This window comes from Crocuta crocuta, unplaced genomic scaffold (genome assembly GCF_008692635.1).
Source record: "Crocuta crocuta isolate KB4526 unplaced genomic scaffold, BGI_CrCroc_1.0 scaffold99, whole genome shotgun sequence".
Classification (NCBI taxonomy): Eukaryota; Metazoa; Chordata; class Mammalia; order Carnivora; family Hyaenidae; genus Crocuta; species Crocuta crocuta.
In genome coordinates, this window is record NW_027551560.1 from 4,625,363 (window position 1) to 4,697,451 (window position 72,089).

The window sequence follows — 72,089 nt, forward strand, 5'->3', positions numbered from 1 at the left end:
TTTCAGAAAGGGAAATTCTCAGTGGGCTTGAAGGGAAAAGTGGCTCCATCTCTGTGCATCTTACCTCCGGTAGCTTCCTTCAGATTCTGAATCTGCAACCTTTCCTTGTCTTGTTTACTCTCTCATGACTTCAAGTGGAATATATATACATTTTTTTCCCCCTGAATCCAACTTTTCTAGTTGCTCTTAGAGGAAGGGCTGGCCCAAAAGAAACTATTTAGGCATTACTAGAAGTTAAACCCTCAAAACACTTTTTTAATTTTAAAATTTGTGGTAAAATATACATGCCATAATATTTGTCATCTTAACCATGTTTAAGGGTGCAGTTCAGTGGCATGAAGAGCATTCACACTTTGTGCAGCTATCACACCGGTCATCCACAGAACTCTTTTTACCTTGCAAATCTGAAACTCTGTACCCATGAACCAACCTCATTCTCCTCATCCTCCAGCTCCTAGCCACCACTGTTTTACTCTCTGTCTTTATGAAAAGTATTACTCTAGGTGCCTCAAATGACTGAAATCCTACAGTATTTGTCTTTCATGACTGACTTATTTCGTTTAGCATAATGTCCTCAAGTTACATCCATGTTGTCAGAATTTGCTTCCTTTTCAAAGCTGAATTATATTCTATTGTATGTATACATCCCATTCTGTTTATCTATTTGTCTGTTGATGGCCACTTGAGCTGCTTCTATATTTTGGCTCTGTTTACAAATGTGAGTGTATCATTATCTGCTTTCAATTCTTTTGCGTACATACACAGAACTGGAATTGCTACATCAGGTGGTAATTCTCTGTTTACTTTTTTGAGGAACCACTATAATTACCATACTGTTTTTCATAAAGTCTGCACTATTTTACGTTCCCACCAACAGTGCACAAATGTTCCAATGTCTCTACATCTTCTCCGACACTTGTTGTTTCCTTTTTTCTTTCTTTTTTATATTAGCCATCCTAATGGATGTGAGATGGTATCTCATTGTGGTTTTTTTTTTTTAACATTTTATTTATTTCTGAGAGAGAGAGAGACAGCATGAGAAGGGGAGTGTCAGAGAGAGAGACACAGAACCCAAAACAGGCTCCAGGCTCTGAGGTGTCAGCACAGAGCCCAACGCGGGGCTCAAACCCACGAACCATGAGATCATGACCTGAGCCGAAGTTGGCCATCCAACCAACTGAGCCACCCAGGCACCCCTCTCATTGTGGTTTTTATCAGTGCTCTTTTGACGTTTATTTCCTAATTTTGCATTTTGTACTTTATTTTGTATCTGTAGATTATCCTTAGAAGGAACCTATATGTCTCCATAAGTAGTGTGTAGCAAGGACTCAGCTTGAGCCAAGTTGAGAATGTTACTTGTCAGGCCTTCCAGGTGAACTGATGCTATAAGCCTTTTGGAAGTCTGTCTTGATGATGGCGAGGCCTCAGGTAAAGCTAAGGGTTATTCTGGTCTAATGCTCTGTCCACATTATTTCTGCCCCAGGCCTGTCCCTTGGACTCCTCTGTCCCTTGGGTCCTAAGAAAAAGCTCATATTAGTACAACCTAAAAAAGTGAGTTTTATTAAACTCTGTTTATGGCATTGCTTTGTGTCTCCCTAAGGAGTAGACCCACATACTCAGCGAGAAAAGAAGTCATCTGGCTCTGAGTACTTCTTCCAGAGTGGGAGCTGTCTGGGTTGTGAGACCCAGAGAAGGTGGTCAGAGGCAGAGTGGGGTCTGTCTGCATGCTTGATCTCCTCATGAGGAAGTGGACTGCATCCTGAGAAGTGGTGGATTTGGCAGGAATCATGCTTTGTGTTGCAAGTGACAGCAGGGAGACGTCAGGATACATCTGACCAGACTTGTTAGTAAGCTCATACGAACCATCCTGGATTATGTCAGAAATATTTGGGGGAACTTTTTATGGAGAATAAATTTAGAATGAGAAGCAGAGGTCTGGTTGGGTGAAATATAGACTATTTGTATTAAGGTGACTACATTTGTACCCAGAGCTGGTGAAATAGTAGGAAACTTAAAATGCAAGCAGGTAGAAGGTCTTGGGATCTAGTTGCTAAATGGAGGCTAGCTGGAGCCTGCTGGGTTTAGCAGCAATTTGACGAAATCTATCCCCCTAAGTTCTTCACACACATTCCTGAGATAGAAATCAACCACATTTCTGGAGGCCATTCCTTCCACAGCATTTCTCACTTTGTTGTACTAAAAAAACAACAACAAAAAAATCCTCATGTTCATATATTTTCAGGAAGTGATATCATATGTACATAATGGTAGAATTAGCCCCAGGATTTTGCGCTATTGAAACACAACAAAAGAAAGCTTTGTCACTAATTACTTACAAACTTATTATTGGTGTCATGTAACTGTGTAGGTAGTGATTTCAACAGAAAAACAAGAATTGTAGGCAACTATGCCTAAGTCCCAGCACAACCCACATATTATCTGTAATAATGGTAATCAAACTAGCTGACTATTAGGCCCTTAAAAGGTCTTGGTTTAGTTGTAATACTTATGTTCACTGTCTAAATACAATTTGAAATAGGCCTACTTTTAATGCCAGTGTGAATAGAGAGGAAAGGAATGTGTTGTGTGTGTGTGTGTGTGTGCGCGCGCGCATACGTACGTGCGCGTGTGTGTCCAAGCTCCAAAAAATGCCCTTTCTATATGGGTGAAAACATGTGAACACATACTTACATACAAACATTTTTAATGTTTATTTATTTATTTTGAGAAAGAGAGAGAGAGAGAGAGAGAGCACTCACATGAGAGCAGGGAAGGGACAGAGAGAGAGGGAGAGAGAGAATCCCCAGCAGGCTCAGCCCTGTCAGTACAGAGCCTGACACAGGGCTTGATCCCATGAACCACAAGATCATGACCCAAGCCAAGAGCCAGACACTTAACTGACTGAGCCACCCAGGTGCCCCAGCATAAAAACATCTTTAGTAAGAACTTAGAATATAGATGTATAAGACACAGTTTTTGCCCTCAAGAAACATGGAATCTAATTAGATATATATATACAGTGTTTAGTAGACCTGGGAGAACAGAACTTCCTAGGAATGGGATAAAGTTTGGTTTATAATTTGAAGTACCAAATGAACTAGGGCTCAGATTTGATCAGGCCTGAAGGGTTAGCAAGAATCCCACCACCAAAGGTTAAAGCAACAAGGTGGAAAAACAAAAGCTGATTAGGCTGAGATATCTTCAGAAAGCTTGAGGGAGAATCTATGACAGAAAGCTCCAGTTGCCTTGGCAAAGAAAATGGCCAGAATATTTCTCAGACCAAAGGAGAAAGCTGACCTCTAAAAGTAGGGCAACTGGGCTAAAATATGCATTCAGTCTCCTGTGTGCAAAAAAACCTATAACTTTGTTTTGTATTATTGAATTCATTTTTCTCTGGAGTCTTCCAGCTAATGTCAACTTGCCAAGTTGAAGGTAACTCAATCTTTTCTGGTTTAAATTCAAGTTCAATTCAAGGTTAAAGTCTCTATCAGGATGGCTCCTCTATTTTCCCTCCTCTCTCTGACCTCCCAAACTGGAGGCTCTGTGTGTGGGGTGGAGGGGAGTGCTCCTACTACCTCCTGGCAATAAGAGCTGGAAGGACCCAAGTCTGAACACTGCTTGGTCTTCACAGGTTTCTAATACCCTAGGACCAGATAATAAGGAAGTTGTGCCATCTGGTTCCATTAGGCACTGGCACTGGTAGCTGAAGCATTCATGGGTAGGATAAGTTATAGTCTCTTCTCTCCTCACGGATAAGGTATTGTGTTGATTGTTCTTAGGAACTTGTCCATTTCCCCAAATTGGGCCTTTCTTTCTTTCTTTCTTATTCTGTAGATTTGCAAGATCTTGCCAAGACTACCACGTAGTCCTAAGAGTGGGCACACTTAGCTTTCTTCGTCCCCATTGTGGTAGTTCTCCCTGACAAGCTAGCTAGCCTTTCCCTTCAGCTACCTTTTGTGCACAAGGTACAGTGCTTGTAGAAACTTCTGGAGCTCATATGCAGTGCATGGAGACTAGGGAATGTCATTTTAGTCTCATCTGTTTAGAAATCTCATAGTGTGCTTGTTCTTCTACATGCTTGTGCCATATTGGTTTCCATTAGAAAGTGGAAAGCCAGTCTGGATGTTCTCAGATTCCCCTTCATCTATTCAAGATTTCCATCAGAGTTTCTGTTTACTCAGAAACCTTTTGGCTGAAGCCTAGAACTGTCTGGGATTCTGGCTGACTTCTCAGTTGAGTCTTATGCTTCCCATCTCTCTATCTCCTCCACCCTTTCCTGTCCCTCTTCTCTAGTGAAGGGGCCCTTTCTTTTCTATTGGTTTGTAGCTTCCTTTCTTATCCTCTTTTTCAACCCTATGTCCACATAAAAACTCTGTTTTCTGAGTAGACCAGGACTGGTATATAATTGGGATATTTATTAAAGGAGAAACATAAACATATATAAGAAGGGACTTGGAGGAAAAAATATTCTCAAAAGCCTGGTTTTTAACAATACTATCTTTCTATGAATCCAGAATAATCAACTTTTGAATTGAAGTGGTATAATCATCTCTTTATTGAAGGTGTATCTACCCCTCCTTCCCTGGGATAATGGTCTCATCAATTATCCTCAACGTTAGATATTCACAAGACATTTTATTTACTGGAGGATGAAAAGTATATTGCGGCTATTTTCAATGTACCTACAGTCCCAGCTACTGAATAGATAGGCTTTTAAAGTTCCCTTATGCCCCTCTTTTCAACCATGTTTTTCTTCAGTGTGTCCACTTCGAGTTGGACAACAAAACAAAGCACCTAATCCTACTTCAAAAACTATGAACAGGCATGCCTAATAAGTAATCGCTTGGAGTGATGTGGGTGCATAAATACTGACAGGTTGTCTGTACACTCTACTTCATGTTATAACTTTGATATCAAATGGTACATGCCATTAGGTTACTTTTTCAAAGCACCCTTGATGTTCAACTTTTATTTTCTTCTTCCAGCAATGATATAAATGAGATAAAACATTAACTCATTAAGGAGAGGCTCTGTTTCCCAACGGTTCTTTTCACATAATTTTTTTTTATCTGAAAAAGAATTTAAATAATATAAATTCTCCCTAGACATGAATAGCTTCAGTTTTATAGGTGAAGTTTTTTTTAACTTCATAATACTTTTGCTTGAAATTCTTCCTACACACTGAGTTAGATTTTTCCTTTTAAGTACAAGCCAACCAGAAGACAACTGGAATTCCTGAAATCTGCCTATAAATAACACTAGTCCTCTGGAGTTTATGTTCCAATCCTGTATATTTCCATACTGTCTATCATCACAGGCTTAAGAAAATAAAATTTTATGGAGGCAAAATATAAAAATTAATTGGGAATTGATGTGTCTTGTGTTAATTTAATTAAAGTATGTTTGATAAACATTATTATGGGCTGGATGGAGATGCAAAAATCAGTTCATAATATTTTTAAATGATTAAAACCATGACTTACTAACACATAAATACCTGGACCTATGTTAGTTCAGTTTATTACAAAATAAAATATATTTATTCAGTAACCATTGATAAGATCTGGCTTCCTCGCCAAGAAATGAGCCCTTAGGGACAAAAGTAAGATGTTATTATTCTATTCATAATTGTATTACTAATCGCACCATTTTTATCCCTCCCCATAAGGGTAGGCTGCAAGTCTTTAAAAAATACTAGATTTACAACTACCTCAACAAAAGTCAAGAATGAATTACCTGAATTTGCCAGGTAGTGTTTAGTGAGAAAGTCTTTATTTGAAGTGGTGGTTCTTTGAAGATATTCTTATTGCTACTTGTTTCAGAAGACAACTAATAGTATTTTTAGGATCATGTTAATTTAATTTAAGTGTATTTGATAAGGACTTATTATGCGCCAGGCACTGGGCTGGGAGATGCCATTTCCCTTCTGCTTGAAAACATTTCTTGTAAGTTTTATTTTTTATATAGGACAATAGGAACAAGAAGACAAAAACTATTCTGCTCTTGGTGAGGAATGAGACTGACAGCATAAATTCATAAAAATAACCATACACACTTATATACAGCTTTCTATTTCATAAGGTCCATCTGCATGTGTTATTTATCTCATAATAAGAACTCTGGTGATATAAAAGATTTTAAAATAGGAAATGGACCACTGGCTTGGAGCCATCAAAGTCATAGATCCAGGGTAAGAAATAGATTTCCTTTTGGTCTAAGGAATAAAGTCTCTTTGACTTTTTTTTCCCATGCCATGCTGGTCTTTTGAGTGTACGCGCCTTGTTCTTATTTAGGTCATTGGAATATGTACTCTTTGAACCCATCCAAAAGGGCAGTGAAGATAAAGGGGATTCAATCCAATACATCAAATCTGCAAAGCTCCAAGCCAGAGAAAATTTGCTTCCCATGGACTAGAAGAATGCATTTTATTATTTCTCCATCTGTAAGATGTTTCCTCTAATTCATAGAAGGCCCTAATCTACTACATGGCCACACTAGCTCTTTACACTGTAACACTAGGTGATGGATGGACTTGGAAGACTATAGACAGCAGAGGAAGGAAATAGGGAAAGGGAAGAATGAACAGAAGCAGAAAGCCAAAAACTACTTTAAAGAAAGGGAAAGAAACAAATCAAGTGTGAGAGTAAGGAGGGACCAGGGCAAGGGTAGATGTCCAAAGACACTCAACTTGATTAGAAAGGAACTATTTCTTTAAAGGAAAATTTTGAAACCATATAGCTTGTACAATCTTTAAAATAATATATCTAACAGAAGAAAAATAACACCAGCCATGCTAAACATTAATAGTGATTAGCTCCGGGTTGCAATATGAGTGATTATTATTTTTGTCATTTGCTTTTTCGCATTTTTCAGACCCCACCAAACCAGACCAAGTCAAAATCAGATCAAATGAAGCCTTTCTGGCTTTATTATTGACAGCTGGCAACATCATCCCCTCTCCAGAGAAAGTGTTCTATTTAATGCCCAACTGCAATCACTCACAGCCATCACCATACCATAAATCAGAAAAGTTTGTTGAACATATACTATGTGCAACTTGTGTTGAATTAAAAGCACTTTATAAAATGAGTTCAAATTTATAATTCCTAAAATAAAGCTATTTTTTTTCTTTTGCCAGCAAGTGCTCCTATGCCTTTGGTTCATTTCTGGTCTTTGGAAAGTAGAACATAGTATTAGTAATTGTAGGAAAACACATTTATGCACCCTGGAAAGTTAGTGTTGATGCTGGTCATTTTCCAAATAAACAACTGAACTGTACTTTATTGAGATGAAAGAGTTATTGCAGTTAGCTCCCAGAATTACTTGGTTCTGTCTGGATTCTTGTTTTAATTGATTTAAATACTGCATGCTATCAAATTCCTGTTTCCCGAGTTCAAAGAGAAGTAGATGATCCAGAGAGATGAATGTTAATGATAAGAAAAGGACAAATTCAATACTCCCAGACTATCCAAATAAAAACACAATATATTTTGATCCTTGGCCTACTAGTGAAGAATTTAGTCTTTAGTAACATAAAGCTTTGGCTCAAGGTTTCTAGACCACTGACAAAAGAAGATGATTGTGAATGATTTATACTTGCAAAAATAATTTGTAACTCATTATTTACTCTTAAATAATGAACTCATATTTGTTTAAGTCCCGGTCACATGGATGATAATGCCACAAGATTTACTCACTTATTTAAATGAACTTGAAACCTTTCGTTTTTGGCCTTTTTATGCATTTTTCAAGCTGGGAGAACCAGTTTCTTTTAGTTTGGTATGAGCATCAAAGAATACACCCCAGAGCCTTTGGTCTTTATTATGTATTTTTATAGGAGAGAAGATTGTTTTTAACTTTTTAAGAAATCAGTTGGTGCAGTTTATTCCGTTGCTCATTGACTATCAATACAATATGGGTATGGCCCCAACACAACCCAGACTGTTAACAAGTGAGGGTTTTGGAGTTAGTCTCATCTATTTGGGCAAATCTCTTTCCTCTCTGAGCCTCATTTTATCCAACGGTAAAATGGGGACTAACGTGTCTACTTCATGAGGTTATTACATGACCTAAAGGAGATGTAGTGAAAGCATTAAGACATGTTTCATAATATGCATTTAATTTTCAAGGGGCTTACTGCTGTTTCATTGTTAACAAAAGGAGCTTATTCAAGACCTAACAATCCCCCACTGTCCTTGTTGAAAACTTACCTAAAGCCATCTCTGAACTGCTGCTCTGTCTCCAACCCCTCATGTCTCTTTCATCTGCTCATTCAAATCTCTTAGTCTGGATGTCATTTCCCACATAATTCCTTTCTTGAATCTCTTGCAGATCTTTCTTCCCTTTTAAACAGGCTTTTTCATGCATCAACATGGATAGACCTAGAGGGTGTTATGCTAAGTGGAGTAAGTCAGACAGAGAAAAAAAAATACCATATGATCTCACTTACATGTGGAATTTAAAAAACAAAACAAATGAACCAACAAACAAAACAAACAAGCAAGCAAACAAACAAAAAGCAGAAATAGACCCATAAATACAGAGAACAAACAGCATCACGTACTTTTGATAAGATATGTTGAAAAGGATAAAGAATCAATTCTGTGCAGAAAGAAAGGAGAAAGAAAGAAAGAAAGAAAGAAAGAAAGAAAGAAAGAAAGAAAGAAAGAAAGAAAGAAAGAAAGAAAAAAGAAAAAAGAAAAGAAAAGAAAACAAAACAAAAGCAATGTATAACCTGATCCTAATCATGAAGAAACAAATTCAAATTGCTTGACCTTTTCAAAAATATCAAGGTCACCGGGGAGAAATGAAGACTGAGAAATCTCAGATTAAGACATGAGGCATGTCAAGTAAACGTTGCATGTGATTCTGGATTGGACCCTGGGTGAGCTCTCTCTCTCTTTCTTTCTTTCTTTCTTTCTTTCTTTCTTTCTTTCTTTCTTTCTTTCTTTCTTTCTTTCTTTCATTCTCAAAATGACATTATTAGAATAGTTGGTGATATTTGGATAAAGCTTGTAGATTTGATAATAGTGTTCCCTCAGCATTAAGCTCCTGGGTTTGATCATTGCACTGTGATTTTGTAAAACAATGTCCCAGTTTATGGGGGAGCATGTACTGAAATACTTAGATGTAAGAAGCACTATATCTGCAACTGGGTTGGATAGTTCATAAGAAAAATAATAAATATACATATTTACAGATATTGATAAAGCAAACATGTAAAATGATTACAGTTGGGAAATCTATGTGAAGCATATCTGAGAGTTCTCTGTACTCTTCTCACAGCTGTTTCACAATAAAAAGTTTTAAAAAATGGACTTTTTCTATGATGGCAATCGTAATTAGTAATTTCCCTATTGGGGGGGAACTGTAATCTGCTCCTATTAGGAAAAGTGACATTTTAAACCATGAGTGGTTTAAAAAATGTTTTTAAAATAGAAACTGCTGCAGAAAGAACATTTTGAAAACGAATGTTTGAAAATATTTCTTGTTTTCATGGATTTTAAAAAGCTTTATGAGTATACCCATACAAAATTGTTATGTCTCACACTTGAATGAAAACATGAAAATAAAATTATCTAACCCATTGAAAAGATTTCCAAATGGGCGTTTCAGTAAAATTCTGTTCTACTGTTTGTTATGCAGATAATATGCACTACAAACCACTCCAGAAATAGGTGGCTTAAAATAATGTAATACTGTCTCTTACAGTTTTGGGTATAGGCAGGCTCAACTGGATGGTTCTCACTTGGGGATCTCTCACACAGCTGCAGTCACAAGGTGAGTGGGGCTCAAATCACCTGAAGATTCTCTCATTCATGTGTCTGGTATCTGGGCAAGGGTAGCTGGAAGTGTTGGGAGCTGGCCAAGCATCTCTTTCCATCCCTGCCCACGTGAATGGCCTGGGCTTCCTCACAACCTGGCAATCTCCAGGTACTTCATCTTAGGCAGTGGCTGGCATTTCCCCCAAAAGTCCAAAGTCTTCAATATGACCAAGTCTCAGAAGTCAGGCAACTTTTGAGGCATTGGTTAAGTGTCTGGCTTTGACTCAAGTCATGATTTTGCAGTCCAGTGTGTGAGTTCATGCTGACAGTTCAGAGCCTGGAGCCTGCTTCAGATTTTGTGTCTCCCTCTCTCTCTGCCCCTCCCCTGCTCAGGGTCTCTCTCTCAAAAACTAAACATTAAAAAAATAAAAATATAAAGAATTCAGACAGCTTCATTTTAACAATGCCTCATTGACTAAAGCAGTCACACATTAGCCAAGATTCAAGAGAATGGGAGAACAGACTCCACCTGTCAGAAAGGAAACAACTTGGATTTTGTAGGAGGGGAGTTGATGGCGGCCGTACTGGAGACAAGCTACCAACATACACACAAACGTGAAACATTCTGATTACTTCCTAAGGAGAACAGAGAAAATGGACATTTACCAGTCACAGTTTAGGGAAAGACTATGATAATTGGTGGATGAGATTTAAAAATTCATATCATCATTTAGTCAGTATAGTCAAGCATGTACTTCTTCCCTCTGAGTCTCTCTTTGTGGGATAACATTTTCAGCTGTGACAGTCAATAAACTGAACCTAAGTTTTGAATGACTGTATCATAAACTATAGAGTCAAATATTTTTAGAAAGGGAGCATATTCCCTCACTTATTCTCATAAAAATATTACTATTAAGAATAGTTTTATTAAAAGAAAATATTTTGACTGTTAATAAATATTATAAAATAAATATTATAAAATAGTTAGCTTATATCATTTCTTTTAACTTCTATTTTTGTATATAGTTTAGTAGATAATATGTCCATACAGTTGCACATTTGAGAGAGACAGCCTACTGTTGTGCTAAGAACATAGATTCTGGATCGAGTGCCCAGATATGAATCCTGGTTCCACTGTGTGACCTTGGACAAGTTACTCGACCTCTCTGTACCTCAGTTTTCTCAACTCTAAGTAGAAGCAGTGATAGTACCCATGTCCTAGGTATGAGGACTGAGTTAATATAGATCCAAGCATGTAATATTTAGCTATCACTATTACTACTTAGCAGTATCTTTTAAAATAAAAACATCCAGTCCATTTGACCAAATGATTCTAAATCTTGGTATAGCTATGGAGAAATACTCATGTGCACAAAGAACAGCTTTTACAGGGATATCCATAGAAGCATCATTTGTAGTGGGGAAAAACGGAAACTGTATAAATGCATATGTGAAGAGTTAACAGAAGGTGGAATATAGACACAATGGAATACTTCACAGTGGTTCCAAAGAGAGAAGGCTAATTTACATGTATTGACATGGAAACATCAATGTTTAACACCAAGACATGAAGTTAAAAATCAAGTTATGGAATAGTTGGGTATGATATAATTCCATACATGGAAAAGACAAACTATAAAATTAAAACATATGCCTCTATATCTAAAGCTTTATATAGTGTAAATATTTGTATTTATAAATATTTGTATGTTTATGCATGGACATAAAAAAGGTCTAGAAGGATCTATGCTACACTGAGCTTACAAAAGTGTGGGTGGAAGAGGACTATGGGTTGTTCCCCATTTTAGAAATGTCTCATAAGAATGCATCAGTATAATGATTGCATAACTTAAGATACATTGCATAAAAGAGTGTGAGACAGGCTCCTGGGTGGCTCAGTCAGTTGGGCCATGTCAATTGTGATTTTGAGCTCCACGTCAGTCTCTGTGCTGACAGCTCAGAGCCTGGATCCTGCTTTGGATTCTGTCTCCCTTTCTCTCTGGCCCTTCCCCACTCACATTCTATCTCTGTCTCTTCTCAAAAATAAACATTAAAAAATTTTTAATAAAAAGAGTCTCAGAGACACCTATCTAGATTGTGGCACAAAGTGCATTGAACTTGATAATTAGTTACATAATTGTGGTCAGAATGGGGAAAACAAGCAGATGGGTTTTAGGTGTTATTTATTCTTAGAGAGTACGTTTCACCCATTAACTTCAATATAGTAAAAAAATTTTTCCTTCATTTATAAAGTTAACAAGTGATGGAGAAAGATTTTTTGAAAACATTTATGTAGTTAGCATCACAAGCAGAATATCCAAGAATTCATGCATTTTGTTCCTTTCAAAACTCATCATGGATGATAGTTTATGAAGTAAAAAAAAAAAGCATTATTGATTATCACACCCATGGCGAGAGGTTGCATTTGCTACTCTAAGTATTCCACTCACTTCCTTGAGGAAAGAAAGCAGTATGGTAGATTATTAAATTTATATCATATTATTCCTAAATGCGAATCACTTTTCAAAAGTCCTGAGTGTAATCTTGTCTTGATATATAACTTTACTACATGCCTTGAAGCCATTGGCAGGTCTCCAAAGAGACCAAACAGAACTTCAAATGTTATTTCAGATCACTGAGGGAACAGGGGAAATGAGATTGATCTTGCTTTAAATGACTGGAGCCGGGCTCCGCATGGGCTAGTCTTTTCTGCCTTATTTTGGGGGCTGTGCTTTGCTGATGAAGCGGTGTCACCCAGATTCAAAAGCTGAGCTAAGCCAAGAGCTCAATGGAACAAAGAGGGAAAAGGGGTGCCCTCCAACAGCTGTCTGCTTGTGTCAGCCCAGTTACAGCCGGGAACAGCTGTGCCCAGGCCCACATGTGTCCCCGTGGGAAAACCAGCTCAGAACTAACAGGAAGAAAAGTAACTCCTCTGATTTCAGAAAAGCAACTCGATCCCCTTATGGAAAGTGATGGCCTTTGCAGTTTTGCTAAGGGTTAGAGAGAGTCTAAGGCGAGACCCCATCCTCAGACTCTGCCCTTTAGGGGGCAGAGCGGCCCTGATGAAAAACAAAACAAAACTCCTAAGCCAGGGAAGGAGGTCCCTCCACGTGGCAGGTGCCCAAGGGCTGACTGTGGTAAGGTTTTGCTTGGGTGCTTGGAAAATGGGAAGGAAGAGAACTTTCTCGCTTTGCCTGAGTTCCACGTGAAACCATAAACACGGACCTGGAGAGCTGGGAGCTGGGTGAATGGTCCTCACCAGCTTATGGTATTTTCAAAAGGAAATCTTTTCAAAACCAACAGGGAAACACCGTGTGACGAACAGAAAGCAGTGAGGGGCTTGGAGTGAAGAGGCAATTTTTGAGGCCCCAGTGACCCAGGCCATAGAGAAAAAGGTTTGTAAGCAAAATACTTTCACCCTCCCCAGTGCCTGTGGTGATCCAGGGGCTCTGCTTCCCCATAGGGATGATGGGAGGCATGTGACTAACACAGCCTGAGATGGAACAGTATCCCTGCTAATATTTAAGCCACCTTAATGGAAAAGCTGAGTAGGTTTACTGGGTCCAGACATAAAGGGACCTCTATGATACAGCCCTGAAATTGGACATTAGGACTATTTCTGGGTTGGTGTATGTGTGTGTTTAATTGTTTTTAGTTTAGTTTATTTTTTTTTCAAACAGGCAATGCATTCACATGGTTCAATAACCAGAACATATTAGTAGGTATCTAGTAAGACTGTCTTCCATTTTCCCGGCCCCTGCTTTTCCCCATGCACAGCCACTTCCTGTTCAGTATCCTTTCAGATTCTTTTATGCAAACACATACACATGAATATGGATTATTGCTTTCCTTTTGTTCACTTAATGGTAGTAAGTTATAGAGAGTTCTCATTCTTGCCCTCCCTGCCCCCCACTTTTTCTTTTTACAGTTTTATAACCTCCCATTGTATGGACCTGTAAGGGTTAATTAAACTAGTAGCCTGTGGATGGACCTTAAATTATTTCTAGTCTTCAGTGATTATACAGTATAACAAAGAATAACATTGTCATTTAATCCATATACAAGTTTTTTGTATAATAGATTTCCACAAGTAGAATTACAGGGCCAAATGGCATGTGGATTTTAGAGATGTGGCCAATATTCTAGATGCCCTTAACCCATCTACAATAATTTCCCACATTTTCACCAATAAAGTATATTCACACTTGGGAGTTTTGCCACCTTGACAGATGAAAACTAGTATCTCACTATAGTTTTATTTTTTATTTTTCTTATTGTGAGTGAGGTTGAATGTCTCACTCATTTGTATTGTATTTCCTTTTCTGTAAACTGTTGTATGCATAAAATCCTGTCCATATCTTTTGCTTATATTTGTGTTGGGTTGTTGGTCTTTTCTCATGAATTTCTGCTATTGAGTCTATCCATTGATTTTTTTTAAGCTTTTCATTTTCATTCCAGTATAGTTAACATGCAATGTTACATTAGTTTTGGGGCACACTATAGTGATTCAACACTTCCATATATTATCCGGTGTTCATCACAAGTGCACTCTTTAATCCCTATCACCTATTTTCCCCTCCCTGAAGCCCACCTCCCATCTGGTAACCATCAGTTTGTTCTCTATACTTAAGAGTTTGCTTTTTGGTTTCTCTGTCTCTCTTTTTCCTTTGTTCATTTGTTTTATTGCTTAAATTCTACATATGAGTGAAATCATATGGTATTTTTCTTTCTTTGACTTATTTTGCTTAGCATTGTACTCTCTAGCTCCATCCATGTTGTTGTAAATTTATCCAGTGATTTGTTTTTTACATTTGGTAACTACATTTTTCATTTTTAGAACTTTTCAGTGTTTCTTCATTACATTTTCTACTTATTTGCTGTGACTTTCTATCTTTTCATTTGTTTCAAGCATTCATAATTACTTTATAATTAAAACATTTGTATGATAACTGCTTTAGAATTCTCATCAGAGGGGCACCTGGGTGGCTTAGTCGGTTAAGCGTCCAACTTTCGCTTAGGTCCTGATCTCGCGGTTCGTGGGTTCGAGCCCTGCGTCGGGCTCTGTGCTGACTGCCAGCTCAGAGCCTGGAGCCTGTTTCAGTCTGTGACTCCCTGTCTCTCTGACCCTCCCCTGCTCACGCTGTCTCTCTCTCTCTCTCTCCTAGAAATAAATAAAACATTAAAAAAAAAAGAATTCTCATCAGAGAGTACAATATCTGTGTCATCTCAATGTTGATGTCTGTCAATTACATTTTTTAAATTGAGGTTTTTATGGTTCTCAGTGTCATGAGATTTTGGATTGTGTTCTAGACATTAGGAGGAGTATGTGACTCTGATTCTTACTTAAATATTTTATTTTAGCAGTCAATCTGTTTAAGTTGAGAATGCATATCTTGGTCCTCTTTGTGGGCTGTGGTTCAAATGTCAATGTCAAAGCTTTGGCAGTATTGTTATGGCATGCCCCACTGTGCATTAAATCCAGAGGCTACCTGGAAGGCAGGTGATGTTTCAGATCAGTATTCAGTTTTGCTGTACTTTTAAACCATCACTGTGTATTTCTTGTCTGTTTTATGTACAGGTCACTGAGAGCTCCACACAGGATTTCATAATCAGTTTTAGAAGCTCACTCCCTTTACTTCTCTCCTCCACATAATCCACTTCATTGTACTCTAGTTAGGAAAGGAGGTATATCTCTTTGTTGCAGGAGGAGGGATGGCTACTTGGGTTCTACCCACTGCTCCTACCTGTAGCACCTGGTAAGGAGCGAAGAGACAAGACTTTTTACTTTTTTTCTTTACTTTGATTTTTTTTTATTTTGGGGGGGCCATTTGACTACAGAAGGGAAATATGCAGACATGTTTAATATTTTTTGCCCTGAAAAACACAGATACTTTGTATTTTGATCCTTTGGCTACAGAAAGAAGACTTTTCCCGGGCTTTTAAAAATCTACAGATTTTCAAAATGATGTTTCTGGGTGGTCTTCTCCAGAGCTCAAGCTGCCACATACAGGAAGTGAAAAATTTAACAAAATAAAACAAACAGACAAGCAAACAAAACCCAGGGACTCACTACTGGATGGGTCCTTAAGCCTGAAGGACCCTGGCCAATCTATCTTCTTTCCTGTAACTTCTGAGTCTTCTTTCAGTTGCTTTATGAATTTTGTCCTGGCTATTTTGATGTCACCATTGGGAAGGATAGGGTGGAATGTCCTATTCTAACTAGTCTGGGGCCTAACCTAGAACCTCATTCTATCTGGTTGTGGAGATCTACTCACCTTTGAAGAAACAATAGCCCAGAATCTATTCTTTACCTTCCCTACCTCACTGGTCCCTGAAAACCCCTGCAGGTCATTTCCCTGAATCTGAGTCATTCAGTTTGGATTGTAGTCACAGACACTTTCTGATCCCATCTCTCTGTCGGCAAGGACTGTGGGGTCTCCTAACTCCAGTTCCACATGTCTTCCACCCAGGTGAGTTGAAGGCTTTCAAGCCTGTGTAAACTAAGGTACCCCCATAAACCATGGCTATTTAGGTAGTAACTCTTGGATCAGTACCATGTTTATCTACTGAGGGTAAATATCAATGTTCAGAGCCAATCGGTTAAGTCCATAAGGAGGAAATACTTGCATAGCCACCTCATAATATGCAAAGTCCTCTCCCACTAAGTCTTCAAATTTCACATTATTCCACCTCTTCTAAAATCCTGCTCTGAAATTATGCTCCCACATGCTTCCAGTCAAGGAAAGGGACCCATCCCTCAGCCAGCTGAGCCTCACTTTTTTCCTGCCAGTGCTCTAGGTCACACCCTACAGGACTTAATTATGTTCTCAGTAAAGAGTCATAGCTTGAAGTCCTTTCTGTTTTTCCCTAGATTCTTTTCCCTTTTACTCACATCTCTTCCTTTTTAACAAACAAATAAGCAAACAAAACCAGCATGTAAACAATGATAGCAACAGGAACAGCAATCAAGCAAAACCTTTTTTCACACTACTATTCCTCTCAGGCTACCCCCACTTCTCTTTTTCTTTTCAGCCAAGTTTCTTTCTTTTTAAAAAGTAATTTATTCCTGGAGATCCGACAAGATGGCAGAGAAATAGGGAGCTCAGTGCATTTTGCTTGCACCCATCTCTCAAACAGAGAAGGCCTGAAGTCATAGGACACTGAGCCACAGGAGTTTGGAAAGAGAAAGAGACAGAGTACACTGGGAAGGAAAACTCAAACGTGCGTGAGTACGAACATGGGAAGATAAAAGTGGTATGGGACCCAGAGATGTGGAGGGAGGGGAGGGAATGCGGCTTGCATGCAGCTGTGGTGAGTGATAAACCTGTGAGCAGTGGTAAGCTGCCGTGAGTCCAGGAGAAAGGAAAGAGAAGCTGAGATTGCTCATAGAACCATCCCTGGAGAAGAGAAAAACCTCGGCTTGGAAAGAGAGTGTTTTTTAGTTCTGGTTGGGGTGCTGACTTTGAACTAGGTGCCCCCGGTCTCAGAAGGCACCAGGAAAAACTGCCCTGCAGTGTTCCTGGCACCATCCCTTGCAACACCTCGGCTTGGAAAGAGAGTGTTTTTTAGTTCTGGCTGGGGTGCTGACTTTGAACTAGGTGCCCTGGTCCCAAAAGTCACCAAAAAACCCTGCACTGCAGCGCTCCCGGCACCATCCCTGGCAGCGGTGGCCCAGTGATGCGCTGGCGGCACCTGCAGCGCATGGTGGTGGTGCACGGACTCTGCGGGCCTGAAGTTGCTGGGTTCCTGAATGCACTCGGGTTGTATCGCTGCTTGTCCCCGGCGGGTCTGAGGCTGCGACACTTCCCCCACCCTCCACTCAACCACCGGCAGCAGGGAAGCAGCGACCTGTGGGAGTGTTTAGGGCAGTATAAACAAAGCCTTCAGACTGGGACCTGGAAACAAGGTGGGGTGCAGGGCATAGAACTCAATTCACCTTGGCTACATCCTCAGCACAGGGAGATCAGACCCAAAGAAGTGATTTGCAACGCTTGGTTGAGAAGGGACTGGGGCGATGCCATTCTTCTCCCCACAACGACCAAGGTGGGGCCTCAGAGATGGCCAGCAGACACAGTGGAGGCGAGACCTGCCTACGCCAAACCACTCCTATCCCCTCCAGAGTGCTGTTTTGTTGTTGTTTTTGTTGTTATTTTTACCTGAGCTTGGGTTTGCAGGCTTATTGGTTTTGTCTGTGCGTTTGTGTACCTTTGTTCCCTCTGTGGTTGTCTGTTTTCTTTTCCCAGGGCTGCCTCAAGAAACAAGCCAAACTACACCTGGTGGAGAGTCCCATATACCGCTACTAGTAGGGAAACAAAATAACCAAACGCTCAACAGGAGAAACCAAGAGACACCATTCAAAGAACACTTCCTGAACAGACAGTCCCTGAACAGTCAAAGAGCCCTCTTTAACACAGCAGAACTCGCAACGGCAGAGTGTACAACAAGCTTTGAAAATTAACAAGAGACAGAAAGCTAACCAAAATGATGAAACAGAAGAACTCTTCTCCAAAGAAATTTGGAAGAAATGACAGCTAAAGAACTGCTCAAAACAGATATAAGCAACATAACTGAACATGAATTTAGAACAATAATCATAAAATTAATCACTGGGCTTGAAAAAAGCATGGAAGACATCAGAGAAACTATGGCTACAAACACTATGGAGCTTAAAAATAGTTATGATGAATTTAAAAATGAGATAAATGAGATACATAATAAACTGGAGGCGTCCAATGCACAGATAGAAGAGGCAGAAAGGAGAATATGTGATTTAGAAGATACAATTACAAAAAAAGAAGAAACTGAGAAAAAGAGAGATAACCTGATCAAGGAACATGAAAGAAGAGTTTGAGGGCTCAGCAATACAATCAAAAGAACAATATCCATATCATAGGAATCCCAGAAAAGGAAGAGAGATGGAAAGGTGCTGAAGTAGTCCTGGAACAAATTATAGTAGAGAACTTCCCCAACCTGGGGAGGGAAGTAGATGTTGAAATTCAAGAGGCACAGAGAACTCCCCTCAGATGTAACTTGAATCGATCTTCTGCATGACATATCATAGTGAAACTGGCAAAATATAAGGACAAAGAGAGAATTCTGAAAGCAGCTAGGGAGAAAAGGGCCCTAACATACAAAGGGAACCTATCAGAGTGGTGACAGACCTATCTACTGAACTTAGCAGGCCAGAAAGGAATGACAGATCTTCAATGTGATGAACAGAAAAATTATGCATCCAAGAATCCTCTATCCAGCAAGCCTGTCATTCAGAATAGGAGGAGAGATAAAAGTCTTTCCAAATAAACAAAAATTGAAACAATATGTCACCACTAAACCAGCCCTACAAGAAATCCTGAGGGGGACTCTTGAGGGAAATGTTGCAAGGAACACAAGATACCAGAGACACCACCACAAGCATGAATCCCACAAAGGACACAATGACTCTAAAACCATATATTTTAATAATAACCCTGAATGTAAATGGTCTGAATGTTACAATTAAAGACATAGGGTAGCAGAATGGATAAAAATCCAAAATCCATCGATTTGCTGTCTACAAGAAACTCATTTTAGACTGGAAGACACCTTCAGGTTAAAAGTAAGGGGATGGAGATCTTGGGGGCAAGATGGCGGAGAAGTAAGGAGCTAAGTACTTGCACTCGTGCCCATACCTCACACGGATAAGATCTGAAGTCATTGGAAACCTTACGAAACCTGAGAGATTGGGAGAAAAAGGACGCAGAATCCACTGAGAAAGCCTTCTAACGTGAGTGTGAACTGGGGAAGACAAAATCGGACCTGGATCGGAGACTCCAGGGTCGGAGGCGATCCCCCTCTGTAGGGAGTGAGAGGGGAAAAAGAGAGTCCGAAACAGAAAAACTTCCGCTCGGGGAAAAACCTCTGCTCGGGGCATAGAAAGACCATGCACGCCAAAAACCTGCACGCCAGGTCCCCTCGCGCCAACTGGTCCCGGAGGGGCTGAGCTCACAGACTGCTTCTTTGTGCTTGCTCCTGGCTGGCTGGACTTCTAGAGTAGCGGCGTGCCTGTGGCCATTGTCCTCCCGGCGGGCTTGGGCCCCTGGAAGAGCTGCGCTTGGACACCAGGCGTCCATGCTCTTGGCTGGCTGGAACTCTAGAGGGAAGGCAAAGAGTTAAAAAATGGGAGATTTGCCCACGAGTTCGTGTTTCGGGTGACGAGACATAGAGGGACCTATTTTCCTCACCCCAGCGGGCTCCGCGCACCCGGCAGGCAAGCCCCTGGCCATGATCGCCAGCCCAACCCAGAGAAGGAAGCAGCAATTCTCACTCCACCCCCAGAGCTAGGGAGGAGGCCTGGAATTGACCTGAGGGGATTGCCTGGGAAGTTGTGTCTAAGGCAATTTCAGAGGGGCGCGGACTGGGATTTGGAGACTGGGACTGGCCTGAGTTGAAAAGTAAGGGGATGGAGAAATAAATATCATGCTACTGGAAGTCAAAAGAAAGCTGGAGTAACTGTACTTATATCAGACAAACTGTACTTTAAAGTAAAGACAGTAACGGGACGCCTGGGTGGCTTAGTCGGTTAAGCATCCGACTTTCACTTAGGTCATGATTTCGCGGGTCGTGGGTTCGAGCCCCGCGTCGGGCTCTGTGCTGACTGCCAGCTCAGAGCCTGGAGCCTATGTCAGAGTCTGTATCTCCCTCTCTCTCTGACCCTCCCCTGCTCACGCTGTCTCTCTCTCTCCTAGAAATAAATAAAAATATTTAAAAAAAAAAAGTAAAGACAGTAACAAGGGATGAAGAAGGGCATTATATAATAATTACAGGGTCTATCCGTCAGGAAGAACTAACAATTATAACCGTCTATGCACCGAATATGCGAGTATCTAAATATTTAAAACAATTCATCACAAACAGAAACAAGCTTATAGATAAGAATGTGCTAATAGCAGGGGGCTTTAATACTCCACTTAGAGCAATGGATAGATCAACCAGACAGAAAATCACCAAAGAAACAATAGACTTGAATGACACATTGGACCAGATGGATCTGGCAGATATATTTAGAACTCTACATCCTGAGGCTATGGAATTCACTTTCTTCTCAAGTGTGCATGGCACATTCACCAAGATAGATCACATAGTGGGACATAAAGCAACCCTCAATAAATATAAAAGAATTGAGATCATACCATGCATACTTTCAGATCACAATGCTATGAAACTTGAAATCAATCACAGGAAGAAGTCTGGAAAACATCCAAAAACATGGAGGTTAAAGAACACCCTACTAAAGAACGAATGGACCAATCAGGCATATGAGAAGAAATTTAAAAAATATATGGAAAAAAAATGAAAATGAAAATACAACAATCCAAACTCTATGGGATGAGGCAAAGGCCGTCCTAAGAGGAAAGTACATTGCACTCCAGGCCTATTTCAAGAAATTAGAGAAAGTGCAAGTGCAAAATCTAACAGCTCACTTAAAGGAACTAGAAGGAGAGCAACAAGAGCACCCCAAACCCAGTAGTAGAAGACAAATAATAAAAATCAGAGCAGAAATAAACAATATAGAAACCAAAGAAATAGTTGAACAGGTCATTGAACCAAGAGTTGGTTTTTTGAAAAAATTAACAAAATTGACAAACCTCTAGCCAGACTTCTCAAAGAGAAAAGAAAGAGCACTCAAATAGACAAAATCATGAATGAAAATGGACTGATTACAACCAACCCCTCAGAAATACAAGCAATTATCAGGGAATACTTTGAAAAATTATATGCCAACAAATTGGACAATTTAGAAGAAATGGACAAATTCCTAAACACACACTACCAAAATTCACACGGGAAGAGATAGAATAGACCCATAACTAGTGAAGAAATCGAATCAGCTATCACAAATCTCCCAACAAATAAGGTCCCTGGACCAGATGGCTTCCCTGGGGAATTCTACCAGACATTTAAAACAGATTTAATACCCAGTCTTCTCACGCTATTCCAAAAATACAAATCAAAGGAAAACTTCCAGACTCATTTTATGAAGCCAGCATCACTCTGATTCCCAAGCCAGACAGAGATCCAGCAAAAAAAAGAGAACCACAGGCCAATATCCTTGATGAATACAGATGTAAAAATCCTCAACAAGATCCTTGCAAATCTAATCCAACAGCACTTAAAAAGAATTATCCACCAAGATCAAGTGGGATTCATTCCTGGGCTACAGGGCTGGTTCAATATTCGCAAATCAATTAATGTGATACATCGCATCAACAAAGAAAAGATAAAAACCATCTGATCCTGTCGATAGATGCAGAAAAGGCGTTTGACAAAATACAGCATCACTTCTTAATAAAGACCCTCGAGAAAGTCGGGATAGAAGGAACTTACTTAAACATCATAAAAGTCATCTATGAGAAGCCCTCAGCTAACATCATCCTCAACAGGGAAAAACTGAGACCTTTCCCCCTGAGATCAGGAGCACAAGTATGTCCACTCTCACCACTGTTGTTTAACATAGTGCTGGAAGTCCTAGCATCAACAATCAGACACAAAACGAAATTAAAGGCATCAGAATTGGCAAAGAACAAGTCAAACTCTCACTTTTCGCAGAGGACATGATACTCTACGTAGAAAACCTGAGAGACTCCACCAGAAGCCTACTAGAGCTGATCAATGAATTCAGCAAAGTTACAGGACACAAAATAAACATACAGAAATCGGTTGCATTTTTATACACCAACAATGAAGCAACAGAAAGAGAAATCAAGAAACTGATCCCATTCACAATTGCACAAAAAAACATAAAATACCTAAGAATAAACCTAACCAAAGATATAAGAGATCTATATGATGAAAACTATAGAAAACTTATGAAGGAAATTGAAGAAGACAAAAAGAAACGGGAAAACATTCCATGCTCATGGATCAGAAGAGTAAATATAGTTGAAATGGCATTACTACCCAAAGCACTCTACGCATTCAATGTAATCCCAATCAAAATTGCACCAGCATACTTCTCAAAACTAGAACAAACTACCCTAAAATTTGTATGGAACCACAAAAGACCCCGAATAGCCAAAGTAATATTGAAGAAGAAAACCAAAACGGGAGGCATCCAGACTTTAGCTTCTACTACGAAGCTGTCATTATCAAGACAGTACGGTATTGGCACAAAAACAGACACATAGACCAATGGAATAGAATTGAGAACTCAGAATTGGACCCACAAATGTACAGCCAACTAATCTTTGACGAAGCAGGAAAGAGTATCCAATGGAAAAAAAGACAGCCTCTTTAACAGATGGTGCTGGGAGAACTGGATAGCAACATGCAGAAGAATGAAACTAGATCATTTTCTCACACCATACACAAAAGTAACTCAAAATGGATAAAGGACTTGAATGTGAGACAGGAAACCATCAAAACCCTAGAGAAGAAAGCCAGAAACAACCCTCTTTCTCAACCCCAGCAATCTCTTACTTGACACATTCCCAAAGGCAAGGGAATTAAGAACAAAAATGGACTATTGGGACCTCATCAAGATCAGAAGCTTCTGCACGGCAAAGGGAACAATCCATAAAAGAGACAACCGACTGAATGGGAAAAGATAGTTGCAAATGACATATCAGAAAAAGGGCTAGTATCCAAATCTATAAGGAACTCACCAAACTCCACACCCAAAAAATAAACAATTCAGTGAAGAAATGGGCAGAAGACATGAACAGACACTTCTCCAAAGAGGACATCCAGATGGCCAACAGACACATGCTGTGATACTCAGCATCCCTCCTCATCAGGGAAATACAAATCAAAACCACACTGAGATACCACCTCACTCCAGTCAGAGTGGCTAAAATGAGCAAATCAGAGGACTCTAGATGCTGGTGAAGAAATGGAGAAATGGGCACCCTCCTACACTGTTGGTGGGAATGTAAACTGGAGCAGCCCCTCTGCAAAACAGTATTGAGATTCCTCAAAAAATTAACCATAGAACTTCCCTATGACCCAACAATAGCACTGCTAGGAATTTACCCAAGGGATACAGGAGTGTTGATGCATAGGGGCACATGAACCCCGATGTTCATAGCAGCACTCTCAACAATAGCCAAAACATGGAAAAAGCCTAAGTGTCCATCAATGGACGAATGGATCAATAATTGTGGTTTATCTATACAATGGAATACTACATGACAATGAGAAAGAATGAAATTTGTCCATGTGTAGCAACATGGATGGAACTTGAGGGTGTTATGCTGAGCGAAATAAGTCAGGCAGAGAAGGACAGCGACCATATGTTTGCACATATAGGAGGAGTAGGAGGAACTTAATGGAGGACCATGGGGGAGGAGAAGGGGAAGAATAGTTGGGGAGAAGGAGAGTGGGGAACCATGAGAGACTCTTGAATGCTGAGAACAAACTGAGGGCAGATGGGGGTGGTGGGAGGGGAAGGGCGGTGAAGGGAATGGAGGAGGGCACTTGTGGGGATGAGCACTGAGTGTTATATGGAAACCAACTTGACAATAAACTATTTTAAAAAAAAAGAAATGTTAAATCCCATGACTGCTTTCTAAAAATGTAGATTGTTTAAGCATGTTTGGATTTGCTATAAAAATCCTAAACTGAAAAATAAATTTGAGCAATCCACCGGAAAAAAAAAAAGTAATTTATTCCTTAAAAAAATACTTTTATTTATTTCTCAGTTTTATTAAGTTATTATTGTCTTACATCACTGCATATGTTTTTTATTTTTAGTTTATTTATTATTATTATTGCATATGTTTAAGATACATAGCATAACTGTTTGACATACATGTTGTGAAATGGTCACTGCTATAAGCTTAGTTGACATCCATCATTTCATATAGATACAATAAAAAAAGAAAGCAAAAAAAGGAAACAAAAATATTTTTTCTTGTAATGAGAACTATTAGGATTTACTCCCTTAACAACTTCCCTGCATATCATACAATGTTGTTAATTACAGTCATCATACTGCGCATTTATATCCCTAGTACTTATTTGTTTTGTAACTGGAAATTTGTGCCTTGTGACTATCTTCCTCCAGTTACCCCCTCCCTATTTCTGCCTCTGGTAGCCATAAATCAGATCCCGTTTTCTATGAGCTTATTTTTCTGTTTGTTTGTTTGTTTTGTTTTAGATTCCACACATAAGTGAAATCATACAGTATTTGTCTTTCTCTGACTTATTTAACTTAGCATAATGCTCTCAAGGTCCACCCATGTTGTTGCGAATGGCAGAATTTCTTTATTTCTTTATATCTTGCTGAGTTTCTTAAAAGAACAATCTGTGAGTTTTCCTATCCCACTTCCCAGCTTTTCTAAACACCTACCACACCATTAAAAATTCCCCCATCAAGGTCCTCAGAAACCTGAATATTGCCAATTCCAGTGAGAACATCCACCCTCACCCCCCACCCGTCTTTCTCAAAACTCTCAATTTTTGAGCTTCTGTGACCCTCCTGTCTTCTTCTCAACTCTCTCACAGTTCTTGGTCTCCTTACTGGATATCTCAGCAGCCCAACCCTTCAACACGAATTATGATAATGATTATATCAATAGCAACCATCTGCCATTTTTAGTGAGCTCTTATAACAAGTTCTAGGCCAGGTACTTGGAATGCCTTATTATGTTAAATATCATATATTAAAAACTCACATCAAAATCCATTGTGGAAATGTGGACACTGAGAAATTTCAGGTATTTGCCCAAGTTCATGCAAGTTATTCAATGACAAAGAATGTAGGTGTAAGTTTTCTCAAGCTGTGCATCCTTGGCCAATTTCTCAGTTCACTTCATATTCTCTCCTTGAATTATTTACTTCACACTAATGGTCTTTAATGAGTGACATCTATGAAGAGTTTTTTTCACTGGGTTTCCAACTCCCAGCCAACCTCCCTTCTGAACTTGTCATTCTGGATGACACTAGAAACCTTTAATTCACCCTGTGTCTATCCTTTCTCATCATATTCCTTTCTCCACCACACATGATTGTCCTTCAGTATTCTAGGTCTTTGGAATCAGGAGAGCCAGCCTCCACCCACTGCACAAGAGACACAGAGCACTTTTGACTCTTCCCCTCTTATTTACACATCATTTATTGCGAAGTCTTTTAGTTCTGCTTCCTGTTTCTAGAATATTGCTTTTCTTTCTTAGCCTTAACTGGTACCCTCAGACCCAGGGCTGTCATCTCTCCTTTTGATTATGGCAATGGATTCCTACCAGGTCTCCTTACTTCCATTTTATCTCTTTTAAGTCAATAGCTATACTCCAAAAGTTTTTCTGCTCTAAAATATAAAAATGACAATTCTGGTTATCTGTTGCTATGTAACAAACAAGAAATTTAGAAATAAAAAAATATTATCTCTCAAATTCTGTGAGTTAATGGAGGCAGTTCTCATCTGGGGTGTCTCATGAAGCTGTATTTAGATGGTAGCTGGGGTTGGAGACTAGCTAAGTCATTCATGATGGCAACCCACATGATGGTGTTTGGCTGGAAGCTCAGCTAGGGTGATTGAGTGGAGCACCTATATGTGGCATTTCACTATGGCTTAGGTTTCTGACAGCATGAGTTTGCTCCTGAAGTGTCAAGTCTCAAGAATGAATGTTCCAAGAGACTAGGCAGAAGCTGTAAGGCTTCTTGAGACTTTCCCTTGGAATGTTGCTTCTGTTACCTTCTTTTAGTCAAGCAGTTGCTTAGGCCAGCCCAAGGCGCATGGGGAGGGAATTAGACCCTGCCTTCTAATGTGATGAGCACCACACATGTACAAGGAAGGAGACCATTGAGGTGGTTATTGTGGAGATTATTTACCTCAATAATCATACCATTTTTATGTGTTTAACTCTTTCATTGCTCCTCAGTTTCTAGAAGATGAAGTGCAAGCTCCCTAGAACAGCATGTATAGACTTTCCTGGGCTTGAAACACCTACTTCTCCAACAACTTTTCCTTCCACTCCCACAATCATTGCTTGTAAATCTTTCCATCTCACCTCTGCCATAAACTTTAATGGTTATCTTCTCCTCATCCACCTTAAAATTTCTACTTATACTTCTTCACTTAAGCAACACCTACTTCACCCTGTAAGACTACTTAGATAACACATCATCTGGAAACTCGCCTGGGTAGAGTGAGCCACTGTTGTACACAGTCTTGGTGCACTCACTTATCATAATACTTGTTATAATACCTGTATTGATATTACCTGTTTTGTTTCTCTTTCCCCTTGTACTTCCAGATGATTAGCCTCTTAAAGATAGGAACCAGGTTCCATTCACTTTTGCACCTTTGGTGCACAGTACCTGTGCAAAGGAGACTCTAGGTGTCTGTTGACATGACAATGTGTTCACTATGTGGCAAAGCTGAATTTTCTCCATTGTCTGTGATTATGTCCTTCTGCATAGAACACTGAATCTCCTTTAATGCAAGAAAACAGGGAATCGGGAGTGTGTGTGTGCATGGCACCTTTGTAATGTGTCAACTTGCTTGGACTGATCTGTTTCCCAGAATTCCTTCCCCTATTTGTTTTGGGTTAATGTAGGCCACAAGAGAAGTGCTGTGGGAGATGTGGAGGGTGGAACTGAAAGAGCAGCCATGATGTAGCTCATATTTGTTGCTGTCTGCTGGCTCATCTTGTTGGTGTAGGGCAGCAGCCAGGTCTGTAGCTACTCCTCCTTCTCTTGCATTCTCCTTTAGCTTCTCTGACTGGGTCAGCTCTGTGATGAAGGGCACCAGCTTATCCTACAGGACATCAACACCAGCAAAGTCAGGCAGCAAGAATTGACATAGGTTTCTGTCTGTCCTTATGGGCTCCAGCTCATGCTTGTGCATTCCAGCTTGTCCTTGCTTTTCCACTGCCTGCCCTGAGGACAAAAGTTTTATGGAGATTAATCAACTCTCACATTTTGTAAGGCAAAAATCCTGTAACAAAATGTCTCTCTATACCCATACCGATATCTATGCACATGTATGTATGTAGGCACATACACACATGTATTGCCTCTTGATGATTATGCTTATCTGACCAAACCATGACTGATATGGGTAGAAGAGTTTATTGGGCAACAGTTGAGACACATCAGAAACAATGGCAAGCCATCTGGCTTTGCTAACAGCCACTACTAATAGCCATTGGGATAATAGTAATAATACAACCCATCAGATCTCCATGATAGTTCTTTGCTACTTCACAGGAGAGCACAGAGTGAGTCATGAGCCTATGGAGTCAGAGAAGCTGGATTTTAAGGCTGGCTCACTATTTTCTAGCTGTGTTCATTGGGCAAACTCCTAACCTCAGTTTCTCCCATGTTTAAAATGGAAGGAACAATTCTATCCACCTCACGTATTTATGGAGGATTAAGAGGTAATCCATATGAAGTTCATAAATATGTGACTAGCATCTAATTAATGTTTAAACTAAATTAGCTAATATTAATTATGAAAAATACATAACTACCTGTAATAGCACTTTTATCCTTAATTTACATTCCACTGATTTACATTTATATCCATAACTCATAAGTTACATTTATGAATGTACATGCACACTTCATAATTTGAAGTGTAAAGATATAGCACAGTGCAAAGATAACAAATACATTTTGAGACAATCCCTAGTCATTCATGGGTTAAAGAAGCTAGAATAATTTAAAAGCCAGAAATATTAATAAGATACAAAGATTAAAAGGATATAGTCTGCTTGTGCTGCTAATTTAAGCTTAGAATTATAGAACCCCTTCATTCCTTTTGCCCTTCTAAGAAATCCTCTTTTGGCCTTACAGTTTTAAATTCCTCCTGCTTTAAAAATTGAATCAATCAATGTATTTAAAACTGCTTTACAAATTATTAACCTTGCATTTGGCTCTTTTTTCCATTTTAACTTTTTAGGGAGTCATTTAAGAAGGAAGACACAAACGTGGCCTTCAGAGTCCATTTAAATATCGATCCTTCTGGAAGGCTTCCATGACCTACCAAAATGAGGAAATAAACACGACTTCCAAGCCCCACTGGCTGTCAGGGGTGAGGTTTGCAAGAATATGCAAACCAGAGAGTGAGAGAAAGTCTTGGAATGATTTGACTTTTCTATTATTCTTGCCTTTTGGGAAATTTGATTTTTCTAAGTTCTCTTTGTTTATGAATTGAAAATGCTTTTGTTTATTAAGCTAATTAAATTATTTTAAGAACATAAACAATGCAAGATAAGGGACTCAAACATTGTGAGCCTCTCTGTCTCTCTCTGTGCTAACAAACGGTCTATGTCATAATAAAACAAGTCTATTTCTAAATAAGGCAAAAACGACTGGGTCTTCTCTGGTGAAGCAAGACACCAAACACAGCATCCCACTGTGTCTGCTGCCCCTGATGCATCCTGGGAACTTCATGAAACCCAGTATTATGTAGCAGAGACCAAAGGTCACTTCCCAGACCACAAAACACAATGCTCTTGATATTTGCTTGTTGCCCCTCAGTGAATGGGGAAGGTTGTAGATTGTGAGAAGTTGAAGCAAGGTCTTCCCCATGTCTTCCTGAGACTGTGATAATCTGAATTTATTCATGTTCTTACCTCTCAAGACCATACACAACCTTAAGAGAACTACATAGTTTATATTCCCAGCTGCCATATAGGAGGCATTAAACCTTAATTTTATACTATAGAATAGAGAAACGATTTGAAATTTTAAAATTATTTATTGTTTTTGAGAGAGAGAAAGAGAGAGCAGGTGGAGGAGGGGAAGAGAGAGAAGGAGACAGAGGATCCAAAGTGGGCTTTGCCTGACAGCAGAGAGCCCTATGCAGGGCTTAAACTCGTGAACTGTGAGATCATGACCTGAGCCAAAGTCGGACACTTACCAAGCCACCCAGGTGCCCCTGCAACATTTTTTTTCAAAATGAAACTTTAGTTCAAATATAATCTTATACAAAACAGCAATCTGTGAGATAAAGCAAAGACAACCACGGCCACTCCTCTTTTTTTTCTTTTGAATGAGCTCCTTAGGAGTCCTTGGAACAGTGTCTTGAAGATAAAAGACACGATGAAAATTCTAGCATTTCCAAATCCTACTTTCTGAAAAACCCAAGGACCAAGAAGATGGGGGACTATATATATCTTAGGCAGAGACAGAAAACATACATTCTTCTTGGTGCATCTTGGAAGGCGTGCATCAGTGCTGGGCACTGCATGTAACTGACAGGTGCTGAACCTGGCTCCTTACAGATTCTGAATCCCACCTGGCTCAAGTGGCATTTCCAAAGCCACATCTTGAAAGATGCAGTTCTCCATGGGTAGGGCTCAGGGGCCTGAGATATGCACTATCCAGTCTCCTTCTTGCCTGTATCTGTTTGCTTTCCCTTTCACCAGCCTCCTTCACAGGAAGCATTTTTGTTTACCTAGAATGCAGGAGCACAATAGAAGCTGAGGAAATCAACATTTTTAGGGCTGTTAAAAAAAATAGCATTTAAGTTGCTACCTTGGGGCACATAAGAGTCTTCCATCAGAAAGAAAGCAGGTAAGGTTTAGAATATATTCTCCCTATTCAAGAAACTCCTGGTGTCATTGGAAAGACAGTATGTGTTGTCCTTTGCTGTGTATTTGTCTGGAGGGCTAGATGTGCTCTGCTTATTGCAGAGCTGTTTGGTGCAAGACGACCCCATGCCTGGAACATTGAATCATTGTGAGCACGCGGTCATGATGCCCAAGACATGGTCTAGTCTGTTCCCAAGTGTTAAAGCAAATTTCAGGAATCCAAGGACACTTCTGTTGTCATGATCTAAAAGACGAAATTCAGAGATGAAGGATCATACTTTTCTGCTGTTAAGCGCGGNGGTTACAGGAAAAAAATAGGAGGCATCCCCTTTTACAAGTCCACTTGTTGCCCTCTGGGGACACTGTTACTGTGTCAGTCAGGAGGGTGAGAGGGCATGAGCTTTACTATGTCTGATCCACCAATAAAGCCTAATTTATGGAGATGCAGCATCATTCGTGACCTCTGGCTCTCACTCCTGAGTGTCATCGGGGTTCACTGCGGGCTATTGTAAAGGAAAACCTCCACAAGTGGACACAGCCTCTGGTGAGTTCAGCTGGCGTCTAGGGACTGGCATTCGAGATGATAGCTTGGGGCCCACAGCCTCCCATTTGGGTGATACAGTTATGTAACATCCAGATTATAGCTCATGTACAGTGAGAAAGTGGACCTGTTGCATGTACAGTTGAGCACTGTGTCTATAATGACTATTGACAAAATTTCAGACCTCAGGGATACATATTATGAGGTGCTCAGTGCTTACTGCTTTGCTTCTACCTCAAAACTGGGTCTATTATGCTTTCTCAGTTCTTCATCAGGAGCCCTTGTTTGGGACACACATGACACGCTTTCCACTATTTTTTAAAAACTGTTTAGGTGGGCACTCATTTATGAAGATCCTTCAGCTAAGGAAGAGTAGAGGCCCTGGAAAGGGGTGTATGTGGACACTTTCCAGTGCTTTCCCTCACATGCCTCATAGCCAGGATGCAGAATTTTCTTTTTTCTTCTTTTTTTGATGTGGCCTGAGCAAGCCCTCCAACCTGTCTCCTGTCCCTACCCATGGGTGTGGGGGGTAGTACCCTCCCAGGAAGAGGGAAGGAGGGGAGATGGTGACCCCTGTCACTAGAACCTTTTCAGCTCTATTCACTGGCCCAATATTGGGCTTCTCAGCACCATCTTCAGCTCACCTCTACCCTCTCCTCCTCCCTCCAGCTCCAGACTCAGCTGCTAGGCTGAATGGCAAAGGATGGTTTCAGTGTGCTTCTTCTCAAAAATCCTTCTTCCCTCTTTTCCTTTTCCTTAAGAAACCCTAGAGCAGTTGGGTGGAGGGGTTACAAAGTTCCAGATTCAGGAAGAAGGAAGGGAATGCTGGCCACAGCAGGGCTGAGGCCCACAGATATAGGGGTGGAAGCCCACTCCTCATTCTCGATGCCTCTCTTGATAACAACCCTTATTTTCTAAAGAACCCAGGACAGAGATGGAGAGACAGAGGTGTGGAATGTGTAGGAGACGGTGGGCAGCTGTGGTTGGTGGTAAGCAGAGCTCCTGGGGAGGGGAGCGAAGCTGACACCTGAGGAGGAGAGATGGGTGGAGGCACCAGAAAGCATCTCCAGGGATTTCTGTCAGCAGGAAATGCTGAATCCCTAACCCCCAGCCCCTAGGAACACTTCTCCCCCAATCTGTGCTGCTCAGTGCTCCTGGTGACTTTTCTATTCCCTTCTCTGTGTCCAACCCCTGCTTTCCAGTGGTTCCCCCTCTCCTGCCTCCATCAAGACTGTCTCTCTCCAGGACACAGGACCCTTTGCTGCTCTTCATAACCTCCCTGGTCCTAAGGAGAGACAGCAGGGCATCCCGCAGAGGTAGACCCTGTTTATGGCATCAAGCAAAGGTCAGGCTGAGGGTCTGGGTTTAAAGCTGACCCCTAACCACCACATGCATCGGACTCCCCCAGTGGAGATAAAAGGGGAGACTCTTTAGACATGAGAATGCACTACTTCGATTCCACAGCTCTCCCAGGACCCTCAGGGCTGCCACCTGCTTGCGTCAGAGGCCTTGTGCTCCCCTGGGGCACACTGCTCGCACCTGCTGAGCACTAATGGAGAAATGTTGCTGCCCTGCGCACTGGGAAGAAGAGCTGGTGAAACAGACTGTAAAGCCCTGGGCCATGACTCGCTCTACTCTGACTTGGAACTTACATAGCTTTCTCCATAGCTTTTTCCAATGGTGAGGCCGGGCATCCCTCTTCAGATGGACACCCGGCCCAAACCACGCTGGGGAGGCTCTAATCCTCAGCCCCTGCATATTTCAACTGCTCCTGGACTCCCCCAGTTTATGGAGTGTAGCTGCGCTTGACACTGAGGTGGCAGGTTGGAGGCCATCCCTGTTACACATTCCAAGTGTGAAATCGCTTGAATCTGTCAGCCTGGCCCTGGGAGGCCGGGAAGCCCAGAGGTACGATGCTGGTTCCCAGACAGCGGTCCCTGGGTGTGAATCTGCTTGTCCCGTGGGCTGCCCCGCCCACCTCAGGCTTTTCTGGCTCCTGCCGGGGGATTCGCATCCCCAGCCACCCCAGGCACTGCTTGAGTTCCATGCCCCACCCCCAACTCTAGGCAGTGTGTGAGTTGCAGGACCGCACATTTCCGGCCTGCGGGAGATGGGCCCCCGGCCAGCCTGTTCCAGGCCTCCCGGCGGCTACAGTCACAGCTGTGATGACTTCAGAGGGGCCGGGAACAGGGCCGGATTGTATTCGCAGGGTGCAAGTGGCAAGGCAGACTGATGGCCCTGCCTATTCAGTTTTGAAAATCACTCCAGTCTCCAGCAACAACTCCCTGTCCCTTCCTCCAAAAGCCCTTTTAGTGGGCTAAGCATCACTGGGGCCCTCCTCAGTCGGGGTGATGTGGAGGGAATGTTCAATGCCAAACCACCTTTAGGTGGGTTTGCAGATTTTAGGGGAATTGAAGAACATTTCATTTAAATCTGCAAAAGGGGCCGAATCAACATTTGAGCTGGTTGGAGTCTAGCGGTGAGAGTTTCTCCATTAGCTTTTCTGCCTTACCCAGGGGGAGAGTCTGCTGGGAAACGTGACCTCCAGACCTCCCAGCCAAGAGCCCTTCCACACCAAGGTCCAGGTCATGTGAGAACCAAGACTTAGGCACCATGTCATTGGATTGTCAAACTTCCTGACATTTCATCGTGGACAATGTTGGTTTTGGCCTAGACTGGGTGGGAGGGACATGTGCACACAGAATGTCAGACACGATTATGTTCATCACAGCATTGTTTGCAATGGTGAAAATTGGAATAACCTAAATGTCTATCAATGGAGGAATGGGTAAATAAAATGTGGTGTATTTATATGATGAAATTGAATGCAGCAGTTAAAACAAATAACCAGCTTGGGCTAGTGCTCAAAGAAAGAAACAAATGAGCGAGTTGCAGAATGATAACTACAGGATGAAGCCATTTCTGTAAAGAGGGAGAGAGATGAAAAAAAGAAAAATCCTCACAAAACACAAGGCAATGTTATGTTCTCCGTCCTGTCCTGCATACTGGTATATATATGTTCACATATATATTTATGTTTATACATATAAATGTACTTGTGGGTATACATACATGGTCTGCAAGCCTAAACCCTAAACCCCACCCTATCTATGAGAGGGTGGGAAGGACTGAAACTGGAGAAGGTGACCAAAAGTTCGTTTTGAGTAAACATTCTAATGTTTAAGGGGAGAATGACTTCACTTATTTCTTCTGCAATTAAAAATTCATTATAAAATAGAAGAAAATGAGGTGTTAGTGGTTTACAAACTTCATCCATCCAGATTTAGCAGATGTGGAGTTTTGAGTGTTTGCCTAGTTGTGGATACTCGGTGGTTTTAGTTCTTCTTTTTTTTTTCTTTTCCTCTGCTGAGATGCAGCAAATTGACATGATGTAAAAGGTGAGAAAAGGCAGTGTGAGTGTGTGTCTGTAAATCAACAGGTGACTGTGTTAGGGAACACTCAAGAAGATCTTTTTCTAAGTACTTGGTCTGTCATACTGCAGCCTTGCTGAGCCAGAGGGCCATCATCTTGTCCCACCAAATATGGGAGTGCTACACTCATTGCTGTCATCAGGTCATCTAGAAGCATCTGGGACAGGAGAGCAGGTGTGGTCTATTGCATGTAGTCCTCACATTTCCCATTGCTTCTCACACTTGGAAAATCTTGCAAGTAGGTCTAAGTCAGCATTGCAAATACCATGTTGGAAATTTGCTTTATTTGGCAGTTCAGTGAATAATAGAGCTTAAAATTTCTTCAAGCCTCTAGGTGGTGATTATTATAGTCACAGAGATTTTCAAATGCAAAGGGGTAATTCTGTGTGTGTGTTTGTGTGTGAATTAATAATATAGAATTTTAAAGATAATGAAAGAAAAACACTTTTTTGTAGAGAACGTTGAAAATCAGAAAATATAGTTGTTTTCAAAAATAATCTTTTCCCTAATTATAATGATTGTGTTCTTATTGTAGAGAATTTAGCAATTAAGGAAAAGTACAAATAACAGAATCAAAAGCAGACAAAAATGAAGCAGGGCTAACTCTTGACGACTTGGTTATGGATGTTTTCTTCTAGAATTTACTATTATTAATATCACAGAATCACTATCCTGGTCACATTGTTTTCTAGCCCATTTTTATATAGATTTTATTAATATTTGAAAGTCTATCATCCCTCAAATTTCCCTCATACCCATTTCTAGTCAGTTTTCTACCCACCCCAGGCTTGGGTGTCCACTGACCTAATCTCTATCATTCTATTTCAGAATGTCATATAAATGAATTGTATAGTCTATGGCCTTTTGTGACTAGCTTCCTTCACTCATCATAATGCTTTGAGATTCATCTATTTTGTGGCATACATCAGAAGTGATTTATTCTTATTGCTAAATACAATTTCCTTATATGGGTATATCAAAATTTATAATCCAACGATCACCTTTGGGATTTGCTGAGGTTTTGGAATCTGTGGGCTGAGTTCTTTCATCCCATCTAGAATATTCTTAGAGATCATTTTTCCCCCCAAATATTGCTTCTGCTCCAACCTCATAGTGCAGTCCTTCTGGGACTCATAGTGCATCTTTGCCACGACACTTGATTGGGTTCTCACATCTTTTATGCCTTGCTCTGTTCTTTCCATTCTTTTTCTCTCTGCATCATTTTGGATCTTCTCTATTAATTTCAGCTACTCTGTGTTTTCAGGTTCTTGAATAATCATGATGCTATTGCCATAAGGCTTGTGCAAATAGAACCTGAAAATGTACTCCTGCCCTTCTTTTGATGACCTCTACTCATCTTCTATATCTCACTCCCTTAGGAATGCTTCATCTGATCTTCAAGACAAGGCCAGAGTCTCTGACTGCTCAAACCACCACACACCTTTCATTGTGAGTACTAGCCAAACTTGCCATTTTGTTGCCATTTTACTTCACTGCAGAATTGTTTGTCTACCTCCTGTCTAGACCATAAGCTCCATAGAGAAGAGGCTGTGCAGACAGCTCCTTTTTGTTTATTATTGTTTCCCTATCCGTAGCCTGGTGACGGAAATAGTGTAGGATCTTAATATTTTTAAAATCTATGTGGAATGAGTCCCTCTCTAGCTACTTGGGGGCCTGTCTCCTGAGAGTGTTTCGGTTGCCTTATCATAGCTCAGAGTAGGTCACCTTGCCTGCACACCAAACCATTTCCTGTGTATTGACTCAGTCGACTTTAGAGATGAAAGACCCTAACACTTACAGGAGGACAACACTGGAGAACCTTCTGCTATAGCATAGATAGAAAACCATGTGAAAGCAGAGAAAGTTTAAACATAACTATAGTAGACAGCCTTTGGACTCATGGGAAACTGCTGACTTTTTTGGTTGAACTCTTGGTTATAAACTTCTAATTTTGTGGGTTGACCTAGAAATTCTCATTTCTGGGAAACAACTGAACCAATTCTCTGATCTCCCAGTTTGCAAAAAAGCTTCCGTTGCTTTTGACAACCATGAAGTTGCCACATTGCCTTAGGAGAACACACCATTTATTTGTCCTGTCTTTCCCTCTTTCCTTTATCCTTTTCCCTCTCTTCCCATATCTTCTTTCCTGGGGAAGAAGAAAAAAATCTGTCATCCCACACAGTGAAATGAGTATTCAACCTAACGAGCTCTCCAAATGCATTCCAGAGGACATAAAGTTTCAACTGGGGGAGAAAAGTGAAGATGGATTTTCTATACAATGTATCTAATTGCACAGGAAGTAGGGAACTCCCCATGTTTCCATATACGTGTATATGATAACAGTAAGAAGAGCTAAGATTTTATTTATGACACGTATATTCTCACTTAATTCTCCCATGTATCTGCACAGGAAAGTATTGCTATTGTCCATTTATTGAGAAGGGAACAAGGTGTTCAGTGCAAAGGATATCTGTGTAAGACTGAGAGAAAAACCATGTAGAATAGGGATGGTGCTACTTTACGTTAAAGCTTCTTTTCTAAGGAAATTGCACTGTTAGCAAATTTAGCTTGCCAATGCATAGATCTGACCAAACTCCTCTACTGTTTCAAACCTCTAGTGGTCCCTTAACCAATTTTTTAACCAAAGTCAGGCAAGTTTACATGTCATGTGACTTCGCAGTTTGCTATTCTAATGCACCCTGGGAATTTCAAAAGAGGCTTGTGTCTCCAGTTTATTTGCCATGAAGCTCATTTTCTTCTGGAGCATCTTCCAGTTTTCCAGTGACCTTGGGCATGCTAGCCTATAAAATAAAATTTAAGTGAATAAGTCTTATTCCTCATACCTTAGTTTATTCCCTTCTGACTATTTTGAAGGTTTTCAGGGGCCAGACAAGCAATGTAAATGAAAGAAGCTGGAAGGAAGGAATACATGATGACTGGCCTTGCACAGTGAAGGGAGGGGTGGAACACGATCCATTAGAAGGCATACACCTTGTCCAAAGAGGAGAGCAGCCACTAGCTCTGGCTGAATGTCATCATGTGAAATGTCGCTCAGAATTACCAGGGATTTTGATATTCCAAGAGAATTTGGAAATCTGGATTTTGATTTCTACTATTCTCATTTTTAAAGGATAAAAACACACCTATAAATTGCATTTGTTTGATTCAGGGACAACCCAGTTTATGACTTCTACTCAACTAATAGGACATCTGTGTAAGACTGAGAGGAAAATCATGGAGGATATGGATGGTGCTACTTAAATTTATGTTAACCCGTCTTTTTTAGAGAAATTGCACTGTTAGCAAGTTTAGCTTGCCAATGCATGGCTCTGACCAAATTCCTCTACTGTTTCAAACTTCCAGTGGTCTCTTAACCAATTTTTTAACCAAAGCCAGACAAGTTTACAAGTCAACTTCCTTTTTCTGCTTTCTCTCTAAAATAATACAAAATTGTTGAATATAAACTTCCTATTTTAGGGAGCAGTGTGCCAATTATCTTTTATTAATTTTGCAGGATCATATACAAATAAGCATCACACCCACACATTGACATACATACATATGTGCAAATGGAAAGTGCAGTCACACCCATATTTGGCTCACACATTTTCTAGATTCATCTCATTTTGAAGTTTGCTAATTTTATGACTTTTCCACATTCTTTAGGGGGTTACATGCAGTATGCGACAGTGGTCGGTACTCTTCAATTACAAACCCCCCAAGACCAATGGGTGCTTGATTGGAACTACTCTTTTTTTAAAACGTTTATTTATTTTGAGGGGAGGGGGGCAGAAAGAGAGGGAGAGAGAGAATCCCAAGCAGGCTCTGTACTGTCAGTGCAGAGCCCAGCACAGGGCTCGATCTAATGAACTGTGAGATCATGACCTGAGCCAAAATCAAGAGTGGGGTGCCCCTGAGCCACCCAGCGCCCCCCCCAAACTACTTTTTATAAGATCTACTTGTATGTGTAAGACTGGTGGTAATTTCTGGATGTCCCTATGTTTGTAACTAAAGCCTCCTAAAGTATCTGCAGAGGAAGGTGAAATTTACAATGGAGGATGAGCTCATTTGCAGCCACACGGGTAAGAAATTGACAGAGGTGGGAAACTGGATAGAAGAACTGATAAGGAGAACTGATATTCTCCTTAAGAAGTTCCATGCTTTTTAATCTAGACAGTAAATCATTCCTCTTAATCCCATTTAAGTAGGGCTCCAGTTAAGATACTAGTGAGGCACGCATTCTGTTGATATGGAAATAGCTGTTGGCATGTCTACTGTTGGATGTAGTCACGGGCTTGTGCTGGGTATGTCTCTCCTACCTTTTTCTGCTTGTAGTCAGGCTTCACTTCTCTAACTGCCTTGTTCTCCCTACCTGTGGAGTATCACTGTAGTGTACATCTGGTGCGATGGGGCACCTTTTGAAAATGCTGCTGGAGAATAACATCACTGCTTGTCCATCCTCCCGTGGGCATGCTATTCTAAGAGTTATGATCCTTTTCCTCATGTTGCATCTAGCACCCGGGAGATATTCAACATATGGGGAATGAATGGTCATTTGAACAAACATGGAAATTTAGAAGGTATCAACTGGAATAATAACCACAGCTATCTACACATAGCCTAGGAAGCTGTGACAGCTGAGACTCCCACCACTTGGAATGTTCAGGTAGAGGCTGGATGATCCCTATAGAAAATATTTCTGCATTGAATTAGGACTGGGAGAGGCCCTTTCCCAGGTTGTTCTTAGCTGTGATGTTTAACAGGGTTTTCAGCTTGCCCAGCTCTTTTCTCCAGTGTCTGTGGTGTGGAGTTAGTGGGGTAGGTACTGTGGACATTTCCTCTATTCTACCCGACCTGCAACCCCCCACATCAGCCTTACCATTTTAACACACAGGCCTGACTTCTACCTGCAGGCACCTGCATTTCTCTGCTGGGGGCTTTGTCTGGTCTCTAGAGCCCACTCTATCTGCAGAGGCTGCAGGCCAGTGGTGTTAAAGAATTAACAGCTCCTGGACACATCCCTCAACACAAACACCCCAGCTCTCCTGTCTGTCAGGTGGAGTACTGCCACCTTGGCTCCCAGTGCCCCTAAGGGAAGTCAAGCTCCACAGCCCACAGTGGAAACCCACTTTACTGCTTGTCTTTCCTTTCCCCACTCCCCTGTAGTGATTCCTGGGGTCACCTCCAGATAATTGCCTCACTCTACTCCTTACCATGGGTTCCACTTCTGGGGGAAACTCAAAAAGAGAGCTGGAATCTTCATAGTTTCCTCCCATGGACTAACTCCGAAAAGACCCACATCTGTTCCCCAAAGTAGGATTCAGTTCAACAAATAGCAGCCCCTAGACAGAGGATCCAGGAGTCACGTGGACAGAGGCCTTGGCGAGAAATGCAGCGGCAGGAATACAGCTGCGTTGTTTCAGATGCTAATTTACAACTCCCACACCTCGGAGCTGAGGCAATGTCTAGCACTAAAAGCAAACAGTGTGATTGAAACTCTCCACAGCCTGCAGGCCCGGCCAGCATTTCAATCCTACTACGTGTGTCACCTTTGCTGGCTGCTCTCCGTAGGTGACACAGTGCGATTTAAAACACCGCTCATGGCTGAAATGATAGCAAGGTTCAGTAGTCGCCAGGGATAATTGTGTGGGAACTAGGGAAGGAGACAGGTGAGAAGTAAATTAAAATCCTCACAGATTGTCTTAAACCTGGAGCCAGTTCTTATGCTGTGGCAACTGTCGACAGAGTTTACAGTTACAAAACACCCACATAACAGCAGGAGGTGGGGGTTTTACAGGATCCCTCATAATGACCCAGCTATTAAACATCAAGCAGGAACTGGCCTTTTTTTTTTCTCCCTCTTGTCTAACTTGAGATTTCTCCAGGGAAAAAGCACAACTATAGGCAAGTGTAAGATGCCATCCTCAAAGCAAACTTAGCCCTGAGAGTGGCATGTCTCATGATTAACAGTGATGTCCCAAACCCCCAACCTTAGGATGGCCACATGAGCGGCCAAACCAGGAAACACAATAGGGGCAATGCATGATTGATGAGAAAACCCAGTCCGCTGGGAAACGCCGCTGGAGAAACAAGCCACAGTTTGACCAACGTGAGAGTTCCAGCCTGGCGTGGCTCCTACAGGCCAAATCTGGTATTGGAACTGGAAAGAATACATGAGTGGTGGGTTCAGGGTTCCTTTCATTACCCCCGGTTAAAGAGGGTCTGTTGCTCTTCTAAAAACAGAACTCTGAGAGCTTCTAATGAAGGCCACAAAGCCATAAGCTGAGCATGGGATCATTGGCACACTGCCTGCTTGAACTTGACCAGACTTTCCAAGCCAAACTGGGCTTTTATATGCATTGGAAGAGGTTTCTCTACTTCTACTCAGTTCTGGAAGTGAAGATAATGGTTGAGTAAAGAACCAGCGGGTGGGGGGTAGAGGGTGGGAGTAGTTTCAATGGCCCCATGTGTCCATGTGTCTGACTGCCACTTGGAAAAGAGTCCATTTGTTAATGGAAAAAAAAAAAAGTACAACAGACCAAAAAAAAAACCCTTGTAATTTTATTAAAAAGGCTCTAAAAAAAGACTGCTGCTGAACCAGGTCAGGATTAACTCAAAATATTTTTTTTAAATGTTTACTTTTGAAAGAGAGAGAGAGAGAGAGAGAGAGAGAATCTTAAGCAGGCTTTGCACTGTCAGCACAGAGCCCAACACGGGGCTTGAACTAACGAACCGTGAGATCATGACCTAAGTGGAAATCAGGAGTCAGACCCTTGACCAACTGAGCCACCCAGGCACCTCATCAATACTTTTAAACTCAATATTTGTATTCAGTCTTTGGTAGGTGTGTACTTACCTCATGGTATGTGAGAATCCAGATGACAGATAAGCAAACCTAATTGTTCACCATATGGTGGACTCCATGACTCCATCCCATCTGATTTGCGGGCTCTGCTGCCTCTCCCTTCTCCCAACATTCTGAGTGGCAGCTATTTGACAATTCCAAGTTAGTCTAAATAAATTCCATGTTTGGGGAATGCTTTACAGGTATTTCCACCCTTCTAGGGTCTTTAGAAGAATCTCAAACTTCTGCTCATTCTGTCTTTTGTCCCTATGGAAGGTTAGTCAGTGATTTGAGACCAATATGTTAATGTGACACCAGACACTCTTTTCTCTTCAAATACAAATCAGTTTGCCTCCCATGCAATCGTGAACTCTGAGATGAAACAGTTCAACTCAAAGCTTCAGGGCAACACAGGTAGCAGGACTCTTATGGCCAACTTTCAAAATGTAATGATTAAACTTGGACTTGGCTAACTTGCTAAGCATTGATGTGGGTTGATGTTCATAACTCTTAATTCTTTTCATCCATACGTCGTAAAGCACTTAGGACTCTGTTGTCTCAGAAAAAGAAACAACCTCAGTGAGGCCTTGGTCACTTGTCCCAGGCTCTGTCATCTGTCCCAGGAAAGATTTAGAAAGACCTAAGCTGGAAACCTGCTCTAAGCCCCTGGTTCTTTCCATTACAGATGTCTGAGCAATGATTAAATTGAAATGACAGCAGAGAGGAAAATTCTAACGTACCAATAACTTCATTTTCCTGGCTGCTCTTAAGATGCAAAAGGGTATAATTTAAACAATAAATCACACTTAACAAATATAAAAGTGTGAATTTTTTCCTTCTTGCCTATGACAGACTCCTGGTCTCTTTCACACTTAGGCTTCTCTCTTTTCTCTACTAGATTTCTTTTTTCCTAATGTGTTTAAAAGTCCCGTAGCCATGTGTGCTCCATGGAGGAAAGGGTAGGCAGGATTGTTTTTTGAATGCCCTCAGCAAACCCAGTAGGACACATTCACTGCTCACAGCACTAAAGTGGAATGACGAAGTGCAATGCAGCACCCACCAGGCATGCAGCAGACTCAAACATCTGCAAACTTCCAGATCTGAAGCATCTGAGTTTTCCTGCCTTGCACTGGGTACTTGTCCCTTTTTTGTAAGCACTGGGAAATTTCAGGTAAGGTGGCCCTAGCTGGCAGGATAAGGTATGAAGGATTATTTGGCACTGGTTTCAAGTTTGATAACACAAATGATTACATACCAAGAAAATGTGAATTATTAAAAAGTTATTATATTATCCACTTTGGGAATACAGGTGTTTCTATTTTAAATACAGTATTTTTGTTTCAGGGCTTGGAACTCAGATTCTTAATTCAACTTATGATCCCTGAAATTTCAAAGTGGAAGGCCTTCCAGCTGAGTCACATAAAATTGTTTTGTGGTGGTGTCTACCATACCAAATATGATAGTCAAATTCGGGAGCATGAAGCAAAGACACAGGGAAAGGAAATACCTTAAGAAAGAAATATTAAGAGATGTTTATCTCACCTCTTTCTCCCTTTGAGGGAGAAATTACAGAAGTAATTTTCACACAAGTTTGATTTCTTGTTCAGAATATCCCACAGACTCTCAACATTTGGCATGTGATTGATTCATTGATTTGTGCATAAAGCGATGTCACATTTGAAATCCCCAGAGAAGCACTTCTGAGGCTGCAAAATTCCAGATGCAGTAAACAAGAGCCATTTCATCACAAAGTTGGCTTGAGTTCTAAACAGGTTGACTAGACATTCTTGAGATTTAGAGTTCAGCTAAATTTCCTTATATTCTAAAGTTATTTATTATTATTATTATTAAAATGGAAGCAAGTTTGACACTAATGAATCATGTAACCAATTAAAGAAATGTCCACATAAGGGAGCTAATTGCGTCTCTAAAAACAAACACCTACCTCATTGGGATACGGAGTCCGGTGTCTGGGTTGAACCAGCATATCCTTGATCCACAGACTGTACTTGTGATATTTATGACTTCACTCTTCCTGGATTATAAAACACCTGCAAACCTTAACTATATAGATGCTTACACAAGAATAAGAGGTGTCAAATGCAAGCTTTATAAATTTAACATTTTGATGCCTGTTTCTGTTTAGGATTTTAGTTCAAATCTTACAGAATCTACCTGCAGAAGGCCTTGAAACGGCAGGAAGCTGGGGCAACTTTCTCCACTGACCCATCTGAGTTTTGTCCTGGGAAACAAATTGGCTTCCATTCAGTGTCACTTGGTTCATGGAACACTGTCTAGCCCAAATCCCAGGCTATGGCTCCTGCTATATTTCCTCCAGTTAATGCAGCTAGTAAGTGCCTGGTAGTTACAAATTTCCTATTGCCCTCACTTTTACTCTTTTTTATGTGGGCTTTTACATCCACAGACATTTCACGGAAGATAAATCACAGAGAATAGCATGGGGACACAGCTACCAGCAAAAATGCACCAGCAGACATTCTCTCTCATTCAACAGCAGACCTGGATTCTTAGGTCACTGAGCAACAGGGTAACCTGGGAACTAGACGAAGTAAAGGCTCACCTTCAAACCCAACTACAAATGTGGTTTATTTATACACAGACATTTAAAGGTCCCCAGAGCCACACACACACACACACACAAATCCACACTTCTAATTAAGGACATTTCCTTTTATGAGTTCCTGAAGGTAATGGCATCGTGAGCAGGGATTTAATAGTTTTGGGGATTTGGTTTCAGTACTGATTATTCTCCCAAACAACTGAAGCCTATTGTATGGATAAACATCTTTCATTTTCAGATATTTTTCATCCTCACTGCCCTTCTTCTAAAGGAACAGTTAAAGAAAGTTACTGATTTGAACTTAAGGATTATAGGCATTTGTCTGATAACTTCTTCAATTATTCATCATCAACATGCATTTAGTAAAAACCTAACTGTGCTGTTCAATGTGGAAACTACTAGCCATATGTGGCTATTTAAAATGAACTTAAAATTAACTAAATTAAATATTTGGTTTCTCAGTCAAACTATTCACATTTCTTTTTTTTTTTCTTTTAGCTTCCTGGTTTTTTTCTTTTTCTTTTAATTATTATCATTCCAGCATTGTTAACATACAGTGCTGTATTAGTTTCAGATGTATAATACAGTGATTCAACAGTTCCATACATTACTCAGTGCTCATCAAGATAAGTGCCCTCATTAATTTCTTCCACCAATTTCACCCACTCCCCCACCTACCTCTCCTCTGGTAATCATCTATCTGTTCTGTATAGTTAAGAGTCTGTTTTTTGATTTGTCTCTTTTTTTCCCCTTTGTTCATTAGTTTTGTTCCTTAAATTCCACATATGAGTGAAATCATATAGTATTTGTCTTTCTCTCACTGGCTTACTTCATTTAGCATTATACTCTCTAGCTCCATCCATGTCATTGCAAATGACAAGATCTCATTCTTTTTTATGGCTGAGTAATATTCCTATATATATATATACATATATATACATATATATGTATTTTAAAGGATTATTTTAAAAAAAGAAACAGAGAATATGCAATGNATATATATTATTATATATATATACCAGTAATTTTATATATATATACCAGTAATATATATATATACCGGTAATATTCCATTATATATATCTATTCTTTATCCATTCATCTGTGGATGGTCACTTCATTTGCTTCCATAGTTTGGCTATTGTAAATAATGCTGCAGTAAACATAGGGGAGCACAGATCCCTTAGAATTAGTGTTTTCATATTCTTTGGGTAAATGAATACCCAGTAGTGTGATTAGTGGATTGCAGGGTAGTTCTATTTCTCAATTTTTGAAGAACCTCCATATTGTCTTCCACAATGGGTGCACCAGTTTGCATTCCCACAAGGGTTCCTTTTTTTTTCCACATCCTCATCAACACTTGCTGTTTCTTGAGTTTTTGATTTTAGCCATTTTGACAGTTGTGAGGTGATATTTCATTGTGGTTTTGATTTGCATTTCCCTGATGATGGATGATGTTGAGTATTTTTTAAATCTGTATGTTGGATGTATGTCTTCTTTTCAAAAATGTCTCTACATGTCTTCTGTCCATTTTTAAACTGGATTATTTCTTTTTTTTTTTTGATTTGTTTTGAGTTGTATAAGTTATATTGGATACTAACCCTTTATGGGATATGTCATTTGCAAGTATCTTCTCCCATTCCAAAGGCTGCCTTTTAGTTTTGTTTATTGTTTCCTTTACTGTGAAAAGGCTTCTTATTTTGATGTAGTCCCAATAGTTTATTTTTGCTTTTGTTTTCCTGGTCTCAAGAGATATATCTAAAAGAATGTTGGGGCGCCTGGGTGGCTTAGTCGGTTAAGCGTCCGACTTTCGCTTAGGTCATGATCTCGCGGTTCGTGCGTTCGGGCCCCGCGTCGGGCTCTGTGCTGACTGCCAGCTCAGAGCCTGGAGCCTGTTTCAGAGTCTGTCACTCCCTCTCTCTCTGACCCTCCCCTGCTCACGCTCTCTCTCTCTCTCTCTCTCCTAGAAATAAATAACATTTAAAAATTTTTAAAAAATAAATAAATAAAAGAATGTTGCTATGACTAATGTCAGAGAAATTACTGCCTGTGCTCTCTTCTAGGACTTTTATGGTTTCAGGTCCCACGTGTAGATCTTTAATCCATTTTTACTTTATTTTTGTGTATGGTGTACAAAAGTGCCCTGGGTTCATTGTTTTGCATGTAGCTGTCCAGTTTTCCCAATACTATTTGTTGAAGAGACTTCTTCCCACTGCAAATTCTTGCCTCCTTTGTTGAAGATTAATTAACCATGTAATTGTGGGTTTATTTCTTGGCTTTTTCTTCTGCCCCATTGATCTATATGTCTATTTTTGTGCCAGTGCCATTTTTATTACTAGAGCTTTGTAATATAACTTGAAGTCCGGAATTGTGATACTTTCAGTTTTGTTTTTCTTTTTCAAGATTGCTTTGGCTATTCGAGGTCTTTTGTGGTTCCATACAAACTTTAGGATTGTTGAGTCTAGTTCTGTAAAAATTGTTGCTGGTATTTTGATAGGAATTACATTAAATCTGTAGATTACTTTGGCTAATATTGCCATTTTAACAATATTTGTTCTTCCAATCCATGAATATGGAATTCTGTTCATTTGTTTGTGTCATCTTCGATTTCTTTCATCAATATTTTATAGTTTTCAGAGTGTAGGTCTTTATTTCTTTGTTTAAGTTTATTCCTAGATATTTTATTATTTTTGGCGTAATTGTAAATGGGATTGTTTTCTTTTTTTTTTAAATGTTTTATTTATTTCTAGGAGAGAGAGAGAGAGAAAGAGACAGCGTGAGCAGGGGAGGGTCAGAGAGAGAGGGAGTCACAGACTGAAACAGGCTCTAGGCTCTGAGCTGGCAGTCAGCACAGAGCCCGATGCGGGGCTCGAACCCACGAACCGCGAGATCATGACCTAAGCGAAAAGTCGGACGCCTAACCGACTAAGCCACCCAGGCGCCCCAATGGGATTGTTTTCTTAATTTCTCTTTCTCCTACTTCATTATTAGTATATAGAAATGCAATAGATTTCTGTACATTGATTTCGTATCCTGTACCTTTATGGAATTCATTTAACCATTCTAGTAGTTTTTTGGTGGAATCTTTAGGGTTTTCTACATATAGTATCATGTCATTTGCAAATAGTGAAACTTTTATTTCTTCCTTACCAATTTAGATGCCTTTTATTTCTTTTTGTTGTCTGGTTGCTGAAGCTAGGACTTCTAGTACTACACTGAATAAAAGTGGTAAGAGTGAACATCCTCATTTTGTTTCTGACTTTAGGTGGGAAAGCTCTCAGTTTTTCCCTATTGAGTATGATATCAGCTGTGGGTCTTTCATGCATGGCCTTTATTACGTTAAGGTATGTTTCCTCTAAATCTATTTTGTTGAGGGTTTTTATCATGAATTGATGTTGTACTTTGTTGAGTGCTTTTTTCTGCATCTATCGAAATGATCATATGGTTTTAATTATTGATTGATTTGTAAATATTGAACCACCCTTGCATCCCAGGAATAAATTCCACTTGATCATAGTGAATAATTTTTAATATAATGTTGGATTTAGTTTGCTAATATTTTGTTGAGGATTTTTATATTTATGTTCATTGCAGATATTGCATGTAGTGTGTGTGTGTGTGTGTCTGTGTGTGTGTCTGTGTCTGTGTGTCTTTGTGTATGATGTCTTTATCTGATTTTGGCATCAGGGTACTGCTGGCCTAATAGAATGAATTTAGAAGTTTTCCTTCCTCTTCTTTTCTTTGGAAAAGTTTGAGAAGAGATATTAACTCTTCTTTAAGTGTTTGGTAGAATTTACGTGTGAAGCCATTTGGTCCTGGACTTTTGTTTGTTCAGAGTTTTTTGATTACTGATTCATTTTCATTACTGGTAATTGGCCTGTTCAAATTTTCTATTTCTTCCTGCTCCAATTTTTGGAGGTTATGTCTTCCTAGGAATTTAACTATGTTTTATAGGTTGTCCAATTTATTGGCATATAATTTTTCACAATATTCTCTTAATGTTTGTATTTCTGTGGTGTCTGTTATTATTTATCCTCTTTCATTTGTGATTTTGTTTAAGTCCTTTCTCCACACAAGTCACATTTCAATAGCCACATATTGTGAGTGGGTACCATACTGGACCTACAGATAGAACATTTCCATCATTGCAACAGTTCTGCTGGCTGGCATTGAGTCCTAAATGCATGAAGGCAGATTGGTTGCCCAGTGGGCACTCCAGAGATGTGAGAAGTGGTCAGCCCATGGAAGCTGAGCACCATTTAGTTAAAAAGATGAACAATGAAACAGATATCCTGTATGGGTACACTACCCAGGTGAAACAGGAGTAATACATTAATGCCAAAATGGAGGCATGAAGTTCAAAACTAAACAATCCCAGGAGGGATGGTAGAATCTAGACCATAGACCATGACCAAACGTGGGGATGAAGAAAGAGTGATTACAAAGTCTGTGGGGTAGGATAAAATAACAGAGCAAAAGAGAAACCATATAAGCACAATTGTGACATGGGGGTTATCTAGAATTCTCAAGGAGTGTTGTTAGTTTACTGCTGCTTTAACTAATTATCACAAACTTTCCCTCTTAAAGCAACACAAATTTGGGGCACCTGGGTAACTTAGTTGGTTAAGCTTTCAACTCTTGATTTCAGCTCAGGTTAATGATAAACTCATGGTTTGTGAGATTGAGCCCCAACTGGAGCTCTGCACTGACAGTGCAAAGCCTCCTGGGATTCTCTCTCTCTGACCTCTTCTCTCTCTCTCAAAATAAATAAGTAAACTTTTAAAAAAACAACACAAATTTATTCTTACAGTTCTGGAAGCCAGAAGTCTCACTGGGCTTAAAATAAAGGTGTTGGCAAGAGCATGTCTTCTAGAGGCTTGAGATTTCTTGTCTTTTGCAGCTTCTGGGGGCTGCTTGCATTGCTTGGATCTGTGGCCTCTCCTCCATCTTCAAAGCCAGCAATGTAGCCATCTTCCAATCTCTGAATCTCATCTCTAGTTGCATCATCATATCTCCTTCTCAGACCCCCGTCCACCTGTCTCCATCTTATTATCCCACTCAGATAATCCCCACATGTCAGGGGCCATAGTCTTAATTACATCAGCAAAGTACCTTTTGTTGTGTAAATGATATACCCACGGGTTTTGAAAATTAGGATGTGGACATCTTTAGGGGAGGCATTATTCTGTCTACCACAAGTGTGGTAACATCAAAGGGTCTGTTTGAAGGCCTGTGACCTCATGAGTATTTATGATTTAGAGATTACCAAGCTTTCAGACCATAACAAATTATTTATTAATTTCTATTCTACCTAGTTCCAGAAAGGAGTTTTTGGCTTATAACAAGCTCTATAAGGTAGAGCTTCCAATGTAAATAGGATACAAAGGGAAAGATGGCTTAGGGTAAGAATCCAATGTTGGAAAGAATGACATGAAGAAGTATGTTGTATAATGACCTCATCTTTTCTGTTGGTATATCCATGGCCATATTAAAGGCAGAATACTTTGAATTTAGAATCTAACAGCATGTTCTAAATGTTACCAGAATGATTCAGACAAGGGGTGCAACCAGGAATTTCAAATAATTACACCCTAATGGTCAAGAAAACAAAGATGGGAACTGTAAGTATAGGGCAATGTAGCAGAATATAACTGTCCCATCACTTTCCTTAAGATTTGGAAGGTACAGGGGCACCTGGGTGGCTCAGTCAGTTAAACGTCAGGTCTATTGGACTTTTAAATAAGTATTGGGCCCATATCCACCTGACATCATTCTCCCAGGCAAATGTCTGGAGTGTATTATTTTATACTACTAACAGTATAATGAGAGCCTCAGCAGGCCCAAATAGTGTAGTATCACCTCTACCCAAGAGAAAGCTAAAATAGTCTTCACTGACACAGGTTTCTTAGGGCATAACTATAAATCTCCAGGTCCTAGGAAACTATCAGACAATTGAGAACTAGGTGGAGCTAGCTGGATGGATTTTGTGCCAGGTGACATCAGACACCATTGATTGGCCACACACACCAGTGCTTCTAACACCAAACTATGTGGCCAAGGAGGTATTCATTTCTTCAGCCCAGTTTATGGCTTTCTACCTGCAGTCAGACTCCTGTCTTTATCTTTATCCCTTCAGGACTCAGAAACAGGGCAAGCATTGCACTGGACTTATAGAATGCTTCAGGATAGGGCTCTAGGACCTTTACCCATATTTGATTGTTTCTTGATTCACAGGTGAGAAAATATGATTTGTGACCTCAGAGGGACATGAAAAGAAAAAAAGTGGGAAGGGCAGTTTGTAAAGTGGGTTTGTAAAGGGTATTGAGTGGCCTTTGTATGGTTCAAGTGAGAGACAATCCCCACATTTCTGAGTGAGTACTGCAAGTCCTGCTAACAAGCTAACAAGAGACCTAAACCAACCTAACACTTCAAGGCTATTTCCAAAAAAGTTCCAGCCTTCTTCCATAGTTCATGGGGAAAGCTTTTCTCCTACTTCTCATCTCTTGAGCATTTTAAGGACAACATACTCCGATTTATAATATGAGGGTCTGGTAAAACTGTGAATACAGTATCTTGAGGGAAAGAAGATAATGTTTTTCAAGTGCTTTGACTAATATGTTCAGACTTGGTTCAGATGGGTCTGTGTAATTTGTGAGCTCCCATCATGGATTTTACAAAGCCTTCTCTGTCTTTTTAGTGCAGAGGGAAGACAGGGATACAAGGAGACCCCATCAAGAGAGCACACTATGCTGTTTCCCAGAGTCAGACTTTCAACTGAGAGAAAAGAAGCGTTGTGTTTGTGGTCCAGCCTGCTATGTGGATGGCACATACATGACCCTAAAGAGTAGAAAAATGCCTTCATTCCTTCATTCCTTCTGTGCTGATTGTTTAAGATCTAGAGAAACAGAACTATGCACCTTCCTGGGGCAGGGAGAAGCTGCTTTATTCTCATACTTCAGGTATTATCCTGAATGTCCTTTCTGAAAGATTCCTCTGAGACCTGACAGAGGTAAACTGAGGGAACTGACCCCCACATGACTTTCAGTCCCAGCATTTCCTGCAGTACAGATGAGTGGCTGTCTAGTGTCAGGTTTAGAAGCACAGATTCTGAAAGTGAAGGAAAATCTGATTTAAAATCTCAGTTCTCTCATAGTTGGGACACTTTGAGAAAGTTATTGAACTGTCTTATGCTTTAACTTTTTAATATTAGAATGAGTATGCTAATTGCTCTTACCTCATGGAGAATTCTGACAATTAAATTACTTAGTCATAAAGAGCTTAGCATCTCACATAGGGAAGTCCTATGTAAATATTCATTATTACTATGTATTTGTTTACTTGTTTATTGTTTCTGCTCCTTACAAAGCTATAAATTCACTAAGGTAGAGGTTATATAGAACACATTTTGTTTTCATATTGAATGAAGGGAAAGACAAGAGACCAATCTAAAGTATTAAATTAGAATCCCTGACTCAAACCATATATACAGATCACGGATTAAAATCTTAACAACGAAAGTATAACGTTCATTATAAAGTTTTGGAGAATTCCATTATGACCTTAGGGTTAGAGAAAGCAACAAAAAAGTGCTTATCATTAAGGAAATGGTAAATGTATTAAAATTCTCTATAGTAAAAACCATCAGAAACAAAGAGTGAAAAGTTGCAATCTTGGGAAAGATATTTGCAAGCATAAGTCTGATAGAATATTAGTAATTGACTATGTAACAGAAAACCTGAGTGGCTGACAAACACAAGAAGGTTGGCATAATTAGTTATTAAAGAAGCACAAATTAATATTCTAATAGATAATATTTCACATCTGTCAATTGGCATACCTTAAAATCTCTGACAATTCCAAATGCTGGAAGTATATGGCAAAATGGAGTTCTTATGCCTATTAATGGGAATGTAATTTATACAAGTACTTTGGAAAATAATTTGGAAACAATAAACACTGAGTGCATTGGTGTGGCTTTCTTCTGGAGAAGGGAGAGGGGATGAGACTAGGAAAAGTCATGCAAATAGATTTGAAGTGTATAGTTTTAATATTTTTAAGTAAATATGACATAATATTAAGATTTACTAAATTGAGCTATTATTGACTGGTGATTCTTGTATCATTTTCTATTTTCAATTCTATATGTGAAATGCCTTTGTAATTTAAAAAGTTAAAAGAGAGGCTCCTGGGTGAGTTGAGCATCAGACTCTCGATTTCGGCTCAGGTCATGATCCCAGGGTGGTGTAATTGAGCCCTGCATGGGGCTCCATGCTGTGTGTGAAGCCTACTTGAGATTTCTCTCTCTCTCTCTCTCTCTCCCTTTCTCTCTCTTCCTACCTCTGCCCCTATCCCCTGCTTGCACACACACTCTCTCTAAAATAAAAAATAAATATAAAATAAAAAGTTTAAAAAGTTAAATATGAAATAAAAAGAGGTTTCAGAGACCATGTGGTACAGTGATGCTCAGACTTAGTGTACATTCAGGCACCTACAGGCTGCTAAATCACAGGTTTCTGATGTGTCAGGTTTATGTGGGGCCTGAGAATCTGCATTTTCTAACAAGTTCCCAGGCTGATGCTGGTGATCCAGGGACCCCACTTTGAGAACCACTGATATAACCCAGCTTTTTTATTCTTCTCTGGGAAGGCTCTTGATGTCCTGATGTCCAATGTTACAAGTTTGTGCCTCATTTCAGGGTCTCCCACTCCTCACACCAGCCCATACTGCACATGTGGAAGACACAAATTAAGTGCAGCACAAACAAAACACAACAAGCCCTTCCCCAATCTCAATGTCACTGCATTGTTCCACTAAGGATCTAATGAAAGTAAAGTAAATAAAATCAATGTTTCTTTTTTTTAAATGCTTTTATTTATTTTTGAGAGAGAGATAGAGACAGCATGAACAGGGGAGGATCAGAGAGAGAGGGAGTTATAGAATCTGAAAACAGGCTCCAGGCTCTGAGCTAGCTGTCAGCACAGAGCCTGACACGGGGCTCGAACCCATGAACCGTGAGATCATGACCTGAGCCGAAGTCAGATGCTTAACCAACTCAGCCACCAAGAGGCCCCTAAAATCAATGTTTCAAAACAAATCTTTCCACATCTAAAACATTTTCAAGATAGTGTCAGAACAATGGTGAAAGATATTAATTTACAAATATAATTTATGGGTTTTTTTTGTGTGTAGAGTTGTTTTCTTTCCTTTGAAAGCCAATGAGACAGATTATTATTTGTAGAGAATAACAGATTTACAACCACTCAGGATCTTCTATGGACAATTAAATATCAAATATGAATTTTCTTGAAAAATTTCTATATCTCCTCTTAACTCATTTAGCCAGCATGTATGTATTAAACATTTATTTTCCTTGGCATTTGTAGCTTTCTTTAACTGAAAGATATGTGTCACACTCAGTGTTCTCCTTTTGACTAGGATATGGTTCTGGGGTATGGATATCTTAGTGTATACGCAGAAACATTTTAAAATAATGTTCAATGTTGTCTTTCATGAGGAAATTTCTCTTCCTGTTTTAATGCTTCTGGGTTTTTTGTTTGTTTGCTTGCTTGTTTTGTAGCTGGTTTTGTTGGCCCAAAGACGATGCTCAAAAAGTGCTTAATGACTAAATCAATGGTTGACTCTGGTTCAGGGGTTATGTTATTATTCAATGTTCTTATTAAAAATTAATGTATTTATTCCATATATATTTACTGGTCATCTACTATATCTCAGAGCCCTTTGGATACAGCAATGAAATGAGCAAAACCAGTGTTATTATGGAGCTTGTTTTCTAGTAGAGGTAATATAATAAACAAATAAATATATTGTGTCAGGTGGTGGTGAGTGTGAAGGGGAAATAAAGCAGGGTAAGTAGACAGAAAAAGAATGAATGGCATGGGATACTTTCAATAGAATAGAGAGGAGAGTTCTTGGATAATTTGACATTGGAGCAAAGCTCTGAAAGAAGTGAGATGGATAGACATCAGAGAGAAGCAAGTGCAAATGACCTGTGATGTGAACCCAGTAGTTGGAGGTGAGTGGATGGGGGACAGAGAGCCACAGGAGATGAGGCAGAGAAGTAGCAGTGGGGCAGATCAGGTAGAGTTGTATAAGCTATGGTGAAAAGTTTGGATTCTTTTCTGAAAGAGATAGAAGCTCTCGGTAGATTTTGGGCAACAGAACAATAGGTACAACTTAGATCTTAAAAGCACTCTGATTGTTGTGTTAAGACACACACACACACACATGCACACACATGCATACACACTGAAAAGGAAGCAAAAAGATAGAATCAGAAAGAATATTAGAAGATTTTTGCAATAGTTTTGGCAATAAATGATGGCAGAGCAGAGGCAGAACAAAGGATTTGAGAGGTGACCAGATTTTGATTCTGGATTCATTCAAAAGATAGAACCATGAGTGTTTGACAACATATTGGAAGAGGGATCTGAGAGAAAGGAGTCAAGGCATGAGCCTTGAGGCAAAATCCTCAAGGATTTTGGCTTTAACAACTGGAAAGATGGATTTGTCATTTACCTAGATGAGGCAGATGGGACAAAAAGTGAGTTTGGGTGGGTAATCAAGAGTAAGATAGATATCCAAGAAGGCAGGAAGATAAATGTCTGGAATCAGGAGAATGACCTAGACTGCAGATAGACATTTGGGAGTCAATAGAGTATAAAAGGTATTTTCCATACAGGACTATTTGGGACGGTATTTACTGGCAGAGAAGAGAGGTGATTTGAAGACTGAATTCTGGAACATGCTAACGTTTGGAAGTTGGGGGAATGAGAAGAATCCAATAAAGGATGTAAGAAAGAGGAGACAATGATGTAAAAAGAAAACTAGAAGGAAATGGGGCTCTGGAAGCCAAGTGGGGAAAATTGTCTCAAGTAGAAGAAAAAGGTCAACTGGCAGAAATTCTGCAGATAGATCAAGAAGGAAGACCAAGAAATGAATACTGGATTGGACTGACAGGAGTTAGTGGCAAAACCTGACTGCAGAGTAGTCAAAAGAGGATTGGAAGAGATATTAGAGGAACTGTAGATTTACATAATTCTTTGGAGAATTTGTACTGTGAAAGAGTGGAGAAATATAGCAAGTAGTGAAAGGGGGAAGGGCTGTCAAGGGAGCAATTACAATGTGCCTGGGTGCTCACTGCAATAACCAAATTTATAGAGACAAGAACAGACCATTTTGTGAGAGGAGGATGCAACTACAAGAGGGGAGCCCTTGACAACTCTGGATGGGATAGAATTCATTGACTGAGGGAGGAGTGGCTTCAGGTAGGTGCAGGGACAAAGGAACAAGGACAACGGTGTGGTACATGGGCCCAGATGCAGGTGGATTGATACATTTGGAGGTGGGAACTTTCAGAATATCTCTTATTACTGATTCCTTTTTCCTTGAAGTAAGTAGGTCTTTACTTGGGAGAGAGGAATGGGAAATAAATTTTAGTGGTTTAGGGATGGAAAAAGAATTATGAAATAGTATATTCAAAGATTGATAGTGTGATTTGACCAGAGAAATGTGTAGAGTTTCTGGTCAGCATTCTGGGCTCAATGAGGTGTAGTTAAGAATTTAGATCAAGATGAGACAGTAGGCACAAAGTAGCTGGATTCAGTCAGGTTGTGGCTAATGGAAGGGGTGAGGAAGGGGGTTGAAGACAGTACAAGGGACTGATTGTAGTTCTAGGGCAAGGGATCAAGGTCAGGTCTGAAATAACAGGAGAGGGGTGCTTAGAAGTCCCAGACAGCCAACAGGTTAATGGAGATTTGACACAAGTAATGATCTGAAAAAATAGATGGTGGTCATCAGGTGGGATATTTGAAATCAAGATTATGGAGGGGCACACATTGCTAATGAAAATGTCTGGAGTGGGATCATTTGAAATGGGGTGGAGGGCAAGTTCATAGGAGGAAAGGAGGGGGATGGAGAATTAAGAAACTAAATTATTGGAAAAAAATCTCTATGTAGACATTGAAATAATAGAAGTAGCAGTGGAGAAAATGACAGTAGGATAAGAGAAAGACTAGACTCTGCAAGAAATGAAGATGAGTGACTGGGGATCTGAAGATGATTGCCCCTAAGAGGACTAGTGTGTAGCACAGACTTACTGCATGGACTTCAGAGGAGTTGAGAAGGGGCATGGGGTGGGAGGAGAGTAGATGGTCCAGAGGAGGCAGCAAGGAGCAGAAAGGACACTCAATTTGTCATACTGTGGGAGACAGACATGGGTAACCTTCTGAACTCATGTGCAGAAGAAGATAAAAATACTTGACCACAGCTCTCTTTTTTTTCCTGGCCTCAGCATTTAAATCCTGATTGTATTTTTTCCTTTTTCTCTCATTTCCAGATAAAACTAATGATCTTTCAAGTCAGTGAATAAACCCTTAAATTTTGTTTGGCCAAATGAGACATGTACCGTCTGTGTGTATATGTCTGTGTGTACGAGAGTATCTACACTTACTCATTTACTATGAAGAGAAAGCCAGTTATTTTATCTTATTGTCATTTTTCTAGCTTTAAAATAAATGAGTTTATCTAGATTTCTAGAAATGAAACTGCCTAGTTGACATCTCATAGCTCTTTGGGGTCTTTTGGGACTTGAGCTTTTCAAATACCTTTTCCCTGTATGTGAAAACAGCAGGGAATAGGAGATGCAGACATTGACTTAAAGAATGAAATGCAGCTAAAAGCTACATTTGAAATGAATGTCCATCTATTTATGGAAGTCCTTTATCCTTTCCATCAGCCTTATCTGCAAAATTTCCTGTATTAAAAAGATTCAGCCTTTTCTACTTTCCTCCAACTCATTCAATATAAAAGCAAAATAAAATCTAGTTATGGCCACAGTATTCATTCAATTGTTCAACACTATTGCACAAAATTCCATACAAGTTTTTCATTCTTGAAGATCATTTTCTGTTTTCTCATCTGTAGAATCAGATGAGTTGGTGCCGGGAAAGCAACTTTAGAGCGAGAAATGATCCAGCAGTGACTTGGCAATTCTTCTTACATCCTGTTCAATGCCTAGAGAATGTGGTTACTGGGGGAGGGAATGAGTTACCCAGCTGAATATATGTCTGAAGTATGTTTTAATTAAAATGCTACAATAATGCATTTCAGATATGGGTTACATCTCCCTTTCTGGAGGAAAAATAATGTGCTGTTTTCTTCATCTATATTTGAGAATACTGTGTTAGTCAATAGAGTGATAGAGTATGTTTGGGGATACTTAGATGTGCCTCTTGTCCACGGGTCTGTCTTATCATCCTCTGAATCTGACCAGATGCCTCTTTGGCCCATTTATGAAAAATAGAAAGTTCTATCTCTCTCTCTTGATAATTCAGGATAGCCTTTACAGCAAAGTTTGATCTTTTCAATGTCTCACTTACAGAGGGAGCAGGAAGATGACTATTTCCTTCACATGGCAAATTTACAGGGAAACGAAGTCCACACCATCACCCACATGCATGAATTTGGTTTTAGCCTATAAAATGATCTATGATTTACACACAGAACTCATTCTCAATGCCTGTTTTCCATGTACTCACTCCTCAGAATAAGAAAAGAGAAGGGAAAAAAGAAAAACCAGGATCTTTTGTATCAATCTTCTGGTATCTTCATTCACCTCTACTTCATTTTGAGGCACTTTACTAATCCTCGCTCAGTATTTATTTGTTGAGCTCACTTATTTAAAATAAAAAAACCTTCACAAAAATGTTTCAGTGCCATAGAGAGTGAAAGGGACTGTGCTGATCCTGGATAGTTACAGAAAACTTTTGCTTGGAGGGCCATAAATATTCACAACCTTTCTGGGGTCCAGGGCCTGGTAAATTACTGCCCTAGTTCTGTGTAAGGAACAGCCCCATAGCAGAGATGTGCAAGCTGCTGACATTTTAAAAGCTTTTGTGGATGGAAAATGATTTGCAAGTGTTTGGCAAACAAAACCTCTGTGTAGCTCTGTGTCACTTTCAAAGTCAACTTTGACTTCTAAAACTTCCATGTTTATGAGAACAGAAAACTATTATTTAGCCTGATGCATAAGAAGAACTCCAAACTGCTCTGTGTGCAAAGGTGAAGCCTAAGGACTGAGAAGAGGGGTTTTATGTTATGTAGCCATGAACTTCAGCTGGAGCCTCAGAGAAATGGGCACAAATCCAGAGAAAGCAGAAGGAACCTCTTAAAGATGAAATTCACTTGGTCTATTTCAGTCACCTTCAGGCTAGTTTCCATGGAATTGTGCTTTTGCAGTGGGGACAGCATATGGATAGCTCAGGCATGTGCTCCCCTAGCTGTACAAAGAAGTAAAAATTGATAAGCAGAGTTCAGGAAAAGCCGGCTCTTTTAAGTAGGTTCAGGATCAAAGGAAATGTGAACGAGCAATTATTTAATGCAAGAGGATGGAAATAAATCGAGTAGAAAGATTACTCATGTCTCCATGCCCATCAGAACCATGGTTATTGTGACTATAAGTCCTTAACCAGGCACCCTTGTCTTCTTCAGGAGTCAAAGTCCTGAGTTAGAGATGAAGACTCTACTAGAAACACACCAAGAAATCAGAGGCAAGTTAGACCAACAGATTAACAAACAAACAAACAAACTTGATTTATAGACTGATAGTGTAAATAAAAGATAGTTAGAAACCAGTTCATTCATTTCCGAGGGGAAGGGACTGAGTCAATCACTTCAGTGTTCCCAGCTGTTCTGGTGAGAACTAACACTCAGGCCCCCAGAATCCAGACCGAGGGCTCTGCCCCCATCCATCGGTTGACCTAAATAACACAGAGATCTGAAAAGGTTAGGAGAATTCCTAACACCCCAAACCCAGTATCCCTAATTAAAAGAAATATACCCCTGCTCGCTCTCCCTTCACCTTGACCTTCAGGTTGCCCTCATGAATTCTTTTCCCCTTCAAATATTTCTTTAGAATTGGGAGTTTGTGGGGGTAAAAAAGAAAAGAGAGAAGAATTCAGAGCATTTTAGAGCTGGAAGGAAGCATCTAAAACATCTTGTTTCCTGGACTGCTTTAGAGATGAGCAGTAAAGAAGGAATTTCTAGAAAGAACTTTTTTTAAAAAAAATTAACGTTTTATTCTTTTTGACAGAGAAAGAGACAGAGCATGAGCAGGGAAGGGCAGAGAGAGAGAAAGGGAAACACAAAATCTGAAGGAGGCTCCAGGCTCAGAGCTGTCAGCATAGAGTCTGATGCAGGACTCAAACCCATGGACCCAGAGATCATGACCCGAGCCCAAGTCAGACACTCAACCGATTGAACCACCCAGGCTCTCCTAGAAGGAACTTTAAAATGCAGATTCTGATTCAGCGAGGTCTCGGGTGGGGCCTGAGATTCTGCCTTGCTATCAAGCTTTAGGGTGATGCAACCCCACAGACCATTCTCTTGAGTATCAGGGAATAGATTAAGTGGCTAGCTTTGGGTTATACAACTAGTTAGTGGTTACTTCAGTGACTATAATAATCATCAACTTATATCCGATGGCTTAGAGCTGTGTAACTTTAGACAAGTTTCTGAAATGCTGAGTTACAGTTTCTTTATCTATAAAAAGACTAGTTTATGGGATTTGTGGCCCCACTGGCTAGCTATTTCAGGTAGTACAGTCTTCATATAGACTTTTATTTACAAAGGAGATCAGTATAAGAAAAACATTCTGAATTGGGAGCCAAGTGCTCCTGGGTGACCCAGCTATGCGACCAGAAGAAACACTCAGTCCTCAGCTTCCTTCCCCAAAAGAAGTTGGCCTGGGTCACCTTTAATATTTAAAATCCTATATTTTAAAAACTCAAAATAGAGTTTATTATTTAGGATAAGCAGTTTTTTGGACACCTTTCTTCTGGACAGATACGAAAATACAGTAAGAGCTGACACTTGCCACGTGCCAGGCATTACTCTAAGAGCTTCCCCCATAGTAACATGCTGCATATTTACTACAACCCAACGAGGTAGACACTGCTGTCCTCACTTGACAGATGAGGTAACTGAGGTGTGAAGAGTTTCAAGGTCATGCAGGTGTAAGTGGAAAAGCCAAGCCCTAGGTAACATGGCTTCAGTCTGTGCTTTCACTGACTCAGTTAACTCTAAAGAGTATCTGGCTATAGATTGTCTCCACATGCATTGTTTGAAGCAAGTTGCCATATTGCAAGTTCTCATGTATGTAATCATCATCTCTATCTTACAGTTGAGAAAACCAAGATCCACTTAAGTGGCAAATGGAGAAGCCAGGATTTAAATGGAATCTGGTTGCATCCAAAGCTACCTCCTTTGTAGTTTTTCTGCTTCCTCAAAACTGAAGCTCTGGCTATGAACATCAAATCTATTCAGATATGGGAAAGCTTGACATCCTCAGCTGACCAGCCTGGAGGATTGGAGCCCACAATGTATTTCTAACAGTTAGTGGCAAGTTTTAAAATTCAAAAATAAGTTGACTTATCAGCCACTAAACTTGCTATATGTACTCATTAAGTGTACTAATTAAAATATAGAGACTTTTGGGTTTCCTACATAGATAATAATTCCATTTATAAATAATAAAATTTTTGTTTTTTATCCTCAAAAGAAAAGGTCTTCTAGTTCTAACAGTCTCACCACATGGAACATAATGTTCCTGGTTCAAATAAGTACAGTGATTTAGAGTTGTGGTATCTTTATTCCTGCAGCATATCAATGGTCCATTGAATGCCAAGTTCTTGAACAGTAACAGAGACCCGTAATTATGCATAATTTCTATGGGAAAATCTGTCCTTGGTCCACTTGGGGACATATTTTTTCAAGAACATAATGGATGAGGGGGATGTGATGGTGTTTGTAGGCTTATAACATACCAGTGGCTGGGAATATTCTGGAGTTATGTCTTTTTTTTCAATCTGTCACCCAAGCTAAATACCCTAATCTTTGGAAATAATCCAGGAGATAAGCACAGATATCTTAATTGCAAATTACCCCATTCCAATCTGCAGTCACTGCATACTCAGGTGGGCCACAGTTCACATACATCTTTGGCTGTCTCATGAGATAAGGAATCTCAGAATTAACTTTTTTTTTTTTTCAAAAAAGGGAGAAAAGAATTTGGGCATCTAGGACACCCACCTGTTTCATAAAGAATTATGGTAACCATCTATGGATATAGCTTTCAGGAAAATGAGACCTTCCTGATGATATTTGACACATGTCCAACAGATGCCACTTCACAAACCATATTTACCTCTGTCAATCTTGTCCTACAATCACAGGAACCAGGAGGAGCAGACACTCCCCTCCCTCCTGTAGAGGAAAAATTGAAGCTTATAGCAGCCAGGTCTTACTTGCCTCGTGGATGCATCAGGACTACAATTTGGGCGCCGGGTATTTTTGTCTAGAGTTTTCTTCCATCCACCAAGACTACAGTTCTGACATCTTACAAATGTCCTGTGAGAATCTCCATATGAAATATATGGTCTTTCCTAAGTCTGTTTACTTCTGACTCTGTGGAAAAATTTAAAAGACATTAGTAACTTCTTTTTTTTCTTTTCTCAAGTCCCTGTGAAGAAATGACTGTATCTGCAGTGCTTCTTGTCTGGGCTCTGGAAGGACTCCAAAGCTGTCATGTGTTTTCCATTTGGCACTCTTTCAAGAATCTCTTTGCTGCTTCCTATAGCCTAGAGGCTGTCCCGCAGAACTCTGTAGATTCACTCCTAGCAGGTTGGCCAAGGCAGGAACGCAGGCAACATGGAGCCTCCAACTACACAGAAAAGGTTTGTGGAATGTACAGGCACACCCCACTATGTGCAAGCTCATTCTAAGACACCAGGGGCCCCAGAAAGATTTCTTTTCAAGAGAAAACAACTACCTGGAGCTTTTAAATAGTGTCATGGAGCTTTTAAATAGTGAAGTACCTGAGTGAATTTTTCAAGTATAATTCAGTTTTTGAAAAGAAAAGTTCAACCTGATATTCCCGCGGCAGTCACAAGTCACATGTTTGAAAGGCAATACAGAAAAGAAACACTGGAACTTCCAAAAGAATATTGATGGGGCATGGGCCCCTGCATTACAAAGTCTGAGCTGTCTCACCTACCCAAGGCCCAGCTTCAGACCAATGAGATGACAAAAGTCACAGATTTGCCTAAACTTCAGAAATTCTGTACTTACAAAGACATTGGAACACCTGGGTGGTTCACTCCCTTAAGAGTCGGACTTTGGTTTAGGTCTTGATCTAGTGGTTCATGAGTTTGAATCCCACATGGCGCTCTGCTGCCATCAGAGCCCACTTTGGATCTTCTGTCCTCCTCTCTCTCTGCCCCTTCCCTGATCTCTCTCTCTCTCTCTCAAAAATAAACAAACATTTAAAGAAAAAAAAGGGTTTGCAGTAGAGACTGTTGTTCATGTTTTCTTTCTGAAATATGTCAAGGAAGTAAAACTTTGGAAGGCAATCAATGGGCGAGATCTAAATACTACATACTGAGGACTATTCAACCATTATTACCCAAATTTTGAAAAATACTTGCAGTCCTCCTTGCCCAAGTTCAGGTCAGTCAAGGTGGAAAGGAAAAAAAATGGCCTTGCCTAGATATTCATACTTGGATGAGGCAAGTGTGAATCCATTTTTGTGTATTAAGCATGTTTCTGATCATTTGAGCAGACTCTTGTTCCCTCTTTTCCTCTTCAGTTCTTCTCTTTTTCCTTGAGACCCCCGAACTTTGGAACTGGAAAGGAAGCAGCAACCATTCAATACCTTTTGCAGAAGAGGAAAACCAAGAGCCAGAACATTGGACCGAAGTGTACAATGCTTGAGGGCTGTCAGAGCCAAGTCTGCCACTGCTAAGGCTCTCGAAGCCACACTCTCTCCTGTCTTCTGCTCTGCTCTCAGGTAGAAAATGGTCTTTAGAAATCTCTGCATACAGGAATCAGTCCCCAAGGAGAGCAGCCTAGCACTTAGCCAACCTCAAATTTAGAGGGCCAGCTGACAAGAAAGTTCCCTTCTATATGTCTTTTCCATTAGGTATGACATACCTGAATGACTTTCCTGTGGCCATCATAACAAATTACCAAAAACTGGGTGGCTTGAAATAATAGACACTTATTTTCTTATTGTTTAAAAGGTCAGAGGTCCAAAATCAAGGTCTTGGCAGGGTCACACTCCCTCCAGAGACTCAGCAAGGGGATGCTTCCTTACACCTTCCAACTTTTGTTGGTTCAGGTATCCTTTGGCCTGTGGCTGCATACATGTAATGTCTGCCTCTGTGGTCACCTGGTCTTCTCCTCTGTGTCTGTGACTTCTCTTTGCTTTACAAGAATACTGTCATTAGATTTGGGCCAACCCAGCTAATGCAAGATGATTTTCTCATCTCAAGATCGTTAATTTAATTATATCTTTTCCAAATTAGATCACATCCCCAGGTTCTAAGGACTTGGAAATATCTGACTGGGATCCACCATTCAACACACTACAGCTCTCACGTGAATAAACTCTCAGAAACACTCCCAGTCCTTAGTATAAGATATGATACCGTCAAAATTTGCATTTCCCAGGGGGTGTGTCTTGTACCCAGTTTTGAGGAGCTATTTTCCAAATGAGTCCCATGGTAGAATGATTTTGGCAATTTGGTAATTTTGTATAACGAACTTGAGCAGTTAAGCAGGTTTTTAAAATTTTGTTTTGTTTCTCTATTTGCTTAGGTATAAGACTCCTCAGAACTTTTTTTAAATTTTTTAAAATGTTTTATTTATTTCTAGGAGAGAGAGAGAGAGACAGCGTGAGCAAGGGAGGGTCAGAGAGAGAGGGAGTCACAGACTGAAAGAGGCTCCAGGCTCTGAGCTGGCAGTCAGCACAGAGCCGGACACGGGGCTCGAACCCACGAAACGCGAGATCATGACCTAAGCGAAAGTCGGACGCTTAACCGACTAAGCCACCCAGGCGCCCCAAGACTCCTCAGAACTTTTAAGAAGCTGATGGGCATCATGGCTTTTCAGAAATGGGATACAGAGCATGGCAATTCCCAGGGGAAATTTTTTTTAATGATTATGGTTTATTTAGGTTTCCCAAAATGTGGTACTGAAGACAAGGTTTAATTTCCACTGAGGACTACTATCCAGGGAGTCAGAAGGAATGGCAGAGCCTGCCACAGACCAAAGAAGGGCCAGTGCCAAGTGTGTCATGCATCTGGTTGCTTCTGAGGCCATCAGCAGCCTGATCCCATTGAGCAGTTCAAAGAGCTGGATGAAATGTGTCTAGGTGCTCTCTACTAGGGGGAGAAAGAAGGCAGCAGTTATCTGCTGGGCCCATCCATAATTAGCTCACTTGCTACACCCACACAGGCTCTGTATATCTAAGCTCCCAGCAGGTCCCCACCTGCCTTTGTGTAAGCACAGCATCAGCACCTGCAGAAAGCAAGTCAGAGCCCATCCACCACAGGCACTGGATTAGGAGACACCTGAGGCCTAGTGAATCTTCAGCTGTGTTCAAGGTGTTCCTGATGTGCTCATGTGCCCATTAGTTCAGAGAACAACCCATGAAACAATTTATAAGTACTCCACAAAAGGCTATTTGAAAAAGCAACTTCATTGTTAAATCGCTATGATATGTCATTTTTTAAAAGTTTATTTGAGAGAGCCAGAGACCGTGTGAGGGAGGAGCAGAGAGAGAGAGGAAGAGAGAGAATCTCAAGCAGGCTCTGGGCTGCCAGTGCAGAGACTGATGTGGGACTCAAACCAATGAAACAGTGAGATTATGACCTGAGCCAAAACCAAGAGTTCAATGCTTAACTGACTGAGCCACTCAGGGGCCCCAGAAAGAGCATCATTTAGTCCAAAGTTTGGTACAGTTACATTAAACCAAAGAATCAGTAAATGAAAACAAATTCCTTTGTTATGACTGTAATTGGCATGTGTTGAGGCTGAGAGAACAGTAGAGATGGAGAATAAGGCAGAAGAGAACCTTAATTGTCCCTGGTGATGAAGGATATAATGGTCACATTTGCAAGAAGAGATTCAGACATAGCAGAGGATCTGGTTTTCAAGAGATCTGCTCTGCATGCTGTAGTCTGCTCTAAGGATGGTTGGTTGTCATGGAGGAGCCATGAATCACAGTGAGCCACATTCTCTCTATGGCAGGCACACAGGAAGCATATGTTCCAAACAAAGCCAGCAAAGAAAGAATTACCAGAAAACCCAGAGCTGGCAACAACAGTTCAATCTGACTTTGGTATTGCCATCAGTGAGACAAGTTAGAAGCATAGGTGTAAAGAAAAGAGAAAGCAAAGCAGCTGGTGGAGGGTAGGACAAAGGCTATTCTTTTCAAGAGTTTAGAAATGTTCTTTTGGGAGCAACATAGTGAAAGAAAAAGACTCTAGACTTTGTAGCCAGCAGACTTGAACTGAATTTCTGGATCCTTGGCTTATGAGCTAGGGGGTCTTTTAGCTCCATTGGACTCCATTGGAGTCATTTAGCTCCAATGCCCCAGTTTTCTAGTCTGTAAAATAGAGAGAATAACATTATGTCACTTAGTAGAAAAAAACAGATCACTCTACCCAAGTTAGTTTAAACAATACTGGAGCACTTCCAGGCAAGATGGCTCTTGGCACTCCTCCAAATACATAGCCCAATAATATATAAGAAGAAGACATAGTTGAGGCTCAGAGCTCATATAAATATATCTAAGGACCTCAGTGGAAAAATAATACAGTGTCCCAGGTCCTGAGGAAAGCAGGGGCAACATTAGTAAAAGGGGGGTGGGGTGAAGGAAAAGAAAGAAAAGAAAAATAAGAACTCAGGACCAGTTCACTCCTGATGCTTGTGCCTGGATTGGACTCTTGGCCACAAAAGTATAAGACAAACGAGAGAGGATAAAGGTGGAGCCTCCTGACCAGGGTCTCCATCAATTCATCCTTAATTGGTAATTAAATCCATGATATGAGATAGTGTGGAATTAGGACCTAAGGGGCTAGGGAGAGGAGATATAGAATTTGTGAAATGGTATGCAGCTAACAATGTAGCCTCAAAATACAAAAAGCAAAAACAGATATAATTATAAGGAAAGGTGGATTAATTAAAAAAAAAAACCCTGAGGTATTTTAATATATTAGAAATGATTTGTTGAACTGACCCCTAATTGTTAAGCATAAAGAAAATAGGAGGAGAAAATAAAACTTTGTTCTAAGATGTATAAAGATAATTCTACAACTCTGAAATGCAGATATATATTATTTCCAAATACACATAGGGTGCTTAAAAAATTTACTATATATAGGTCCCAAAGGATTATCTACAAATTTCAAATAACTAGTATCATATCAATAATGGTTTCCAATTAAAAGCAATTAAAGTAACAATTAACAAAAAAGGGACAAACATATACAGGAGAACTTAGAAATGTATTTCCAAATAATTCACAGTATACTATTTTCCTACAGATGCTATAATAGATTATCACACAGTTGGTAACCTGACAATATATAAATATATTTTCTAACTTTTTTTTAAATTTTGGTATTCTTTTTTATTCTTTCATAGTTTATTGTCAAGTTGATTTCCATATAACACCCAGTGCTCATCCCCACAAGTGCCCTCCTCCATACCCATCACCCCCATTCCCCTCTCCCCAGCTGCCATCAGCCATCAGTTTGTTCTCAACATTTAAGAGTCTCTCATGGTTTGCATCCCTCCCTCTCCCCAACTGTTTTTCCTTTTCTCCCCCGCCCATGATCCTCCGTTGAGTTTCTCCTAATCCACCTATGCGTGAAAACATATGGTATCTGTCTTTCTCTGCCTGACTTATTTCACTAAGCATTACACCCTCAAATTCCATCCATGTTGCTACAAATAGTCAGATTTCATTCTTTCTCATTACCATGTAATATTCCATTGTATAAATAAATCATATCTTTTTTCTTTAAGTTTTTACTGTTTTTTTAAATTTATTTCTGAGAGAGAGAGAGAGCGTGAGCAGTGGAGGGTCAGAGAGAGAGGGAGTTACAGAATCTGAAACAGACTCCAGGCTCTGAGCTAGCTGTCAGCACAGAATCTGACACAGGGATCGAACCCATGAACTGTGAGACCATGACCTGAGCCAAAGCCAGACGCTTAACCAACTGAGCCACCCAGGCACCCCAAACCACATCTTCTTGATCCATTCATCAGTTGTTGGACACTTAGGCTCTTTCCATGTTTTGGCTACTGTTGAGAGTGCTGCTATGAACATTGGGGTACATGTGCCTCTATGCATCAGCACCCCTGTATCCCTTGGGTAAATTCCTAGCAGTGCTATTGCTGGGTCATAGGGGAGTTCTATGGTTAATTTTTTGAGGAACCTCCACACTGTTTTCCAGAGGGGCTGCACCAGTTTACATTCCCGCCAATAGTGTAGGAGGGTGTCCATTTCTCCACATCCTTGCTAGGATCTATAGTCTCCTGCCTTGTTCATTTTAGCCACTCTAACCAGCATGAGGTGGTATCTCAGTGTGGTTTTGGTTTGTATTTTCCTAATGATGAGGGACACTGAGCATCGTTTCATGTGTCTGTTGGCCATCTGGATGTCCTCTTTGGAGAAGTGTCTGTTCATGTCTTCTGCCCATTTCCTCACTGGATTATTAATTTTTCGGGTGTGGAGTTTGCAGAGTTCCTTATAGATTTTAGATACTAGCCCTTTATCTGATATGTCATTTAAAATATCTTCTCCCATTTCATAGGTTGCTTATTAGTTTTATTGATTGTTTCCTTTGCCGTGGAGAAGCTTTTTATCTTGATGAGTCCCAATAGGTCATGTTTGCTCTTAATTCCCTTGTCTTTGGGGATGTGTCAAGTAAGAAATAGCTGTGGTTGAGGTCAAGGAGATTGTTTCCTGCTTTCTCCTTTAGGGTTTTGGTGGTTTCCTATCTCACATTCAGGTCCTTTACCCATTTTGAGGTGTGTTTTTTGTTGTTTTTGTCTGTATGGTGTAAGAAAGTAATCTAATTTCAATCTTTTACACATTGCTGTCCAGTTCTCCCAGCACCATATGTTAAAGAGGCTGTCTTTTTTCCATTGGATACTCTTCCCTGCTTTGTCAAAGATTAATTGGCCTTACATTTGTGGATTTCATTCTGAGTTCTTTATTCTGTTCCATTGGTCTATGTGTCTGTTTTTGTGCCAATACCATACTGTCTTGATGATGACAGCTCTGTAGTAGAGACTAAAGTCTGGGATGGTGATGCCTCCTGTTTTTGTTCTCTTCAATATTACTTTGGCTGTTCGGGGTTTTTTGTGGATCCATATGAATTTTCGGATAGTTTGTTCTAGTTTTGAGAAGTATGCTGGTGCAATTTTGATTGGAATTGCATTGAATGTGTAGAGTGCTTTGGGTAGTAATGACATTTTAACTATATTTATTCTTCCGATCCATGAGCATGAAATGTTTTTCCATTTCTTTGTGTCTTCTTCAATTTCCTTCCTAAGTTTTCTATAGTTTTCATCATAAAGATCTCTTATATCTTTGGTTAGGTTTATTCCTAGGTATTTTATGGTTTTTTGTGCAATTGTGAATGGGATCAGTTTCTTGATTTCTTTCTGTTGCTTCATTGTTGGTGTATAAAAACGCAACCAATTTCTGTATATTGATTTTGTACCCCGCGATTTTGCTGAATTTATGGATCAGTTCTAGTAGGCTTCTGGTGGAGTCTGTCAGGTTTTCTATGTAGAGTATCATGTCGTCTGTGAAAAATGAGAGTTTAACTTTTTCTTTTCCAATTCTGATGCCTTTTATTTCCTTTTGTTGTCTGATGGCTGATGCTAGCACTTCCAGCACTATGTTAAACAATAATGGTGAGAGCGGACATCCCTGTCGTCTTCCTGATCTCAAAAGGAAAGCTCTCAGTTTTTCCCCATTGAGGATAATATTAGTTGAGGGCTTCTCATAGAAGGCTTTTATGATGTTTAAGTAAGTTCGCTCTATCCCAACATTCTCAAGGGTCTTTATTAAGAAGAGATGCATCCCTTCATATTTTGTCAAATGCTTTGTCTGCATCTATCAACAGGATCATATGGTTTACATCTCTTCTTTTGTTAATATGATGTATCACATTGATTGATTTGTGAATACTGAAGCAGCCCTATAACCCAGGAATGAATCCCACTTGATCATGGTGGATAATTCTTTTTGTGTGCTGTTGGATTAGATTTGCAAGTATCTTGTTGAAGATTTTTGCATCCAAGGATGTTGGCCTGTAGTTCTCTTATTTTTTGCTGGGTCTCTGTCTGGCTTGGGAATCAAAGTGATGCTGGCTTCATAGAATGAGTCCAGAAGTTTTCCAATTTCTATTTTTTTGGAATAGATTGAGAAGAATGGGTATTAACTCTGTTTTAAATGTCTGGTAGAATTCCCCATGAAAGCCATCTGGCCCAGCGCTCTTANGGAGATTTTTGATAGTTGATTCAATTTCCTCACTAGTTATGGGTCTCTTCAGATTTTGCATCTCTTCTCGTGTGAATTTTGGTAGTGCGTCTGTGTTTAGGAATATGTCCGTTTCTTCTAGGCTGTCCAGTTGGTTGGCATATAATTTTTCATAGTATTCCCTGATGATTGCTTGTATTTCTGAGGGATTGGTTGTAATAAGCCCATTTTCATTCATGATTTTGTCTATTTGGGTCCTCTGTCTTTTCTTTTTGAGAAGCCTGGCTAGAGGTTTGTCAATTTTGTCTATTTTTTTTAAAAAACGACTCTTGGTTTCACTGATCTGTTCAACTGTTTATTTTTTTGGATTCTATATTGCTTATTTCTGCCATGATTTTTATTATTTCTCTTCTGCTGGGTTTGGGGTGCTCTTGTTGCTCTCCTTCTAGTTCCTTTAGGTGTGCTGTTAGATTTTGTATTTCTGCTTTTTCTAGTTTCTTGAAATATGCCTGGAATGCAATGTACTTTCCTCTTAAGACTGCCTTTGCCACATCCTAAAGAGTTTGGATTGTTGTATTTTCATTTTCATTTGTTTCCATATTTTTAAAAATGTGTTCTCTAATTGCCTGATTGGCCTATTCATTCTTTAGTAGGGTGTTCTTTAAACTCCATGTTTTTGGAGGTTTTCTAGACATTTTCCTGGGATTAATTTCAAGTATCATAGCATTGTGATCTGAAAATGTGCATGGGATGATCTTGATTCTTTTATATTTATTTAGCGCTTCTTTATGACCCAGTATGTGATCTATCTTGGAGAATGTGCCATGCGCACTTGTGAAGAAAGTGAATCCCATAGCCTCAGGATGTATAGTTCTAAATATATCTATCAAATCCATCTGGTCCAATGTGTCATTCAAGTACATTGTTTCTTTAGTGACTTTCTGTCTAGTTGATCTATCCATTGCTGTCAATGGAGTATTAAAATCCCTTGCTATTAGCACATTCTTATCAAAAAGATTGTTTCTGTTTGTGATGAACTGTTTTATGTATTTGGGTGCTCCCATATATGAGTGTGTAGACGTTTATAATTGTTAGCTTTTCCTGATGGATAGACCTTGTAATTATTATAGAATGCCCTTCTTCATCCCTTGTTACTTCCTTTACTTTAAAGTCCAGTTTGTCCAATATAAGTATGGCTACTCCAGCTTTCTTTTGCCTTCCTGTAGCATGATAGATATTTCTCCATACCCTTACTTTCAATCTGAAGGTGTCCTCAGTCAGGTCTAAAATGAATCTCTTGTAGACAGCAAATAGATGGATTTTGGGTTTTTTAATCCATTCTGATACCCTATGTCTTTTGATTGGAGTATTTAGTCCATTTATATTCAGTATTCTTATTGAAAAATATGGGTTTAGAGTCATTGTGTTCTCTGTAGGATTCATGCTTGTAGTGGTGTCTCTGGGACCTTGTGTTTCTTGCAACGTTTCCCCCATAGAGCCCCCCTTAGGATTTCTTGTAGGGCTGGTTTAGTGGTGATGAGTTCTTTCAATTTTTGTCCTTTTGGGAAAACCTTTATCTCTCCTTTTATTCTGAATGACAGGCTTGCTGGATATAGGATTCTTGGCTGCATATTTTTTCTGTTCATCACACTGAATATCTGCCATTCCTTTCTGGCCTGCCAAGTTTCAGTAGATAGGTCTGCAACGACTCTAATAGGTCTCCCTTTATATGTTAGGGCTCTTTTATCCCTAGTTGCTTTCAGAATTCTCTCTTTGTCCTTATATTTTGCCAGTTTTACAATGATACACCATGTAGAAGATAGATTCAAGTTACATGTGAGGACAGTTCTCTGCCTCTTGGATTTCAATATCTGTTTCCTTCCCCAGACTGGGGAAGTTCTCAGCTGTAATTTGTTCAAGTACACCTTCAGCTGCTTTTTCTCTCTCTTCTTCTTCTTGAATTCCTATGATGTGGCTATTGTTCTGTTTGACTACATCACTCAGCTCTCAATTCTCCTTTCGTGCTCCTGAATCAATTGATCTTCCTTTTTCTTGGTTTCCTATTTTTCTATCATTGTGTCTTCTAATTCACCTACTCTTCTCACTGCCTCTTCAATCTGCAGTGGCCACCTCCATTTTAATATGCACTTCATTTATAGCATTTTTAAATTCATCACAACTATTTTTCAGGTCAATAATATTTGTAGCAATAGCTTCTCTGGTGTCTCCCATGCCTTTTTCAAGCCCAGTGATTAATTTGATGACTATTGTTTCAAATTCTTGGTCAGTTATGTTGCTTATATATGTTTTGAGCAATTCTTTAGCTGTCATGTCTTCCTGGAATTTCTTTACAGGGGAGTTCTTCTGCTTCATCATTTTGGCTGGCTTTCTGTCTTGTAAGTTTTAAAAGCTTGTTATGCACTCTGCACCTGCAAGTTCTGCTATATTAAGGGAGGCTCATTGACTGTCCTCAGCCTGCCCATTTCAGAAAGTATTCTTTTAACAGTGTCCTTTGGTCTCTCTTGTTGTGCCTTTGGTTATTTTATTTCCCTATTCATAGTGATATCTGGGATTCTCCACCATGTGTACTTTGGCTTGTTTCTTGAGGTAGTCCTGAAAAGGAAAACAGACAAACAAACACACAGGGAACAAACGTGGGCAAATGCACAGATGAAGCAAGCAAGCAAACCGAAAGGGGGAAAAAGGGAACAAAAACCACAAAAGACAAAGCACAGTGTAAAACCATAAAACTAGAAATCCCAGCTACAAATAAAGAGCAGGGTGGAGGCAGTGCTGATGGAAGAGCATATACAAAGAGAGAAATGATAGGGGTGGGGAGAAAGTGAAATTGAACATTGACCAGGCAGAGAGACTAAAAGGCTTAATTCAGAGAGAAAAAGAGGAGAATATGGTAGGAAGTGAGGAGAAAGAAGCAAAGTTAATATTACCCAAAGAAACCATATAGTCTGATCATTCCAGAGAAAGACAGAAAGGAAGGTAAAGATGGAGGTGTAGAATATGCATCAAGAGAATGAAATGTGACTGTTTAAGCAAACCA